The sequence below is a fragment of the Nanorana parkeri genome, unplaced genomic scaffold, assembly GCF_000935625.1.
Source record: "Nanorana parkeri isolate BGI_ZX_2015 unplaced genomic scaffold, ASM93562v1 scaffold155, whole genome shotgun sequence".
In the NCBI taxonomy this organism is placed as follows: Eukaryota; Metazoa; Chordata; class Amphibia; order Anura; family Dicroglossidae; genus Nanorana; species Nanorana parkeri.
Window position 1 is genome coordinate 276716 of NW_017306423.1, and position 61106 is coordinate 337821.

General features: G+C 41.5%; 1 protein-coding gene across 1 annotated transcript; it reads left to right on the forward strand.

The window, feature by feature from the left end:
• Positions 1–48933: 48933 nt before the first annotated feature.
• LOC108785319 (cell surface A33 antigen-like) lies at positions 48934–60727 on the forward strand. Its single transcript, XM_018554366.1, has 7 exons — positions 48934–48976; positions 49851–50201; positions 53998–54261; positions 54994–55105; positions 57002–57080; positions 58226–58312; positions 60614–60727. The coding sequence occupies exons 1-7, from the start codon at positions 48934–48936 to the stop codon at positions 60725–60727; spliced, it is 1050 nt and encodes a 349-aa protein (XP_018409868.1).
• The last annotated feature ends 379 nt before the right edge of the window (positions 60728–61106 follow it).

Below are 61106 nucleotides of genomic sequence, written 5' to 3' on the forward strand. Positions count from 1 at the left end.
CTGTGACTCCAATCACATATGGCTTCTACAATCAGAGCAAAGGTGGGCTCTGATTGTGCAGGATTGTTACCAGTGTAATGAGCTGCATCTATTTTGGGGAGACAGTACCGGGCCCTGATGCTATAGCTGAGTGCTAGTCCAGTTTTGCCTCTGGGCAGCTAAGTGCTCTGGAGGTCTGAGGAGATGCAGAACTGATGAGAACTGCATGGCCACTGGCACCATTTTAGGTATTTTGAAACTTTCCCGTTTTTCAGCCATGCTAGAATGTTTCCTGTGCCCTATTTTTATGATATCTGGATGGTAAATGGATAAGCAGTTCTAAGGCAAGAATTTCTTGCATAAGTAGGGATCTGTAAGGACGGAATCACTGGCATGAGATGCAGAGAGCTGCGGTCCTAAGCTGCAGTTATGTCTACTGCCAAGTTATTCCCCTAAAACAGGTCATTTTTGGTAGAGATTTGACTGAATTGCTAGTGTGCCATGGCCCTTAGGAAAACATAACATTTTTTATACAGGTAGGGACAAAAATGTCTTCCTAGAAAAACAAAATGTTTTTTCTTAGAACTGTTTACACGGAAAATTAATTTAATTTCTGACCTCTAAAATCCACCTCTGTGGAGTTTGAGCTTCCAGCTGTGTCGTGAGCGATGCAGGAGTACGAGCCAGATTCATCTTCACTGCTGTCTAATACCAGGATCTGTCCGCTTTTATCTACTAGGGTGATGCCATCCTTGATCCAGGTGTAATGCGTCGCATTGGGGTTACTACTCAGAAAACTGCACTTTAGCTCATTGGCTCCCTCTGTTGGGTGAAGCACAATGACTTGAACTCCAGTAGCAGCATCTACAGAACACATAAAATATGTTGTTAAATGATATATTACGATCTAAAGGTTTGTCTCTATTACTGGTGTGTATGACATGCATACATTGCATAGGGATCTTTGTTGGCGGTGATTCTCCTCTCCCAACAACATTTATTGCAGCACAAGAATAAGGTTCAGTGTCTTTGCTCACATTCAGCACTTGGATCTTCTTATCTTGAGTTTCTAATTTAATTTTGCTATTCGTGCTGTACCATTCATATCTGTGTGGAGGAGGGTTAGATCTGCTGGTGCATGTTAAATTCACATCACTACCCTCTGCAAATGCCGTGTCTTTGGGCAAGCTGACCGTCACATCTTTTGGTGCATCTGGCGAAGAAGAAAATATTTTTGTTTACTTAAAGGGCAATTACAATTTGAAAGTGGAATTAGAATTTTTGTTTTCCAGATTGCTGACAAATAGCATAACATACTTGTTGGAACTTCTTGCACAGAAAAACACAAGTACACAGTCTGATATGAATAAATAATAGGCATGCAGCGCTATGGGTCCAAAGCTTGTACAATGAGTGCAATCTAAAGACTAATGATAAACCAATATCCGTTGGTTGTGCATAAATATAATAGGTATAAACAACCTCTTTTGATTGTGTGAACAAATATAAAAGTATAATATTATGATACGCATGCTGCACATGGCTTGGCTAAAACAAGAAGGAAGCACAGCTTTTATTTTCTACCTTATTCAAAACAACAGAGAATCTACCTTAGACATATATAACAGAACTTATAAACACACTGCCATCTAGTGACCGAAATCGTATACTGCAGGAGTTATTGCTATAAATACAATAATGTGTATTCTAACAATACTGACTTCCTATATCTCATAGGGCCTTAAAGTGATTCTGTCCCAAGGGAAGTATGAGACCTGCCATTGCTGCTTATGAAGATGCCAGTAGACTGGCTGTGTCTGACTTAAAGTGACAGTAATCTTGGGAGTTAAATCTTAAAAATGCAATCAAGTACCTTAACTATTAATGATTAATAAAAATGTATCTTATTTGTGTATCACTCGGCTGTAGATCCTCCAATCATCTCTTAATTGGTGCTGCTAATGTGAGAAATTAATTCTCAGTGGTCCTTTAAAGATAATAATAAAGACTCTTAGATCAGTTTCAGTCCATTACCAACAGCTTAATAACACCTAATGTGTGTTTACATTAGATGTCTGGAGGCCTGCCAAGATTCTACACTTTATAACATGTTTGTGCCCCTGTTGTGAACTGTGAAGATGAATTTCTCCAGGATGCCTATAGCTACAGAGAATATGTAAATACTTGTGTGTGCATAGATCCTTATCCCTTATCCCAACCCTAAGATAGGGTTACCACCTGTCCAGGATTCACCCGGACAGTCTGGGTTTCGAATGCTGTGTTCGGGTTTCATGGCAGCAGAAACGTGGACACAAGATGTCAGGCAGACAGGGGCAACCAAAGTTAGGATAGGGGCTACTGGCCCCCCACTGAAAATAGTCTCAACTAATATACTTACATATGAATGGGTGTCGTTATTTACATATGAATAAGCCAGGACTAATTCTTCCAAAAAAATGTCCACGTGTCGCTAGAGTGTTCAGGTTTCGCTTGAAGAAAAGGTGGCAACCCTATGCAGTTGTGATGCAGTCCGTTCAGTTTGGCTGCTGCAGCCAACATACATCACAATGCTTTCCTATGGGCTTTCTCATGCTGTAATCACACCATTGCAGTCCGTTCAGATGCAGTCAGAAAAAGTACTGCTCGTCCTATTTTAGCTGCAACTTATAACACCGGAACGCATCTAAATGCATGCAAACGCATCATTTTCTGGTGTGAACTAACCCTAAAACTTAATTGTTATTCTGATCCTAACAGTTAACCTTATTTACTAACTTTTAACACTATTTTTTATCCCCTAATCATAACCTAACCCAGAATTCATAACACTAAGGGGCATGTTTATAAAGCAGTGAATCTGACATTCACCAACTTTCAATGCAGGTAATTCTTCTAAGTGAATGTTTTTTAAATGACAGTGATTACATTTCCTCCAGTGAATGTTTAGTGGAAATCACATTCACATTTTTTTTTTTAAATATGTTCTTTTCAAGCGCTTCGAAATCTGCCCTTTATGTTTTCCTTGATGAGCGTGTGGAGCCCAGAGGGTGGGTTTTATTAAGAAGTACAATTCTGCTTAAAGCTAAATTATACATACATCTGATGTTCAGTATTGCTAAACTGTGTTCTGTTCCTCCGTTGTGATAAGTTGCTGTGCACTGAATTTGTGTTTTGTCATCCTCATGTGAAGGAATGTATGTAAGCCTCGATATTTCTCTCCAATATCCTCCAGATAGATCTTCAGATCGTCTCTCGGTTTGGCCAGCTTTGTTCCACTTTAGAGAAGGTGGACTGGATCCACATGTGTGCTCTACAGAGCATGTAACAACTTCAGGACGATCTTCAAACATTGTGCCCCTTCCAGTAAGTTCCGGTTTGCTTGGAGTATCTGCAAAATGTTATGGTTACGCTTTTTCTGCCAAAGAGAATTACATTTTTGGTTCAGATTCTCTAAAGTATAAGTAACTTGCAAAAAATGTTGAAAGCCCCTTATGACTTATGCTAGTCATCCAAGTCTGCATTGTCCTTTCGTAATATTTTTATGAATTTTGTTTACATTAGCCCAATTCACAGAGCTAACACACCAGGATACATATGCCAATTCGAATTCTATTATTTTCAGTTGAGTCCAATTAAAATGCGTAAACTATAGTCACATGACTGAAAATAGAGTTCCTTCCTGGCGCTAAACAGCACCGGATTTACTCTCCCTGCTGCCCCAAGGCCAGGTTCCTCAATGTGCCCCCCTCCCTGCCAACCCCCCCCAAGGAGAATGGCAACTGGATGGCGGGGGCGGCAGGGTTAATTATATGAAGTGGATTCATTAACCCTTTTGCTGCCAGAACATTTTTGCATTTTTTTGCACACATGCAAAAAACATTTCAGGCCTGAAAATGACCCCCCTTCCCTCACCAGCATGATATATTTCCTGAAAGCAGAGACCCTCTGGAATAAAATGGCAGTATTTACAGATTTTTATGTTGCATGATATTAGGGCAACTCCGTATCAAACCAAACCCAAAATGTCAGTAAAAAAAAAAAAAAAGTGTCATGGGAGGACATGTACTAACATCCTCCCATGGCCCAAAGCTCAATATATTGCATGCTATTGCCCACGATATACTGACAGTGCCGCAGCCGAGACTGATCCCGACAATACTGTTGAGATCCACCCAGCTGCGTGAGTGACAGCTGGCTCTGCCTATCTAGAGGCACAGCCAGCTGTGCCTGCCCCCTCCCCGTTCATTCCCCCACTCACTTGGAGAGGGGAGGGGGAATCCCTGCGGTGAGCGGTGACTGAGATTCACCGCTCACTGCAGGGAAACGATCGGGAAGTGAGAAGATCGCTGCATGTTTCTGCTCACTTTCCGATCGATATAACCGACCTGTGACAGCTTCTTTGTGAGGCATGTTTGCATATACTATTGCAAACATGCGTTGGGTGCACATACGTACGAAAACAACGCTTGCACTAGACATGTAACCACGGCCGGATTTACTCTCCCTGCTGCCCCAAGCCCCCCCCATCAACGGAGAATGGCAACCGGATGGCAGGGGCGTCAGGGTTAGTTTTCATTTTTTTTATTGTTTCTTTATTTCTTTTTTATCACTTTTTCTAAAATCTTTTTTTACATTTTTAGCTTATCGTTTACTTTTTTAAAATTTTTTATAATGTATTACCTTTTTATTTTTTCATTTAATTATTATTTCTTATTATTTTTAAATTTTTATTTCTTTTTGAATTATTTGTTATCATTTGGTTTTTCACTTAACTTATTGTTATCACACAGGAGGTAACAATCCCCTGTGTGATAGCATTTGGAGGTGACAGGTTCTCTTAATTGACCGTGTCACCCCATTACAGGAGTTCTAGCACAGCACTGTGCTGGAGCTCCTGCGACAGCTGAGAGGGGAAGACGGCTCTCCCCTCTCACTGTTTACACAGAGCAGCAGGGTTAGTTTTAGCCCTGCCGCTTTGCTCCCCGCATCGGCGGCCAGTGAGGAGAGAGACTCGGCGGCTGGGGGGAGGACAGAGTCCCAAGGATGGAGCCAGAGGAGAGAGGTAGGTGTGGGTGGGAGGGGAGGACTGACAGGCTGCAGACATATTACAAGTGATCGCGGCAACATCGCCGCGATCACTTGTAAACGCACAAGCGGCTTCCCCACACCTACATTTAGTGCTGCCTTCCCAAAGCAGGACTAAATGTAGAAAGCAACTTACCACCCAGCGCCCGGAACTGCATGTTTCGGGCGTCGGGGGACTCCACACCGCTGCCGCCCCTCTGATCCCTGCCGCCCTGAGGCCTGGCCTCGGTGGCCTTGTGGGGAGTCCGGCCCTGCATGTAACCCTGCAAAAAAAAAGTTTAGTTTCAAATCTATTCTGGTTTTTCTTTCTTTTTTGAAATTTGGATCTAAAATCTGATTTCGATCATTATTTGGATTTTCGCATATGTTCATTGTTTGGATTTCGGATCTATCCGAATTTTTGTTTCGGACCATGTCTGTAATGCCCCAACAACCAAAAAAAAAAATCTGATTGGCCAGAAAACAGTCACATGTCAGATTTAGCTTCGTTTTGAACGAAATTCGGAGGGATCAGAAATTTCATTAAATGGCTATTTGGATTTGCTCGGATTAGGAAATTCACATGCATCCGAATGTCCCAATTTAACAAAATATGTGCAAATATTTCTTCGGAACTAAACTAAATTTACATGTCAAGATTGCAGTGCACATGGTTATCGAAACACACACACCAAAGTAATATCAGCAATTAAAATGCTCAGCTCCAGCAAGAGCTTTAGCAAAGACCTCACATTGTGACTCTGTACCCAGGCTGCAGTTACCTGTTTAAAAATAATTATGAAAGAACTGACGGTCACCTATTTTAACCCTGGAAAAATGGGCGTGACTATGTTAGAATTTGTGACCAGATGACAGGTCACACATTCCAACCCTGTCACAATCTTTGATAGAACACAGGCACAGAAGAGAAGGCACTTTGAGGAGCGAGTCTTCAGGCAATCCATAGTCAAGGCAGGCCAAGTCCTTAACAGGCATTCAGACTACGTTAGAATGTGTGACCACGTGACCAGTCACACATTCCACCGCTAAAAAACTGGGCGGGATTATGTTAAAATGTGTGACCACTTCACTGGTCACACATTCTAACACAGTCACAAACTTTGATAGAACACCTGCACCTTGCCAGGTTCTACCAGCATTGCAGAGACTGTTACCCTATTCATCATCATCATCATCATCCGGCACTCAGGCTCCTCTGTGCCCCTGCGCTCTTGTACCTCATTCAGACGCTTTGGAACTAGAGTTGCAAGGGAGGGGCCCTCCTCAAATCAGACTGTACAATAAAACTTTATTTCCAGGTCTTTTCACAGCTGTGATTGATCGGAAATTGCTAAAATAAAACTAGCTTTTTATATTATTCTAAAATTGTTTCCAGCCTTCCATTCTATTTTAGTTACTTACATGCTCAGCTGCTCAAGTCTTGTGGATGTCAGAACTCAGAAATGAGAACTACTGACTGACAGTACAGTTGGCAGAAGTTCCTGGTATTTCCTGAAATCAGCAACTTTCCGGTTGTAGATCAAAACTGATACTAAAGGCAAACTCTAGTGTCGGGTCAGTTTTATCTAATTTATCATTTTTTCAAGCTGGTGTTTTATATCTTTTTTGTTTACTATTGATATGAATATTTGACCTTATTAAAAAAAATAAAGCATTTAGTGCAGGGTTCACTCATGATACGTGATTCACAAAACGTAATGCGTTTCTTTGAGATGCCTCTCTATTGTGCAAGCTTTGTACGGAGCCATAGAGAGCAGTGAGAGAGATTAAAAGATTAAGAGCAGATTGTAGAGGACGGCAAGCTTGGGTCCTGGAAGGCAGGTATATAGCACCACTGTTTGGGTTGTGGTCCCTTTAAGGGCCACTAGAGGGTTAACTTTCCTGCCACAGGAAGGGGTTTAAAAGGTCTGTAACTCCTAGAAAGTAGGGTGGGAGTTGAGGAGAAAGTGATTAGCTGTGGCTAACCTGAGAGACAAACCTGCTGGATTACTGTGTTGCTGTGCTTCAGAACCATATATATTTCTGGGAAGGGATTTGTCCAGGTTTGGGACTTTTGTACAAGTCGTGAGACGCCATTATGTTTTGTTATCTGTGCCGAAGATTTGGACCTTTACTTTGAATTTGCTGATGATACGTGTGTATTTTGTGTTGACCATTTTTTGCTGCCCTGCAAGAGGAAAATGAAAGCTTTTGTTTTATGCAATACCCACACTCTGTGCGAGTGCTTTGTGAGCACCCCAACTTCACAAGAGAAGCAAAGGAAAGGCAGGGAAAGGAAGGAAAGAAAGAAAGAAACACTGGCACACTGGGGTGGACAATCACTCTGCCAGACATCCATGAAGAATTCTCATTACCTTTTCCAAGACCAGATGGTAGCCGAAATCTTCCCACAGTTCTCACAGGTTACGGCCCAGAATCTCAAAGTCCATCGCTGTACATAGCGCCAAATCTTCCCGGAGTCTCTTCCGAATACCAGTGTGGATCAGGCGATCCCGTCCAGGTGCAGTGGGCATACATCTTTGCACAGTCTCCGGAGAACTCGTCTGAGTGTATCCGGTCACAACATGTCTGTGAACGTTCTCATACGTCCAGGTCATGGTATATCTGTAGAAAATAAGTCAAGGCAACTGTATTTTTCTTGAAGACGTTTCACTGGACATCCGACCAGCTTTCTCAGTTCAGAATAACTTGTACAAAATAAATCTCTGTGAATGAATAAGGTGAATGTTGCTCCAATCCACTTAATTCGTTTGTCACAACCAGGTGTTGATAGCATTTGCATAATTGGAGCTAGGAGGTGTTATTAACCTGCCCAGATAGAGGTGTTAAAACAGCAGTGTCCGGTCACAATAGCAAGAAAGAAAGTAGACTTCCTGTCTTCTTTCTTGCCATTATAATGCCTGGCCTGCCTGAATAAGAATCTCCATGGTGGGATACCCTGGGATTATTTTAATGAAAGCTGCAAATGTGAAAATATTTATCATGATTTTTGAAATTACATCAACATGTAAAAGATTATATAACATTGTAGTGATCAGATTTACTTTATGTGAATATTCCTGCGCCCAGCATGTGATCTACATAAGTAAAATAAATATTCAGTAATATCATGAAGACTCATTTTTAAATGCTGATAGAAACCTTCCAGTCTTCACATCCACTTTAAATCATTTTTTTCTAGTGTACAATAATTATTTTGGCCGTCTGTCTTTATTTGGCTTTAGTTGTTGGTGATTATATTCAATGATGACGGCCATTTCCTCTCCTTGGGAGGTGTCAGTGTTACTTCACAGATATAGATCAATTTGATTGCAACAAATAATGGTTGTAACATCCCTAACCTGAGACTTCCTCTTTTGGATGGCTTTCACGTTATACTATACTTCTTCGGGGTATTTAAAGCTGAAATAAAGACACAAATTAATTCAGCTCTGTATTCATGAATACCTAATTTCATAGGATTTTTGTAAATATAAGCAGGGTAAGTGCCTGAAACTTTTTAAGATTTTGTTATCAGCCTCTTTTAGTCCGCATACAGCAGAGCTACTAGTATTTGTATTGGTGCTGATGCTGAGTATTTGGGCGAGTACTCATACTCGCCCAAATGCTCCGATGCCTAGCCCGATACTTTCGGTACTAGGAAGCTGGGCCGTGAGTCATTACACGCTGCCCAGTTCCCTGATAGGCCGGGAAGCTGGCTCCATGCATTCTCGTCACCTAGTGATGAAAAGCATGGGGACGGCTTTCCTGCTAATCAGGAAGCCGGATGGTGAGTCTTTACACGCCGCCCGACTTCCTTAATGGGACTTTACCGGCGATTACCAAAAAAAATATCGGTACTCGATACCGAAAAACCGGTATTGTTGCATCCCTAGTGCTAAGAATGTGCTTTTTGCTCCTAACATTTGGTGGGATTTCCTATCACTTCCACAATTAGCTCACTGTAACTGGAGGAGGAAGTGAGAAGAAATCTCGCCCAAGGGGGACACAGATTGCAATATAAGCCTGACAGAGGCTGTAAACCTTCCCTGTTCCAACCAAAAAAACAGAAAGAAAATTTCGGGGGGGAATTAGCCTTTATGTTTCTAGGAAATAAGGAATAAATAACATCAAGAAAAAAGACCCTACAGCTCAACAAAAGCCTGATCTGCTGCCAAAACCTTAATCTATCATTTTAGAGAAATTGGGGAATTGGAAGAAATTTGTCAACTTTGCTCAACTTCAGACAGAACTGGGTCTGAACCTGGAAGGAACTCCTCCTGAACACAGAAAAAAAGTCATTTTGTGCTACCCAATAAGTTGCGGAATGGAAATATGTAAGCAAAGGATCGGGATACAGTGACATCATTGACCTTATATGGCCATATGACTATATTTGGCAAAAGACAATTATCTAATATGTGGCCATATAGGTTATTGAAGTCAATACAAAAATAAAGCCTCCTTTGTTTACATGCAGCTACGGAGTGGGGAATGCCTGGCCCGCCGCTGATTTGGTGCAAGTGCCCACGTTTCCAACTTATTCAAGGAAGCTCATGTTCAGACTGGGTTTGGTCCAAACCTGGGCTCCTTCTTAGTCAAAACCCCTAGTCAATGGGACAACCCTTCCATAGGACTGGATAGCAGTTAAAAACCCATCAGGGGTTATAATCATTCTCCACTCCATCCAAAACTAAAAATAAGTTTTGTCTGGACTTAGCAGAATTTGGACCCCATGCTCCTGAACTAACAGCTAAAGCAGTTCCGTCCAGGACACAATAGGCATAGCTCCCAACTGTTCCTCATTTGGAGGGACTGTCCCTCTTTTGGAACCAAATCCCTGTTTCCTCTTTAGTAGTCCTCCATTTTGCTCTAATGTATATAAATCTGTAAAAATGGACCCTTTGACTACCAAAGGTGTTATACTACACTAAATCTTTTAGTCAACCCTTTAAGATATTGCATTTGTTATTTGAAAATACTTCATGTAACTGGGAGGGTGTCCTTTGACTACATATTTTGTACTAAAAGATGTCCTTCTTTCTCATACCTGTAAAAAACAAGTCAAGGCAACTGGACTTGCTGTATTTTTCTTAGAATTATGAATTGAGAAAGCTGGTCGGATGTCCACTGAAACGTCATCAAGAAAAATACAGCAAGTCCAGTTGCCTTGACTTATTGTTTACAGATATACCATGACCTGGATGAATGAGAACTTTCACAGACATCCTTCTTTCTCATTCAAGAACGTTCAGAGACATGCGATGGGGAATAATATTTAATACTATTGCTTTAATGCAAAATGTTGTGGTTCTGGTTTCCATTTAAATACAATGTAGGAGGGTCAACCACAGGTTATGAATATTTGACTGACTCAACCAATCCCTGAGAAACTTGCTCAGAGGTATGGCTGGGGAGATGATAATATTTTTTAGCACCTTTCCAGAAAGCTCTCTTCCCTGGGAGGAGGTCTGTGTGAGGATGACGGGCATGTGCTGGGGCTCTGGGGTCTAAGTCATTGCTGGAGTGGATACCTGATAGAAGCTGGTCTGGAGAAAGGATCTTCTTGCTGAAGAGTGTCGCAGAGGAGCTGGGTATAAGCTGCCATCTGGACATTGTAAAAATTATTAATTAACCACAGATCCAGGTATCATATGGAGGAAGCAAAAGCCTGGTAGGGAACTACAAGGACTGTGACTGCTTTTACAGGGTCATAAATTAACCTGGCGGCCCTCTGTCTATAATAATTTTTCAGAGGTCAGTCTAATATGATCTGATGCTGCTGCTACTATTCAGAATACCCGTCCTCTATTTTTGTGTTTGCGGGTATCATGTTCTATTTTGCTCTTAGTGACCATTGCCACCTGGTGCAGAAAGTGATAGGATATCCCATTTTTTCCCAAAGTTGTGTTGAGAGAACAGGAATAGAGGAGCGATCTTCCAATGGGAAAACATGTTCTGGTGTCAGCTATCGTAATAGGTGATTACCCCTTGCTTTGGAGAGATCTTGCTCCCTGCTGTGTCAGGATAGGAAATAAAGGGAAATCTCCCCAATGACACTAATCTCTCCACTCTATCAACCCTAAAAAAAATTGGCTTTATACACATTTTAATTTATTCATATCACAAGTACTCTTTTAAATTTTTTTAATCCTTTTTAAGGTTTTTGAGCAATACAGGACAGATAAAAATAGGGTCAGTGGTACTGAAAACACGGTGCTCATTAACTTGTGTTTAAAATACATTTATTTAAAAAAATGAATATATCTATTTAATAAAAAATTAAAAACATTGACTTCTCATAGTAAAGCTGTATTTCCTCCTTTCCAACATTTAAAGAATATGTGTACTTTCCCTAGCAACTCATATAGGGGTTTCTTTCATTATTTTCTCTGAAGGTTTTCATACTGGTCATCTGAAGTTAAGTCTTTTCCTCCGGCTGCAGGTGGAGCAGGGAATGAAGGCTGTAATTGAAAAAAATAGTTTTGTTAAATAGTACTAAACCTGCACTGCGTCAATTGTTTTTATCTTTACTATTAAAGGATACAGACATTGCAACTTTTCTCATGACAACACAGAAAGTCCCCCTGATAGGTTATAATGAACCCAGACTCTTCCATTCAGGGATCAGTTTGCAAAGCACATGGTAAAACAAGCAGCTTTGTCTTCAAAACAAAAAAAGTGGGAATCTGCAACAATATTTGTTAAAATCCTTGCAATGGGAAATGATCGCCCAGAGGGGATACATTTTTTCTTAGTGGAGTTACTCTATAAAATTTGTACAGCCTGCTCTATCCTTGTGTTGTTTCCCCAAACATTTGGATCACAGCGTGCACACTGTTCACAGATTACCTCCTATGTCAGGTCTATATTTCCCATGATCCCACATGCCCAAGCCCTACTCTCATAGAGCTTTAGCTGACCCCTCCCAAACCTTCATGGGAGGGTAATAGAAACAAACCAAGATAGTATAACTTTACAAGAGGATCTGGATAAAATAGGGGAGTGGGCAACTTTATGGCAGATGCAGTTTAATGTTGATAAATGCAAAGTTATGCACTTCGGGACAAAAAACACGCAAATGGGTTACACAATAATGGGTATGCCGCTAGGGAAGTCTGAAATGGAGAAAGATTTGGGGGTCACTGTAGACCATAAACTCAATAATAGATTACAATGCCAGGTTGCGGTAAGCAAAGCTAGTAGAGTTCTGTCCTGCATCAAGAAGGGAATGTCTTGCAGGGATAAGTCTATAATATTGCCACTCTACACATCACTGGTTCGGCCTCACCTGGAGTATGCGGTGCAGTTTTGGGCACCGGTACACAGAGGGGATGTCCTTGAACTGGAGAAAGTCCAGCGAAGGGCGACCAAACTCATCAAAGGGATGGAGGACCAGAGCTATGAGACACGGTTACTAAATTTAAATATGTTCACGCTGGAACTAAGGAGATTAAGGGGGGACATGATTTTCACATACAAAATGTTCCATAGTCATAGCAACATTAGCAATAAACTCTTCACGATAAATTCCGTAACAAAGACTAGAGGACACCACCTAAAACTGGTAGAAAAAAAATTCAAACACAAGGGGCGTAGGGGATTCTTCTCAGTTCGCGCGGTTAGGGTCTGGAACTCACTGCCGCAAGCAGTGATTTCAGCTAATAGTCTGGAATCATTCAAGAGGCTTTTGGACGATTTCCTGAGAAACGGTAATATACAGGGGTACAAGTACTCCTAAAAACGAGATGACGCGAGGATCTTTACACCCACACACACACACAATGGGTTGGACTTGATGGACATATGTCTTTATTCAACCTCAAATACTATGTAACTATGTAGCTGGGAGCATGCATGTCAGGGTGCTCCCAGGTAGACCCTGAATGGTAACGTAGACACCCTGTAGGTGAAAATAGCAGGGGCATATAAAAGAAACCAGCAAGAATAGACGTACATAAGGTATAGTGCTAGATATACAATTTGTTAACAAGGGTTTAGTAACACTTTCAAGCTGAACTCTTCTCTAGAAGGAAACCCAACAAAACACATTGGGGGGAATTTATCAAAACTGGAGCAGACACAATCTGGAGCAGCTCTGCATGGCGACCAATCAGCTTCTCTCTTTGACTTTCAAATCTTAACTGAACAAACTGAAGAGAGAAGCTGATTGGTTGCCATGCAGAGCTGCTCCAGATTGTGTCTGATCCGGTTTTGATAAATTCCCCCCATTGTATGACTTTGTAGCACTTAACAATGCTGTGCATCTTACGAGTCTGGATTTAAGACTTTTAACCGAAGACTATGCTGTTTCTTTGCGATCATGTACTTCTTTGTTCCATAAACACAAATGGTAACAGTTTCAAAAGAATTAAAAATACAAATCACAGAGGTGGAACCACCATCTCTGAAAACACCACTAAAACAGAAAGACTGATAATAGCCACTACTTTAGTCAAAGCCAATCTAAGAGATCCTTAAAGGAGAACTATGAGGTGAGTGATTTTTACTCAACCTCATAGTTCGAGCTGGCCTGTGACAATGAGACTGTCACACGTCAGCTCAATAGATCGGAAAGAGAGCAAAACACATAGCGCCGCTCGCTCACTTCTCGAGCATGTCCCTGCAGAGAGCAGTGACTGTCACTCACGGCTCCCTGCAGGGATTCCCTCTCCGCTCCGATCCTCCAGCGCTGTCTGTACAGCTGGCTCTGTCTCTAGATAGGCAGAGCCAGCTGTCAATCACACAGCTGGGTGGATCTTGACAGTAATGTCGGGATCCGTCCCGGCTGCGGCGGTCTCAGTATACCGCGAGCTGTAGCTTGCGATATACTAAGCTTTGGGTCACGGGAGGACGCTAGTTTGTTTCCTCCCGTGACCCTTGGGAGGCCCCTGGATAGCAGTAAAAGCCTGACAGCAGTACTGTTCTTTTTCCAATCTATCCAAAACTAGCTAAAAAGTTAGGGCTTCACATGTACTTTAAGGATCAACTAGAAGGGCTTTGAATAGGGCAGTGCCTTTTGGCAGTCTGGATGTTTTATTGGTATGTTCCATCTGTGTAATTTGTGTTTTTTATTTAATTTTAAACTTCTACCATTGTGGAATATACAACAGAGAAATACACCATCCGAAAGAAACAGCTTAGTGTTGGGTTAAATGTCTTAAGTCTAGCCTCTTAAGGTGCACAGCATTGCTTCGTGCTAGGGAGTAAACCAATGTGTTTTGTTCCTTAGACTAAAAGAAAGTGCACTTTCCCTTTTCGCACCCGTCCCCTGACCTAGCCGGATGCACCCTTCCGCTCCACAGACGCATGCTTACCCTGGCCCAAAGGGTGTGGTTCTGCTGTTTGCTCGCATCCAACAGGGTAAGTCTCACTATCCAGGCTGTGTCTGCAAATTACAGCACCGAAAAGTTCTATGGTATTGACCCCGATCATCTATGGCCTCAGGACACACCCCCATGGAAGCCAATGTGGCACTAATGTGCAGGGATGGCCAGGACAGCAATAGATTCTGGCACTGGAATTTAAAAAAAACAGCGGAAATGAAGATCAAGGTAAGTATACATCTGTTGATGGGGAGAGTGGGTTATGTTTAGGTCTGGGGAAAAGGGAAAAAAAGGGTAAATGCAATTTGTTATAAAGTGCACTTATCCTTTAATGACAGAATTAAAATGTTTTCATTGCAACTACTGCACAAAGATTTCTGGAACAATCCAAGCACTAGTGTAGCCCAACAGATCACCAAACAAATCCCTCCTGTAGCTAGCCCAGGAGTTAAAACCCCAGTCTGACCAGGATAGGCAAAATAACTCCTCTATATGTAGCTGTTTTTTACCTGGTTGGGGGTTTAGGTGCTTGGTTTGTACCAGGAGCTCATGAGTCTTTCAATCTTGCCATGTAATAAACAGTATGATCTGTATTATTCGGTGAACTTGTGTTTTGCTTTGTTAGAATTAAAATTCACCAGTTATTTCCTTACCTTCATTACCTCATAACCATTTGAAACCTCTGTTTCCAACAGATCTGTAAATGTGGCATCTGGACGTTGTGAATTCTGGAGTCAGAAAGAAAGAAGAAAAAAAACACCCCCTTATATTTGGGTTTAAAAAACAAAAATATAAAAAAATAGAGAATTACACTACTGCAACATATGAGGCATCTTTCAAAAAATCCAGCATTATTGAGTAGGTTTGATTATATAGAATACGTGTGGCAGGAGAATGGTGGTCATTCATGCACACCCTTGCTTGCAAATCTTCCAATTTAGCCAATGAGCAACTTGCACATACATATACTGAACTGCACAAGTAAGAATTAAATAATCACAAAAATAATTCATTTTTATCTGAACAAAAAAAACAGTATTATTAAAATTTATATTTTGTATGCCTGAGCACAAATTAGTAAATAAATAAAATATGCAAAAACACTATATATATATATATTTTTTTTATTAACATACCTCATGCCTTGATTTCTGACGTGCTTTAATTCTATTAAAGATAATAATAAAAAAGTAATTATAATTACAATGGTACTGTTTAGCAATAATATTGATAACTCATCATGTATATATAAAGTGATGTTTGGGGATATTAGTGCATATGGTGAGTGCTTTAAGGATGCAGTCCACTCACATTACCTTCTATTTAAGGGCCTACTAGCCCACTTTTATTTAAACGAAAGTTCATACATCCACCTTGGATACCCTTACAGGGTTTGGTCAGCATAACAGCCATGCAATGCTTCAAAACAACACAACTTTAGCCTTCTGGCTTCCACGTTACCACTTCTGACACACTGGTCCTCTTGGAAGTGCTGTCCAACACTTGTACCGGTGGTCCCTAAGGCTCACGGCTCTGCTAGCCTCAACAGTTCTCTCCCAGCCTCCCTCGCTGTCTTCGTGTGCCTCCAGCACACACATCACCTGACACTTTAACTTCTGGGGGAGTCCTCCTCCGTTCCTATCCCAGCAGGAGCTCATTTGACTCCTCTCTGACTTCTGGGGGAGTCCTCCTGACCCCTGAACATAGTTTGTTCCTATTTCCCAGGAGGAGCTAATTCCCCTAACCAGCATCCTTTTCTTAAGGGTTGTGAACACCTGTGTAATCATCGGGTGCTGGCCACTGATAAAGCCTGGATCTAGAACTAGAGATCTCATCCCTCCTGAATTACTTTGAACTCTCCCATGTCCAGGATCCCAAGCAGAATCCAAACAAACCCTTGCTTTCGGACACATCTCAGATCCCCTGGCTGAGAGTCCAGGTTAATCATAACACTCAATTCTACAGTGGGATTGCCACACAATACCATATAACTCTTTAGCATATATCTGGTTTGTTATGTTGTATAAAAAAAAAAGATATGGATAGATATTTTTTCCAATACTAATTCCCACCAGTGTAGCTTTTGGTCTACCTTCCTACAGATAAGGCTCTGTGGCCTCACTGTAGCTGCCCCAGCTATTAAGCTACCTGGAACAGCCTTTGATTAACACTCCATGGACCATCAGGGTTGCAGCCTAGACTGCAAGAGACTACAACAGACTACTATTTTGGATAGAAATCCTTATAATTCCATCTTTTGCCATTATTTCTTGAAAAAAGTTAGGAAGTGAAAGACGCAAAGATACAAATAAAGGGGCAGAGAAAGATTGAGGATACAAATGGAAAAGAGAAAGAAAGATAAATATTGGGGATAAAAAACTTGGTGAGGGAGGTCAGGGGTGCGGGGTAGGGGTCTTTCAGTGAAAGAATGAAAAAAAGAAAAAAAAATTAAAGGGAGAGTGTGTTAGATTACATTTTAGACAGAGATAGGTGCAACAACCATTCTCGTATACATCATACTCTAATTAGCAGTCTTACTATTAGGTAGTAGTAATATGTTTAATGGATTGTTCTGTCCCGTGGAACTACATCGTGTCTCTGCGTTTCTTTTGTTTTTCAGTAAAACAAGAAGGGCTCAGCCATGGGTTCAGCAGCATCTTGACTAGTCATACATGAGGTCCATTGGTCATCAAGGTATCTTATGACTAAAACTAGACAGGACTGAAAACTGGCTTTGATTTACTTGGGTGACTTGTCTGCCTTACCTTGTATAAAAGTAGACAACGATGATCAGAAGGATGACTCCAGCCAAAACCCCCAGGATCAGAATTAAATTAGGACTGTGTTTAGCACCGTTGCTATCTGTGCAGAAGAAAGTTATGAGAACTTTAGTAGCTACAATAAATGCTCGTCTACAAATATAGAGCAATGTCACATAGAAAATAAGACAACAAAAGCTGAGGAGCCAACAAACTAGAGTAGGCATCTTGAGGGAGAACATTATCACCCACTTGCCACGGATTTTGGCTCAATTGGGTGACTATTTTGATACATCTAAAGACAGCAGGCAACGCCTCCATCTAATCTTTTGCAAATGAAAAGTTAAAGAAGTTTGTTTTTTCTGGACAACTGAGTTATGCGTGTCCATACATAAGTCAGCTCAAAAAATATTTGTCTGGCACTTGAATTGTACTCAGATATTTAACCTCCATCCATTGTTTACATGTAGTGTTTTATTAGCATGTATTTACTCCCCATTTACTATTTACTTCTAGTTTCTGTATCTGCATCACATATCTGAAGAAGTAACAACGTCTCAAGACTTTGATGGCCCTATTGGATTATTTAATGCTGACGATCTGGATGCCTCTGCTATCGAAGAGGAACTTGTAATGTTCCTGTGAAGAGCATCTCCCTTTTTGGGATTAAAGGATATGCCACCATGGGAAGTAGATCATACTTGAAGGTTTATAGTTCAGAAGGTTTATAGCACAGTTAGTCATACTAAGTCCCCTTTTTTTGGGTGAAAAGTATATTGTCAGTGGGACCTGCATTTAGGAAAATTAAGGGGATAGGAGAAAAGGGGAACTACCCTGACAAAACCACATACGGAAATCAGAGTGGTTTTAGTGTGAGCAGAAACACATTCTTTAACACATAAAAAGCAGCACCCAATGCTGGAATGTTTCCTGTGCCCTATTTTTTATCATATCTGGATGGTGAATGGATAAGCAGTGATTTCTTGCATAAGTAGGGGTCTGTAAGGACGGAATCACTGGCATGAGACGCAGAGAGCTGTGGTCCTAATCTGCACCCATGTCTACTGCCAAGCTATGCCCCTAAGACAGGTCATTTTTAGAAGAGATTTGACAGAATTGCTAGTGTGACATGGCCCTCAGGGACAACTTTCATTTATACAGCTAGGGACAAAAATATCTACCTCGAAAAACTTTTTTTTTTAAATGTATTTTTTTTAGAAGTGTTTACAAGGAAAATGAATTTAATTTCTGACCTCTAAAATCCAGCTGTGGGGAGTTTGAGCTTCCAGCTGTGTTGTGAGCGATGCAGTAGTAGGAGCCAGATTCATCTTCATTGCTATCTAATACCAGGATCTGTCTGACTTCCTTTACTAGGGTGTTTCTATCCTTAATCCAGGTGTAATGCGTCACATTGGGGCTGCTACTCTCAAAACTGCACTTTAGCTCAGTGGCTCCCTCTGTTGGGTGAAGCACAATGACTTGAACTCCAATAGCAGCATCTACAAAACACATCAAATATGTTGTTAAATGATATATTACAATTTAAGACAATCTAAAGGTTTGTCTCTATTACTGAGGAGTATGATATACATACATTGCATAGATATCTTTGTTGGTGGTGATTCTCCTCTTCCTACATCATTTATTGCAGCACAAGAAAAAAGTTCAGTGTCTTTGCTGACATTCAGCATTTTGATCTTCTGATCTTGAAGTTCTAATTTAATTTTGCTATTCCTGCGGTACCATTCATATCTGAACGAAGGAGGGTTAGATCTGCTGGTGCATGTTAAAGTCACATCACTTCCCTCTACAAATGCTGTGTCTTTGGGTAAGCTGACCGTCACATCTTTTGGTGCATCTGGTGAAGAAGAAAATATATTTTTGCTTAAAGGGCAATTCCACTTGAAACTGTCGTTTTGGTTTTCTAGATTGCTGACAAGTAGCATAACATACTGACTTCCTATATCTCTCAAGGCCTTAAAGCGATTCTGTTTTAATGGAGGTATTAGAGCTGTCATTGCAGGTCACCTTATGAAATTGCAAGTAGACTGGCTGTGCTGACTTAAGCACTTTTGAATCACAGACCCAGAACAAGCCTGCTTTAAATAAATGTTAGAAAAAGTGTCAGGCCTCCTTATGTTTATACTAATTCCAGATCTGCTACTCAGACAACATTAAAGCCAATGCATTAACATGACAGCTAGGGAACTAGCATTTAAAAGGGAGAGTTAATGGCAGCCTCCATGATCCTTTTCTGGCAGTGTCCCCTTAAGCAGTAAAACATTCCCTAAACAATTTTTAGGCATGCCCAACCATTTAAAGGCCAAAGGATGGTTCCTCTACATGTAAAAAATATACCTGAAATTGATTAAACAGTTTATTAAAGGGCAAATTTCATTACTAGAGTCCCTGAAACAATGGAATAAGAAGTCACTATTCCCAACACAAAGGTGATATATTAATTTTGCTCCTTAACAAAGTTACCATGTTTTCCAGATCCAAGAACCCAACTCCCGGTGGTTCTCAGTGCAGGGATTTTGGAGTCAAAAACAAGCCCAAAAATGAAATGACCTCACACATCATCTGACCCCTAGCCTTAAATGAGCCCATAGGCCACCACACACACTTAAACTTCCATTTCCCAGTAGCCCATAAGACTTAACTTACCATAACCCTTAACGCCAGCATAACCCTCTTCCTTAACCTAACCTTAAAATGTAACCTCTAATCTGACCCCAACAATTAACCTTTGCCCTCACTCTATCCTTCTAACTTAACCCAACCCTAAGTCTTAACTTTTAACCTGATCCTAATTCTCTACCCTAAAGCCCAACCTTATCCCTTATCCTATCCCTAAAACATAACTTCAGCCTTGAAGTGAACCTATGGCAAACCTATGCACAGGAAAGGATTTACACATATCAAAGCTATGAGACAAGGTTGCTAAATGTAAACTTGTTCACGCTGGAAGTGAGAAGAATAAGGGTGGACATGATTTTAATGTACAAAATGTTTGGTGGTGATGGCAACATCAGCAGTAAACCTTTTACTGTAAACTCCCTAACAAGGACTTGAGGCCACTAAAATTGGTGGAGAAAAGATTTATCCACAAAGGGCGTAGGGGCTTCTTCTCAGTCAGAGTGGTTAAATTTTGGAACCTCTGCCATAAGCAGTGGTATCAGCAGTGAGTATTGATTCAATCAAAAATCAATCAGATACCTTCATAAGGGATCATAACATACAGGGGTACAGATACTCTTAAAAACTAAGACCACGCAGGGACTCCTATACATACATGCACTACACACACAGACACATAAAGGTTGAATATGATGGACCTGTGTCTTTATTCAACCTCAAATACTATGTAACTATATTCTCTGTAGCTATAGGCATCCTGGAGAAATTAATCTTCACAGATCACAACAGGGGCACAAAAATGCTATAAAGTGCAGAATCTTGGCAGGCCTCCAGACATCTAATCTAAACACACATTAGGTGTTATTAAACTGTTTGAAATGGACTGAAACTGATCATAGAGTCTTTATTATTATTGTTAAAGACTGTTGAGAATGAATTTACTCACATTACAAGCAGCTAGATAGGTGTGGGAGGCCTTTTACTGCTCGTTAAGAATATATAAATAATTTACAGGGATATTCACAAAAGGCTGGAGGGTTTGGAGAAGGCCGGAGAAGTGAACAGTCTAGGACAACATAGCTGAACTGGAAAGTGAGCTGAATTGGAGATTTTTTCCAAATCAGCTATGTTGTCCTAGATTGTTCACTTCTCCTGACTTCTCCAAACTCTTCACCCTTTTGTGAATAGCCCTGATTTCTGTAGTCTGGGCACAGGTGCCCATTTAACCTTTAACGATCCTTCTCCCTTAACCCAACCCTAAAACGTAACTTTTAATCTGATCCTAACAGTAAACCTTAATTCTTAACTTTTATTTCTATTTTTTATCCTAACCATAACCTAACCCAGAATCCATAGCACTAAACGGCATGTTTATAAAGCAGTGAATCTGACATTCACCAACTATTCAATGCAGGTAATTCTTTGAAGTGAATGTGTTTTAAATTATAGTGATTAAATTCCCTCCAGTTAATGTTTAATGAAAGTCACACTCACTTATTTTTAATAGAAATGCCCTGTTGAAGCCCGTTGAAATCTACCCTTACGATTTTCTGGATGAACATATGAGGCCCAGAAGTGTGGATTTTATTAAGAGATACATTTCTGCATAAAGCTAAGTTTTACATACATCTGATGCTCAGTATTGCTGCATTGTGTGACGTTCCTCCGTTGTGATAAGTTGCTGTGCACTGAATTTGTGTTTTGTCATCCTCATGTGAAGGAATGTATGTAAGCCTCGATATTTCTCTCCAATATCCTCCAGATAGATCTTCAGATCGTCTCTCGGTTTGGCCAGCTTTGTTCCACTTTAGAGAAGGTGGACTGGATCCACATGTGTGCTCTACAGAGCATGTAAAAATTTTAGGACGTCCTTCATACATTGTGCCCCTTCCAGTAAGTTCCGGTGGGCTCGGAGTATCTGAAACATTTTATGGTTAAGTTCTCTAAAGTTTTGTTATTGCTAAAGAGAATTACATTTTTGGTTTGGATTCTCTAAAGTATTAGTAAAATGCTGAAAGCCCCTTCCTGACTTCCTTAATGAGTCCTGGTTATGCTGCCCATCCAAGTTTTCATTGTCCTTCCCTAAAGTGACACTACACTCAGGAGTTAAATCTTATAAATACATTCATGTACCTTAAAGTGACATTAAAGGATATTCCCCATGCTAGTGTAAGGACTTACCTTAAATTATACCTCTTGATCCTAGTTTTCAGGAGCCCTCCAGCGCTGGTGCCAGTCTCTGATCCAGCGCTGACTCCTCTCTTTTAACTGGCCCTTCCTGTCCCACGGAGTCTGTGCGGGTGCACGCTGCTGCATTTACTTACCTTGTGTCTCTCCTCATCTCCCAGATGAAGATCTGAACTGCGCATGCGCCCGCCCCAACATCTTTTGCGGTGGCCCCACAATCTTCAGATGTTCGGGTTGGGAGCGTGCAGCGGAGACGCGGGTACGTTTTAACCCTTTTGATAAGTTTTCTTTTTTATGTTGGTAGCAGTATATATGCAAAAACTGCTGAGAGTTTAGTAACCCTTTAACTAATAACAGAAATGTCTCTTATTTGTGTATCACTCGGCTGTAGATCCTCCAATCATCTCTGACTTCATGCTGACACTGTCCTTCCTTCTGGAGGGGGGCTACTTTTGTTCCCCATGGTCCCTGCGTTTGTTGTAAATTAGTCACCGCCAGGGCAGCCAACAGAAATTTTGGGGCCGCTTACACGGCTTTAGGCCGGGCCCCCCACCGCGCCGCTGGATGCAGGGCTTAGTGATGCGCTGGACGCAGGGCTTAGTGACACGCTGGACGCAGGGCTTTGTGATGCACTGGACACCTGAGAGTGACCCTGCAGAGCCCACGATAGATTCTGCACAGCCCATCTTAGACTGTCTATGGTGGGCTCTGAAGGGGTCTCAGGTGGGCTGGTCAGGGCTGCATCCCTCCCATCCTTTCCTTCCTTCCTTCCTAGCTCCTCATACCCGCACACATGGCCTCATCTGCCGCCGGACCGGGCAGAAGTTACGTCACGTCACTAACGTGACATCACTTCCAGCCAGTCTGACATCAGATGAGCAGCGTCGCTGATGGGGCCCTAGCTTGTCTCAAAGCCGCTGAAGCGGCAATGATGGGACCCTGCGCTGCGAGGGCCAGGCCTCTGCCTCCTTGCCCTTCACCGTCGGTCGATAGCCATGTAAGGCACCCGGGTGGGCCCCCAGGCTGCCGGGGCCCCTTACATGAGTATCCGCCGTACCCCCCTGACAGCTGTGCCCACCCCTTCCCCTGTCTGTCCCGCCAATGAGTACTGGAGGAGCAAAGAGGGGGGGGGGGAATCCCTGTGGGGAGCAGTGAATGACAATCACCTCTCTCTGCAGGGAGAAGCTGTGAGCTGAGCAATCAGCGGTGAGCTTCAGGTTCACACGCTTGCTCAAACTATTGGGAAGAGTTCCTTTACTCTCCCAATAGTTCTCCTTTAAGTAAAAAAAAATGTTTTAAAAAAAGTACCTGCAGACATGCGTTGGTTGCACCTATGTAACCCCCGCTTGCACTAGACATGTAACCCCGCAAAACTAAATTGTTTAGTTTTGAATCTATTCAGATATTTCTTTCTTTTTGGGGGGGGAGGGGGGATCTGGAATCCGATTTGATTCGCTATTTGTATTTCTAATCCGTTTGTCATTTAAGTTTCGGATCCACCTGAATTTTCATTTCGGACAGTGTCTGTACTGCACCCCAAAAGCCCCCAAAAAATCTGATTGGCCAGAGAACATGTTCAATTTAGTTTTGTTTTTAAAATAAGATTTGGACAGATCCAAAGTTTCCTTAAATGGCCATTTTGATTTGTTCACATTGGGACGTGTTCCAATTCGGAAATTCACATGCATCCAAATGTCTAAATTTAACGAAAATTCGTACAAATATTAATTCAGAATGAAATTAAATTAACTTTTCTAGATTGCAGTGCACATGGTCATCGACACACACACACACCCAAGTAATATCAGTCACTAAAATGCTCAGTACCAGCAAGAGCCTTAGCAAAGTCCTCACAGTGTGACTCTGTACCCAGGCTGCAGTTACCTGCAGGGCTGTAGCTACCATGGGGCGAGTGAGGCACCTGCCTCAGGCACAGCTGAGAGGGGACGCAGCAAGGCCGGCCCCCTCGCCCCTGTTGCTATGGCGAGCACAGGCTCCAACACAGCTGTGGCTTGGCAGGGTCACAGGCTCCAGCTCTCCCCCACCTGTATGGACAGAGGCAGCGGGGATCAGATGAGAAATGGATCACTGCAGCCAGTGGGGTGGTGAAGGTGAGAGCTGTCACTCAGGATGGCCTTGCGGTGAGGAGAGAGCCGCTTGGCCAGGATCTGACAGCGGGTGGATCTTTCTCTCCTCACTGCTCGACCATCCTGAAGTGACAGCACTAAAGAATAAATAAAGCCCCCCCACCCCACTCACACACTCATGCACACATATTATTAGACATGTGCAAAGACTTAAAATTTGTTTCGGACGAAATGAACAGAAACTTTAAATGCTTTTGGTAGTTTCGTCAAACGAAACACATTTTTATGCTATTTTGGATTTGGCCACCAGCGCATTCCAAGCATGCGCACCACCATCCTGGAGGCGGGGCGCATGACATCACATGATGCATTGCAGCGTCGGGTGACATTGCACGTCTGTTGGGGGGCACAATTTTCTGTTCTTGCCTCGGGGGAAAGGGAGCTAGCTACGGCTCTGGTTAACTGTTCAAAAATAATTAAAAAAGAACTGAAAGAAGGTCGGTTCCTTAATCCAAAAGGTTTATACATATGTAAATGAATATAACATAGGGAAGCCTACAAACCCTTCCCCTCAAAACTGTGCTACGATAGACAGCAATTTGTATGGCCGTTCCTCAAACCCAAGACTTCCCATTAGCCCCATAAAAAGATGCTTACCTGTGGCATTAAGCTTCAGAAGCATAAAGTGTAGTGAATAGGAATTTGTAAGCTGATCTTCTGCCATTCCTGGGTAATAATAGCCATAGCCATCATTTCCTCTGACAGGGTCTATCCTCAGTGAACAGCTAGGACTCCCACTTACTAGAGAGGTTCTGCCTTGGTAATACAGTAATACATCAGAACTTCCTTGACTGTTAAAAATCTGAAGATATCTGCTTTGGTGATATAAATACCAAACAGTACTGGATGTCCTAGAATTCCTAGGAGGGTAGAACGTACACGGAATCTCCACACAGGATCCAATCAAACCAACAATTTTGGAAGGGAACTCCCACCTCTGACACAGAAGTCCCGGCAGAAGGCCTGAAAATAGATGTGACTTTTTTAGTATTTCGATCTAGTTATCAAGTTTCCTCCTAATATGAATCTAATTTACCTTGAAGAAGGGTCAGGACCAGAATCTTCTTTGTGATATCCATACTGTACTGTGCTTGTTGGTGATAACATACAATCATGGATGTAACTGTAAAAAAAAAAAAAATTGTACGTATGGTACATTTAAATTTGGAACCAATAAGGACCCTGAGGGTCTGCAAAGATTATGTTAATTAATTTACTTAGCTTCCCATCCCAGAGTTTATTTGTTTCATAATGTGTCAATCAGAGCTTTAAAATAGCTGAATAGTCAAGGTCAATTGTATTCTAGGGTAGACTAAAAAATGAAAAATGCTAGGAAAAGGAAAATAATGCCAGGACTTGATGATAGATAGTAAAAAAAAACAAAAAACAGTAAGTGAGTTTATGTTGAACTTTAAAAGACAAAAAATGAATGCAGCTCTGTATGTATTAATACATCATTAAATGTATTTATTTTGATGTAGGCAGTAAAAGCAACTGTATCTGACTTGGTATCAGACTCTTGCAGTGCCTGTACAGCAGAGTTCAGACTGGAGGAGGGAAAAGCAGCACAAGGAGCCAAAAAGTCGTGCTTCAGTGCGATGGAAACGCTGATAGGAAAAGAGAGCAGAGTGAGTGGGATGAGTTCATCAGTCAACTGCTTCTCACTTTAAAGGTTATGAGAGGAACAAGAATTGTAAGAGTTACTAAAGTGCAACAGAGAAAAATCAGGTCTTCTGCCCTGCCATGTAACAGAGCTGCATACATTTCAGTACAGGATGGACAAAAATACAATCCCTTGGCAGGTAAAACAGCTTCCATGTACAGTAAGTACTTCAACTATGTATTTAGCTTGCAGTTCAACTTCAGAGGCCGTTCATGGGGCATTTTAGCAATCGGGCTAGTGCATTGCGGTATGTGCGACGATTTGCACACTGCTGGAGCTGTCACTGTTTAAATTGTTTACCTTTATTGGTACTATGTGTACGCTTTGTTCAGGTCTTCGCACAGCAGAGTGGTGGGTTGCTCTGCGGTGCAGTGACCTGCAGTGGCATTGAAAAAAACCATCATACCCGCATTGTGATCTGAGATCTGAATAGGGCACATAGAAAGCAATTGTTTATCATGTGACCTAGTGGTGGTGTCCTTTTTATATATAGGTACATATATAGGTATATACATTAGTAACAAATAAAACAAGCTTTCTTTTTTATCCTTGGTCTTTGTACAGCAGTGATAGATTGGATATTGCTAATAATCAACCAGCTTATACTAAATAGCAGCAAGTGTATTATAAATATGAGAAAGACACAAGGGAAAATATGACAATTTAGTAACAATAGTTTCTTACATTATTCTAAAATTGTAGCCAGCCTATCATTCTATATTATTTACTTACTTGCTCGGCTCGTCAACTGGATGTTAGATTTCAGAAATGAGAACCACAGACCGGAATCACTTGCTTACACTTACATGCACAAGATACAATTTGCAGAAGTTGCTTGTTCCTGGGAGTTTCTGATATGAGCAACTTTCTTTCCAAGAAAGAGAGAGAAAGAAAGAAAAAAAAATTTGTTAGCAAGCTGTTTAGACAGACATAAGTGCAACAACCTTTCTCATATACATTATACTGTACTTAGTAGTTCTGCCAGTAGGTGGTAGTAATGTGGATGATGGTTGTTTAATGGAGGAGAAAAAAAAAAGATTGACAGCGTTGGTTATCTTGCAAAAATCAGGGCAATTGACAACTACTGTATGCATTTGTTGTCACTTCAATAATGTACAAAGGAAGGAAAACAAGAAAATAAAACACATACCATTATATAGTATATGTCAGATAACTCCTCCATTGATGCAGTACAGTGAGTAAGTGTTATCACCCTAGGATAGGAAATGTGTTACTGGCAGGATCACCAGGTAAATATAAAGGGGGGGGGGGAAGCCTGGGGAAAAATAAAACTAATGCAGCCATCACATCTTTGGACTGGTAAGCTGCAACATATTAAATTTTTGTTATTATATTTAAGTATTGTTTAATGCTGAAGTCCTTCTGACAACTGAGAATCAATGAACAGGAAGGGGAATGATAGTATTTTTATTTTATTTTTGTATTTTTGATGAACATGGTTTTGATCAGCTAGGTTTACCATTTAGATCGTATCTCATGTTAGTCAGGGAGAAACTTGGTCACTTTGCCACCCTCCTCCCACCGCACGTCGCCCCCACATAACCTGAATTGCGGGGTTGTTCTCCTCACAGGCTGCTCCTCTTTTTTTTTTAATAGACTCCACCCACACAGATAAGTCCATTCACAGATCCTTTTGTATTATTGAACGTACTACTCCAGAGTAACCAATCAGAATGTATCTTGTACTGGTAAGACTTCAATTGAGCGAATTCTAATTGGTTGCTATGGCTTACCGAATTTTAGAACAAGCAAGAAGATGCAAGTAGTAATTAAATAACATGTAGTTTGCTTCTCCATTGTGTATCCAGTTTTTGTTTTTTAATTTTTTAATCAAAATACCTATTTTCAACCTTTTTCATCCTTCGTTGGGGATTCAGACCCATTAGGATATATTAAACTGGAAAACACATCTGATTGGCCAGAAAAGTCACATGTCCGATTCAATGTAGTTTTTGAACGAAATTCAGACGAGATCCGAATTTTGGAAACGGAAATTCGGATTCGGACGCATTCAGATGCATTGGGTTTTGGAAATTCGGATGTGTCTGAATGTCCGAATTTTGGAAAACTCGCACGAATTTTGATTTTGAACGAAAAGAATCGCACATGTCTATGAGGCACCCATTTCTTCAATAATATGGAAGGTTGTGTGTTGATCGGAACTCTGTAGTACAGGGTAATAGGAGAAATGCAAACAGCGAGGAGAAGGTTTGACCAAAAACATTTGAAAGCAATCTTTTAAAATCAGAAAACTTTGTTTATGAAAATTAGGTAACTTAGAGCTTTCGATATAATGTGCCCAAGCAAAAAAACTTTGCTTGGGTTCATCATATAGGAAGCTGGAAGCTGGGGCGTCCCGAGACTGGGTGACACCCGGAGCGGTTACCGGGTGTCTCCCCCCGCATGCGCGGCAGTCTTCTGATATCTTCTGAGAGAGGAGGGGACAGTCACCCTTCGGGATAAGTTATCCCGCCGGGTCCCCTCCTCTCACTCTCCTGATACTGTCGGGCGTTCGGTCCATGACCGAGCGCCCGACCTTTCAGAGGGGTGACACCAAAATGACTATCAGTCATTTTGGTGTCACCCCTCCAATTGTGAGCTACAGCATAGACACCGGCACTCTAAATTTGCAAAATACGTCTATTTATTGACGTGGATCGTGGTATGCACGTCAATAAATAGACGTATTTAGCAAATTTGGAGTGCCGGTGTCTCTGCTTTAGCTCACGATTGTTACAGTTGCCACCCGTTGACTACCGCAGCACCCAATTCTTGAAGGGATTTACGCGGTCAGGAGTGCGATGGGACCATGGACTACCCCTCTATTCGTGTCACGCGGGCCGCACCCCCCTTGTGACACCACTGCCTCTAAGATACCTACTTATCATATGCATATAAGTGAGGACCCCAGTTCTAAGGTTTATTTGGAGATTTCACTGGTTACGTTTAACAATTGTGTAACTTTGTTTAAATCTTTGATCTGTGTTCACGCCTAATTCCTGTCTCCCCCATACACGTCACCTCTTCCTATCACCCAGGGGACAAAGTGAACATAGCATTTTGTCCCATTTCTATTGGTGCTGTGGATGCTGAACTAGCATGGTCTAGAGGGCGCCTCCCACCTTCATTGCTTTTTGACCACACAACCCAGTGAAAGATGGATTGTAAGACTATACCTGGCCGTGCGGATGCTTCTGCGCATGTGCGCATTTGCGGGAAACGGGCGCTATTGCGCACTCAACGTACGTGCGCACGGAAACGTGCTAACGTGGCGCGCAGGAAGTGATGCAGCGTCTCTGAATTGATGGCCCTATTTAAACTTGCCAGTCCAATGGATCATTGCTGGATGGTCTTTCAGCTCCTGTGTGTGTGTTCCTGTGCCTCTGTCTGTTCCAGTATTCTGCTGCCTGACCCGGATCTCCTTAACTACGCCTGACTGCTGCCACCCTTGACCTCTGCTTGCTGCTCGACTACTCTTCTGCCTGCCGCCTTGCACTTCGCTGCCCGATCTGTGTTGACCCTGGCCTGCCTGACCTTGTCCTGCTCCAGCCGTGTTCCTGGTGGTCTTCCCAGCTGCATCGACACCTGCTTCCTGCTTCCATTGGAGAACAGATTCGGATTGACCCAGTGCCCTCCACACTCTGGCACCGGTGCTGCTCCTTTTCCTCTCACTCCCTGTCACCACTCTCAGGGGTGCGGGACAAGAGTTGCAAAGAAGGCCTCCTCACTACTCCTTTCTCTACCAGGTACGTGATATGGATACTGTAACGGATCTTGGTACCCCGGCTGGGTATATCCGCTAAGGTCATAGCTTCTAATGATGGGCTTGATGTCCGAGTCAAGCATGAGTTCAACTCGAACATCGTCAGTTCGTGTGTTCGGCAAACACATGAACTGTCAGGGGGAGTTCCCACACGGCACTATGCATACATGTCCCCCAGGGCAGTACCCCAATCCCCATACCCTTTTTATGGCCAATAACTTGCATATAAGCCTTCAAAAGGGGGATAATTGACTGTCAAAGTTTTGGCCCCATAGACTTGCATTGAGTTTGAGTTCAAACCTTTCCCATGTTCTAAAGTTAGAATTCGAACCGAATGCGGGTGGTGTTCGGCCCATCACTAACAGCTTCTTCTTGCTGTCAGCCCGATCCAAAATCTTACAGATACCTAATTAGTTGTGATTTTACCGCATTAGCCTCTGTCACTAGGCATTTGCCCGAGTCCACCACCGTCACTACTCATGCAAGTGGAAGGGGCAAGTCAGCACATCTGTCTGGAAAGTATACATAGTACTGACCAACGGATACACTCGCAGTGAGGGGGCAGTAGTGACAGAGCTCTGCTTGAGCTCCACTATAGTAATGCCCACAAATCGTGCTTCATTCAGGGGAGTTGCTGACAGGCAATAATAGCAGACATAAAGATTTTATTTATTGGAAGATTGTTCAGCATTTCTTTTAACAAACAAAGATAAGCATTCGAGCATTAATCAAAGGAACAACAGTCAGGTTTTTTTGCTCATAAGACAACTTCTTTAAAAATCAATGCAGAACAGCAGGCAAACAGCGCCAAAGCAATATACAGGGAAAAGTTTAGCTGTTTCAAGGAGATAACTGTAACAAGAGTTCGTTTTTTGCTGCCTAGAGCTGGCCATAGGTGTGGCAATTTGTATGTCAATTTCAATCACTTTTCATACACCAGGATCACAAATGTGATGGTCAGACCCTCGAGAATGATCAATAACCAAAATTTGGTTGATTGTTAAATCGAAACTGGCCAATAAATTGACATCTTCAAACAAGCTTATTGAAAGATTGAATCAAAACAGAAAAAAATACATCAGAAAACCACCACCAGGTTTAAGCAGGGCAATTTTGACCCCATCTCAGTGCTAAGAATCAAATAGAATCTCAATTTCATGTCTATGATTGCTTTGTGCTTAAAGCAAAGCAGAAAGTTCGGTCACCAATTTATCATTGCCATGTGCTTAGAAGTTTTTTGAATTCCACAAATGACTTGCTGTATGAGGATGTTGGCATATCTCGCGTTTTTGAGTAAGCTCTGATACCATCAAAATCTGTCAACACTAAAGCCGTTCCCATCAAGCAGAAAGGAGTATTCATTGCTTGCTTGTGTTGTGCTGCTTCTTTAACTTGGATCATATACAGTTATATATTTTTTATTCTTGTTGGTCAAAAGATTCATATTTATGACCTGCAAATCAATCCGTTCCTTTAGCTCCGGGTTGTGCGATGGATGCAGGCTGTAAAATAAAATGAGATGTGTAACCCGATTGATTAAAGTATAACTATGGGCATAATTAGAAACAAAATATATGATGCATTCTAATTCTCGCATTAACACAGCAGATTTTCTTTTCCCTAGTCATGTGCAGAGAAGGGTCACACAATTAACAAGGGATGTGTAGGACCTGGGCTATGAGGAAAGATTACAAAAATAGAACTTATCCACTCTGGAGAAGAGATGTCTACGAGGGAATATGATCTCATTATTATAACTCACTTCTCATTGGCCTTCCACTACACAGGCTCCTCCCCCCTTCAGTCTATCATGAATGCAGCTGCTAGACTCATCCACCTGACCAACCGCACAGTGCCTGCATCCCCCCTCTGTCAATCCCTCCACTGGCTTCCACTCGCCCAGAGGATACAATTCAAAATATTAACAGTCACCTATAAAGCCATCCACAACTCTGCCCCCGGATATATCTCAATCCTTGTCTCAAAATATCACCCTAACCGTCCCCTCCGCTCTTCCCAAGAACTACTGCTTTCCAGCTCCCTTGTCAACTCCTCCCATACTCGCCTCCAGGACTTCATTCCCACACAGCAACATCCTCATATATCACTTGCCCCTCCCTTTTAGATTGGAAGCCCTCATGGGCAGGGCCCTCCTTACCATCTTGTCTTGAATTGTATTGTGATTGTAATGTCTTACTTATATTGTAAAGTGCAGCGCAAACTGTTGGCGCTATATAAATCCTGTATAATAATAATAATCTCATTCTACAAAATGTTGAAACGTGATGGTAGGATCGATAACAAACTGTTTACTCTAAGGTCCCTAAAGAAGAAAAGAGGCCACCCTCTGAGATTAGAGTAAGAAAGATTTCATCTCAAACCACGGAGAGGATTCTTTACTACTAGAGCAAAAAAGTTGTGGAACTCCCTTCCCCAGGTAGTGGTGTCACCTGAGAGCATGGACATATTAAAAAATATATACACTGTGTGTATATATATATATATATATATTTTAGAAAATATTTTAGATGTCTTCCTCAGGGAACACAATATATAGAAGGGAATGGGAATTCTTAGTGACTCCTACACACATGTAGGTTGAACGGGATGGACCTGTGTCTTAATCAACCTTAAGAACTATAACTACTTCTTGAGAAAATCAACATCAATGGGTACAAGCCCATTATCAACCTCCAAGGTAGGCAGAAATCAGGAATTATATAACAGAGATCTTGCTAACGGTGTGTCCAAGACATAGGAGAAGCCAAGAGCTGATTGGGCCCACCAGACCATAACTAACATCCCTTTTAGGTGGACCAATCCTTTAGGTTATTGAACCTTCACATTGGGATGGGAATAGAAAATAGTCATTTGCACTCCAAAACGAATACAGACCAAGCGGCCCTTTCCTCAGCTAAACAGGGAGGCAACTCTCTGTAGCCTGAGGAAGGGGCCACTTGTTCCAGAAATGTTGCTTAGAGGTGTCATCACCAGAGTCAATAAATTGATTGACTGTATTTGTTTTGGAGTGCGAGTGACTATTTTCTATTCGTAAACGTTTTACGGAGGCATCTGTTGCTACTGCATTCACCCTACTATGTTGGGTACCTTCCGGTCAGAAGTGCGATGGGATACATGGATTTTCAAATTGGGATGGGGTATGCTTGTGTTTTCTATGCAAGAACTTGTACTTGATAAATGATACACGCTTGACTATTGTGTTACCTTTAGCGTGTCATACTCAGTTGAGATATCTGTTTTCTCAAGAACGGCATAAATGGCATCTGGGAGCTGTGGATTCTGGGAAATAAGAGAAAGAAATGAAGAAATCCCATCAAATTAGAAAAAATTCCTAGAAATCTTGAACATGAAAGTTAACATGAAGAAACCATATATTGATGCAGAATCAATGTCGTCTATCCTAACGCTTTGATTGAACACACAGGTCAGGGTAAACCAGGTTTGAAGCATATCGAAAAACGCAACAATAAAAATAAATTATATTGCACCTTACCCATCCTTTGATGTGGCAGCTGCATTAGTTATCTTTTTTAGGCTTTTTTCCATAAATGTTCACTTGATGATCCTGCAAATAACACATTTCCTGTCCTTGGTTGGCTACACTCATTTCACCTATGTATCTATGGAGACAGTTAGGGTTTCCACCCAGTTTGGACTTAAAACATGAACATGTGGCTACCAGCACCGTGTAAAAATGGACATTTCAAAAAAATTGTTAATAGTCTTTATTGAACTTCAGAAAAAGTCAGCGGGGGGGTCAGTTCTCCCTCTATTTCGGCTCTCCGTAGTGTGGTCTGCCCCATTATAGCCTTAACCCAGGCTCTAGAGTGAATTTCCTCATTCATTATTTCTTCCAGAAACCTTTTTTTAGGTTCTGAGGAAGGGGGAGGCCTCTCCCCCCAAAATGTGTTTGTTGTATCTAATATTCTTGTTCAATAAAAATCTGAAATTAATTTCCAAGTGAGATGCGGTTTTTACTAGCGTTCAGGTTTTGATCTTCTGATGAGCAGTTCCTCAGTTAAGAGTCAAGAGTTAAGTTTTCACTAGGTGACGGGATAAAGTAATATACTCACCGAATCACGATCCTCCAGCCTCTTCTCTCCCCACTTGGATTAGACGTGAAGACACTGAGGAAAATCCACAGCTGAAGCGGAAGGGGAGAGAGGTGAGCATTGACTGCCGCGGGATTGAGGATCGGGTGAGTATATCTGCTTTATTCCATTCCCTACAGAAAAAGGAGCACTAAACCCTGGCGAGGGTAGCTTCTTTAAAGGAGAATGGCCTCTATTTGGAATCAACACTAAATTCAATTCTCATTCCTATTGGTCCAGCAATACCACATCTACCAGATCCTTTAGACTTAAAACATGTCTACCTTTTTCTTCTCCATTACATGGGGTGTAAAAAGATAACCGTAGACAGGTGCAATTCGTTTTGTTCCGAATAAAAATTCGGACAAATTTTCGGAAATGCAGACATTCGGACACATACAAATTTCCGAATCCCAATGCATCCCAAGTGTGCGAATCCAAATTTCCGAATTTCCGAATTTCAGATCCCATTCGAAATTCGTTCAAAAACTAAACTGAATCAGACATGTGACTTTTATGGCCAATCAGATGTATTTTCGGTTTAATGCATCCAAATAGGTCTGAACACAACATTTCGTTATGGCAGCATAGGAGCCATCTGATTGGCCAGAAAAGTCACATGCCGTCACGAAAATTTGCGTTCAGTATATACATATAATTCTAAAGCTGATGCTCCTAGACCAGAATGCTATTCGGGATTCGAATTTCGAATTGCATTCGGGAGCTCCTGAATACCATTCAGGTCTGGGAGCCTCAGCTTTAGTAATATATGTATTATATGCCAGACTCGAATGGCATTGGTTGAGCTCCCGAATGCAATTCTGAAATTCGAATCCCGAATGCCATTCAGGTCTGGGAGCCATATACATATATTACTAAAGCTGAAGCTCCCAGACCCGAGTGGCATTCAGCATTCAAATTTCCGAATTGCATTCGGGAGCTCCCGAATGCCATTCGGGTCTGGGAGCCTCAGCTTTAGTATTAATATCTGTATCTGGTTTTCTGTGGAATTCGCAACGAATATTCATAAACTCATCCGAAACTAACGAAATTCGGATTTCGTCTGAATCCGAAACCCGAACCGAATTGAATTTCAGATCCGAATTCCGCAACAACAAAATATCCGAACCGAACTGAATTTTTCCGCAGCTTACATGTCTAAATAACAGTGTATTTATTATTTCTCCATTTCAGCTCACAGGAAGTGATGAGGACACAATATTTTTGGCAGGTTCAACAGATATTTCCTGCACCTGCTGAAAATGTTCTTAGCATGAAGAAGGAAAGCTAATGCAGCCACCACATCTAAGAACTGGTAACATGCACTATGTGCCGTTTTTGCTCCTTGGGTTTAGTTATCCTTTCAATGTACATAAGTGGAGATGTTGGGGTCCGGTAGTTGGTTAGCAGTTTAAAAAAAACTTGGTACGGTGTATAGAGATGACATCATACAGATGGAGGAATTGTTATCCTAAAATTAGCCTGGATAGGTAGATAGAGCCTGCATAGTACACATTATTTAATGGTAAAAGAAAAGTAAAGCGGTCTATTATGAACATTCGTCATTATGTCTCCTGCTTATAAAATCACATACCGGACGTCTTGGTGTTGCTTGGTGCAGTTTTAATCTATAAGAATGTAACATAAAATAGAATGAATATAAAACTTTATATTAAACTTCTCTTATATTCCCTTTATTGGTCTGTTAAATATAATTGTAAGTGTTTTGTTATATTCATCTGATACATGCAAATAATATCCTGCCAGAAATCCAGTGCCTTTTAAACATCATTAACATGCTAATGTTTTCTTTGCTTTATTATTACATAGTTACATAATTTATTTTAGACCCAGTGATGTCATCACTAGGTATCTGTGCCTCTCTTTGCTATGTAGATGAAAAATTGGAAGGACAGTCCAGATATCAAGCGCTCTGTAGAGAGAGTCCACACACAAGTGTATATGTCTCGGCGAGGGGTGGTGCTGGTGTGCGGCTTCCTGATGGTACGGACCGGGCTGTCCGACATGTGTAATAAAACAAAAACAACGGAAAGAGGGAAGCGCTAAGACCGGGGAAAGAATTGTGGTGGGCCCACCACAATTCTTTACCCGGTCTTACCGCTTTCCATTGTTTTTTTTTCTTTGCAATGTAGGCAGATCATGGGTGGTGGGAGGGGCTGGCAGGATGCTGTACATAGCTTCCTGAAAACATCATTGCACTCCTCTCAAAAGCCCTCAGCACTGATGCTATCAGTGGGCTTGTTCCTGGGAGTTTGACAAGGAGGAGGAGTTATGCAAATATCAAAATGCCTTGGCTAGGTGTCAGAGGAGTGGGTGTTCCTAGGCAGGACAATGAGACTGTCACAGGTCGGCTCAGTAGATCGGGAAGTGAGGGAACACATACCGGCGTTCGCTCACTTCTCGATCCTTTCACGGCTCTCTGCCGTGACAGGGGAGGGGCTGGATTCCCCCCTCCCTGCTCCGATCCTCCATCGCTGACTGGCGCAACGGACGGGGGAGGAGGCGGGGACAGCTAGCTCTGCCTCTAGATAGGCAGAGCCAGCTGTCACTCACGCAGCTGGGCGGATCCAGACATAATTGTTGGGATCCGCTTCAGCTGCGGCATCTCAGCTTAGCTGAGCTTAGGGTGACGGGAGGACGCTAGTTTGTGTCCTCCCGTTACCCTAAGGAGAACTATGGGGAAAAGCCCTGACCCCATAGTTCTCCTTTAAGCCATTTGCTCAGAGGCATTAGTAGCTGGTTATTATACTGTCATCTTGTGGGCATTGTGGTTATTGCACCATGTTTTTTGTGTTCCCTCCCACCTATGATGTATTTCCCCCTTCTTCAAGAACTAGTGTTAGTGTCATGGCTGCCTATAGCAGGACCACATGTACATGATAGCTTGCAAATATTATCATCCTTGACCTTCAAATACCATCTATTCATTCATCTGCTGTATCCTGCTGCAAGCAATAAAGTTCTCCTTGTATGAGTTGGTGGGTTCAGCTATCTGATAAGGATTTTCAGCAGTGATTATATCTGCTTATACAGGGCAGGCATAGAGGTCTCAGCAAGGGATAAATCGCTAATACAACACTCGGAGTCAGAATAGATATAGCTAGATAAGCATAGGCATTTCCTATGCTCCTTGGCACCATCTAGTGGTCGTGATGACACTGGGCAAAGTCTTTATAGATCAGCCCCCTTTTGTTGAATATGTTAAAACATAAATATATCACAATATTAAACTATTTGTCAGTTGAAAGAAATTAAAAGAGATGAATCACTCATTTAGATACAATACATACATCTGATGTCCAGCTTTGCCTCTCGTTCTAAAGTGTGTCCATTATGATAGGTAATGGTGCATCGAATAGGTGTCCCATCATCTTCATGGGAAGGATTATAGACGAGTTCTGAGTTTTCTCTCCAGTATCCACCTAACAGATCTTCCGAGCGCCTAACGATCTGGCCAGGTTTATTCCATGTTATGGTAGGTGGGCTGGAGCCACATGTGTGATTTGCTAAGCATGTGACATTGGTAGGCGTTCCTGCAGTAATTCCATTGGGAATTGTAAGCGTTGGTGGTTCTGGAGACTCTGTGGAATTAAAAACAGCAGTTTATTTATAGTTTAGCAATTACGTATATCTGACTAACTGGGCAAATCAAAGCAAAGCTTAGGATACGGTCAGATAGTAAAGGGTACACGGAGCTTAAAAGGTAAGTGCACTGTCAAACCAAGTCCACTTATCCTTTAGGTCCTTCAAGGTGAACTTGTTCTCTCCCTCCCCAAGCACAGATGAATACTTACTGAGTTCTAACAGGCCAGCCTACGTTGAGTTGATTCTGTTCATCCAGCAGTGGTGGTGCCTGCACAGTACATCCTCATTTAATTCTTTGGGGCTCATCTCCCAGCAAGGAGACAGAGGTAGAGGAGCCAAATAGAAGTCAATAGGTATGTACTGCACAGGAAAGGCCAGGACTAGAAGATGTCTGCCGCAGGATGTCACCAATCAACGGAGGCTGGGCCCATTGGTGCTTTGTAATTATTCATCTGTGCACAAGGAGGAAGCGGTGATGTCACCTTGAAGAAGCCTAAAGGAACATGCACTTTGATTCAAAGGAACTTATCCTTTGAATTGTATGTGAATCCTAAAACACGTCTCTCATTTGCTCCCCTTTGGTCTGTTAAATAAAGCATTAGAAAAATGTTGTTATATCTGATCAATAAGTGCAACAAATACCTTTCGACCCTGCCAGAAATCCACGAGCTTCTAACTTCCTGTAGTGAGCTCATAATGCTGCACTGAAATCTCAAACATTGTTATCAGCCTTGCCTGAGAAATCTTTATCAATCACGGAACACCTGCCCTCAACATTATGGAGATAGGGAGAGGGGAGGTATTTTATAGCCCCAACACACTTCCTGTCTAAGGGTGACAATGCTGCTCATCCATAGATGTGGTACAGTGAGTGAGCATTGTCATCTTAGCAATGGAGGACTGCTAAGATGACAATAAAGGGAAAAAAAGACTAAAAAAAAAGAAACTAGTGGAGCCACTAAATCTAAGGACTGGTAGGCTGCAAAATGTTACACTTTAAGACCCTGTCAGAGAGGTTGATTCTGATAAGGGATGAGCTTCAGGTTTGGGTTGACCATGAGCTCAACACAAAGCCAATGGCCAAGGTCAAGGCCATTTCATCCACCCCCCAAACTCCATCTTTGTCCTAGCAACCAATGAAGTTATACATCTTGGTGGTTGAGCCACGCAGTGCCATGGCTGTTAAGACACAGGAGGCTGGGTTTGGTTTGCTTCAATATTCACAAAGCAAGCAGATTTCTGCCTGGGTTCAGTGGAAGTCCAAATTAACCTGAACCCAGGCCATATGGCCATTCACTAGCCCTGATTGCCAGTTTGGGTGACAACCTGTAACCAGTACAGTAAATAAAGGTAAATCAGGATACTGCAATAAAGACTTTACACTCATGCTAAGTTGCTAACTCTTCTTGCTTTATTCAAAAATTGTGAAAGTTCTACTTTCAAGAATAACATTTCCAGCATTTCAAAGTTAAACAAATAAAAATAAATTACCTTTAACATTCAACCAAACAAAATGAAAGCCTTGATAGAATGCATTTCTCGCTGGGTTTTCTGCTATTCCTGGATAGTAGTTTGTCTTATCGTCTTTTCTCACCGGGTCAATCCTTAGCGTACAGCTGTTATTTCCAGGTACCAGTGAGGTCCGGTTCTCATAGTCTTTCCTTACCAGTGAACTTGCTCTGCTATTAAAAATATGTACATATTTGAAATGAAGGTGATACCAAGCAACACTGGGAGCTTCCAAATTCTTAGGAGGGGTGTATGTACAGGGGATATCCACGCAGGAGCCATTCAAGGCATCAATTTTACGAGGCAATTTCCAATCTTGACCAAAAATTATTGATAGAGAGCCTGGAAAATATGAGCAATACATACATGTATGCATGGAGTACAGGGGACATCACTAGATAACACATGGAGTACAGGGGACATCACTAGATAACACATGGAGTACAAGGTACATCACTAGATAACACATGGAGTACAGGGGACATCACTCGATAACATATGGAGTACAGGGTACATCACTAGATAACACATGGAGTACAGGGGACATCACTAGATAACATATGGAGTACAAGGTACATCACTAGATAACACATGGAGTACAGGGGACATCACTCGATAACATATGGAGTACAGGGTACATCACTAGATAACACACGGAGTACAGGGGACATCACTCGATAACATATGGAGTACAGGGTACATCACTAGATAACACATGGAGTACAGGGGACATCACTCGATAACATATGGAGTACAGGGTACATCACTAGATAACACATGGAGTACAGGGGACGTCACTAGATAACATATGGAGTACAGGGTACATCACTAGATAACACATGGAGTACAGGGGACATCACTCGATAACATATGGAGTACAGGGTACATCACTAGATAACACATGGAGTACAGGGGACGTCACTAGATAACATATGGAGTACAGGGGTCATGAATGGGGGACAGTAGCAAGTAAGGTGAGAGTTTAAAGCTCAGTATTAAGTAACGCAGTGTTCATTAGTAAAGCAGGGTTCAGGGGTCAGTCCTAAGTGACGCAGAGTTCAGGGGTCAGTAGTAAGTAACGCAGGGTTCAGGGGTCAGTAGTAAGTAACGCAGAGTTCAGGGGTCAGTAGTAAGTAACTCAGGGTTCAGTAGTAAGTAACACAGGGTTCAGGGGTCAGTAGTAAGTAACGCAGGGTTCAGGGGTCAGTAGTAAGTGACGCAGAGTCCGAGAGGAAGTCATCACTGCATGTACAAAACGGGCTGTATATGACTGCAGTTCACTGCCGCCAGGAATGTTTGTTTCCCGGGGACAGACCTCTCAAAACGGGAAGTGTCCCCGGGAAATGGGGACCAACGTTATCCTTACAGTAGAGGCAACCTACAACTGCAGCTCACGATTGAGGTCATCCAAGGAATGTTATGACTTATATAAATGCAATTTGTACTCATAGTTTATATTCTTTTACTTCTCCTAGTCACGTAAACACCTACCTTGAAAGAGGACGATGAAGACACTAGGTTCAGGGGTCAGTAGTAAGTAACGCAGAGTTCAGGGGTCAGTAGTAAGTAACTCAGGGTTCAGTAGTAAGTAACACAGGGTTCAGGGGTCAGTAGTAAGTAACGCAGGGTTCAGGGGTCAGTAGTAAGTGACGCAGAGTCCGAGAGGAAGTCATCACTGCATGTACAAAACGGGCTGTATATGACTGCAGTTCACTGCCGCCAGGAATGTTTGTTTCCCGGGGACAGACCTCTCAAAACGGGAAGTGTCCCCGGGAAATGGGGACCAACGTTATCCTTACAGTAGAGGCAACCTACAACTGCAGCTCACGATTGAGGTCATCCAAGGAATGTTATGACTTATATAAATGCAATTTGTACTCATAGTTTATATTCTTTTACTTCTCCTAGTCACGTAAACACCTACCTTGAAAGAGGACGATGAAGACACTCCTTGTGAAAAGCCTCATTCTCTGCGCTGCTTGTAGCTACATTTACAGCCAGGAAATTAAATAAAAAATGTAAATTTAAAAAAAGCAAAAAGAAACAAAAACATAAAACAATAGACAGAAATGAAAAATCTAAATTTAATTTAATTTTTACTCAAGAAAAACATTTGTCTACAAGGCAGATGTCATCACAGGTTTGGGTAAGTGTTTCCTGTATAACTGTTGTCATTGGAAATACATTTTTTTCTCACTGCGGGTGAATTCACATAACTACAATTGTTTTGTTGCTTTATATTTTTACCCTCAATAAATAAAAAAAAAAAGATCAGGGAGTATTATAACACTTTATGCGTTTCCAAGGCCATTAGGTTGGGTTGATCTACTGAAGAAGTATAAAATGTTCACTTAGTGTAGACGTGCTCATCCAATCATCCAAGACAAGCAAAAAATATTTAAAACATGATTTTTGCAGTTTATATTGCTTTTACTTGGATCAGGGTCTCTTGGCTTCTTAAGTGTTAACATTTCTACTTTTCCTTCTTTGTATAGTTGAGAGGGGCTGTGAGATGTTAAAGGATTACAACCCTGCCTTCTCCATTGTATGTTAATAAAGTTAATGAGAGAAACAGAATCCTCAAATTCAGTCCTAAGTCTTTCTTTAAGGACAGATCACTGAGAAGGTGTGGAGAAAAACCCGGAAACAGCTATGTTGCCTGCTGCAACAAAACCTCTAAAAGGTAACTTTTTTAAATATGTTTTTGCTATGTTCGGTGGATGGGAACACATGACAACATTATAGAGGGGTTTTCACAAAATTGACTGCAAAAGGGGAAATACACTTTAAATACCCATTCATGAAACAGGAAACTTCTCTACTCATATGGTAAATTACTCCCATAGTTAACAGAGTCACTTTGACAAAAACATCCTGGAAAATGACTTTCTAGAAGTTTTCAAAGATTATAAACACAGAGGGATCCTCTACAACCATATAAGAACAGAGTGGGGCCCTGTTTCACCATAAGGAACACAGAGGGATCCTCTACACCCATATAGGAACAGAGAGGGGTCCTGTCTGACTATATAGAAACACAGAGGGATCCTCTGCACCCATATAGAAACAGACTGGGGTCCTGTACCACCATATATAAATACAGAGGCATCCTCTACAACCATATAGGAACAGAGAGGGGTCCTGTACCACCATAAAGGAGAAGAGTTTTGCTTTGCCATATAGGAACTCAAAGGGGTCCTGTCCTGCTATATAAAAACACAGAGGGGTCCTGTCCCACCATAAAGTAGAAAGGTCTTGTTCTGCCATATAGGAAAATAGAGGTATCCTGTCCTGCAATATATAAACACAGGGGGGGTCCTGTGCTTTTATATACGAACTCGAAGGTGTCCAGTCCTGCTATATACAAACATCCTGCCCCATGTGGATTAAAGCACACAACCTCTTAAAATTTAAAAATACACAGCAACAGTTTCTTACCTTTGCATGCAGCATTCTAATGAAAGATTTCAGAAAGCAGCAACAGAACTTACCTTATAATGGCAACTCCCTCCCCCAAAGAGTTTATCACACTTCCTATAGTGAATCTCCACATCGCTCACAGAGGTCAGATGAGATAAGCTAAAACAAGAAATAAAGCGTGGCTATGGTTGTATGCTAAAGCCGAACTTTGGCCTTCCCTTCTTTTGCCCAGTTATACCGGCTCCTCTCCTGGACGGAAATTGTTTCCTCTGATTTCTCTGCACACCGTGAGCTTCTCACAAGGTGCATTAGAAGCTTCAGCAAGTCAGACAGAGCCCGCCTCATTTCCTGACTGGAGGGCATCCAACATCATCTATCTAGTTCTTTCCTACCCAGCCTGACTGTCCCTGGCCCAGAGCCTTTCATTAATTGGTTTTCAATTTTTTTCAATTGTGGATACCCAGCATCACATGTGGGCGTTACCTAGTGTGGTCTGCATGCAAATACAGCCTACAAATGCCCACTTCTCCATACTGACACCAACCTATCAAGGCATTTTGATATTTGCATAACCCCTCTTAAGAGTTAGCTCACTGTTTCCATCAGGGCTGAAGGCTCTTAAGAGGAGTACTGAAGCCCAGGTGCTGTGATGCACCCTGCAGGCCCCTCCCACCCACCATAATCTGCCTGCATTACATAGAGAAGCACAAAGACCCAAAGGTTTTATTTCTAAATTTCTATAGCATGTTGATGGGGGGCGGGAGAATTATAAGCAGATATAATTTAATATCAAGACTGGCATGTGTATTATCAGTACAACACAAAATCACAATTACTTGCATATGAAAACATGCCCTGCACGTGCCATGGCCACCGCATGCATGTCTCTATGAGCACTGTGTCACCACAAGTCCTACACTATGGCCTATTTTTATGTTCGCTGTTTGCTTTACTTTAACATTTAAAGTGACATTAAAGGATACATCCCCCCCCCCCCATGCTGGTATAAGGACTTACCTTAAATAATGCCTCTTGATCCGGTCATCCTCTTCTTTCCAGTAGTTTTCAGGAGGCCCTCCAGCGCTGGTGCTGGTTTCTAAACCAGCACTGCCTGCTGTGTCTTCTGTGTCCCACGGTGTCTGTGTGGGAGCACGCTGCCTGCATTGACTTACCCTGTGTCTCTCCTCATCTCCTGGCCGAAGATCTCTACTGCGCATGTGCCCGCCTTATGATCCTTTGCGGCTGCACGAGAATTTTCTGATCTTTGGACGGGAACGCACGGCAGAGACACAGGTAAGTTATTACCTTTTTCATAACTTTTTTTTTATGTTTTTGCATATATCTCCTGTTAGCTAGGAGTAGATATATGCAAAAAACACGGATGGTTTATTTATCCTTTAAAGCAATGGTTCTCAACTCGTGGGTCACGACCCAAAAGTGGGTCGCGACACCCTCTGCAGTGGGTCGCGGCGTCATGTCTGCATAGACCGGCCCATCTGCATTAGAGAGAACTATGAATACTGCACAAGTTGTTTTGTGTAATAAATTAAAATGTTTCAGAACTGAAATCATTTTTGGGTCACGCCTTAATGACCAAGGAAACATGTGGGTCCCGAGGTTACACAGGTTGAGAACCACTGCTTTAAAGTATACCGTCTAGTAAATTAGAAGTCTGCATGAATAAATTACTGGCATGTCATAATATACAGAAACAGTATTCTTTTTCAAAAAATGATCCACCTTTTATCATGAAAAATCCACCATTGGATTCCAAAAAGATACTTAGCCTATGCTGAGATGATGGCATCAGTCTGCTGTAGGCAGGAGGAAGTATTTCCTTAGTCTCCTCTATCCTGGTCATCATTGTGACTTTGATGCACCATTGTACACTATCCTAGTTTTGTACAGCTCAATGCTCATGTGCAAAGTAAGTAAATATTTTTAAAATATCATTCAGCCTAACTTGTTGGCCCATCGATGAGATAGAGATCACACATAATTTTTTTTCTAAATGCATACATTTTTATCTACAAATCTGTATTTCCTTAAAACATTTTCAAGATTTCTCGCTGAAAAAGATTAATTCCGATTCTTCAGAAATTGGTAGTTCCTCCTTGAAATGAGAGACTTTTGCTGATAATTTGTTAACCGACGAGTGACCTTAAAGTCGCAGATTATTTCTGTTCTTATACTTGATACAGCCATCATAATAAGTCTTTATAACATCTTCCTCTTTATTTTCCATACAGATATCTCGGAGGTGTTGGGAAGAATGGGCATGAGACTCAATGTGGAATTCTCTTTGCATTGTGAGCCAATTCTCTTGGCATACACAACTTCTCCTCTAGGTTAGGGATAGTCTCCGGACGAATTCTCAGCGGGGATACTCCAAGAATGGTTACAAATATCACACTCCAGGGACCCATTATGATAGTTCTGCTTCGGAATAGCATTCAGGAGCAGAGATACTATCATTCAAAGCTCTGCTCCCGAATGTCAACAAATGGGAGGAACAAGTCCCATGACATCACAACGCGCTCCACCCCTTTGTTAACATTCAGGTCAGAGCTGTTATTTTGCAGCAAAAGTTTGTTGGGAATGGCCGCGTCAGGTATTTTGACTTTCGGCGAGTCAGTACCCGTCATCCATCATGAGTGATGTGGATCTACACTGTTGGACAACGTGATTGACCTTTGGCTTACATTGATGGACATATTTCTTTTTAATAAAGGAATTGTCAAAAAACTGTGTTGTGTTGGGTTTTTTTGTTTTTTCAAATAAAGGACTTTGTATAAAGTGTTGTGTGTTTATTTACAATGTTACTGTTTTGTGAGTGAGTAGGGGTAACAACTACCCCATACTAATTCACAAGGGGGAGGCTGCATCTGGGTGCCCCAGTTATTAAAGAAGAAGCACATTTGCCGCCTCGCTTACCTTCATTTATGTTGAGGACAACTTTTGGCTCTGAGATTCATAGAGAAACCCCGAGGTCTATTTGTAACTGTCCCATCAAATGGCTGGCATCGAGTTTTTAAGGCACCCTGTCTATGAGCTCCGTATGTGAACAAATGCTTCTAATAACGGAGAGCTCTGTAGCTGTTTTACGCTCTTAAAGAGGAACTAAACTACAAAAAAAAATGAATGCGGACAGGCAAATTCTTTATTGCAGAAAATACACTCTGTGCCTCTTCTGCAATAAAACATGCTTGCTTGTCTGTTCTAGAATATACACTGAGCTGTGTATTCAAAGAAATACATCTCTATTTTTCTCACCAGGGCTCCTGTGAAAGCCACACAGTATATCGTACTAAAGATTTGTATTGCAACTGGTTTCAAAGTGGTTCACCACTTCTTCCTTAGGTAATGAGAAAAGCGGTAAACCACTTCATATTTTTTTTTGTTATACACATATTTATTTTTCCAGTCCAGACAACGGCTGCCACCACGGTTTAGGTATGAAAAACCTATACAGGCTTTTTTATACAAATTTTTGCACATTTTGTTAAAATGCTTTAAAATCAATGAGTATGGTGGTGTCTGGTGGTTTTTTTTAGCTTGCAATAGGCTTTCAATGGATCCCTCCGTGGGAAAAATATATATGTTAGTGATTTATTCTAACACACTCCTTTTTTCGGTGTGAATATTATTTTGGACTGGATAAGAAAGAACAGAGAAAACTGACTTTTTAGGCAGCACCATGACCACTTCAATGTACATATAAAGAAATATATATTTTATTGTTTGTTAAAAATATATAGCAAGGTTAAAATCCTCAACATATAAAGTCTTATTTACAAAAAAATTGAAATTGTATTCCTATCATGAACCTGCACCTCCTCAACTGGTATACAATAGATAGTAAACCAAGTCATTTCTATGTGATAACATTAGTATGTAACCATGATAATTAAAGATATGTTTCCATGGGGTAGTGCTCAACTCTTTCTCTTTGGGTTCCGCTGTACCACCGCTGCTTATGGGCATACAGCATAATGTAAAGACAAGCATTATGAGTAACTCTTAACATGTAAACATTGATACCATTGATATGCTGATTTTCAGCCAAGTTAGAATATATACATTACGGTGTGGTTCACAAATTTCTCTTACATCATGGCTCGAAAACAGATAGAAAATGAAATTAAATCATTACACAGGTTGGAGAAGTGATGCAACAAATCAACCAGATGGGAGTCCAGGCACACACAGCAAGAATCATCCCCAATCCTATCATAGCAGACAAGAGCAGAAATGCTCAATGTAATCTCAGCATTATCTCATGTGCATCTCATTATCTCATGTGCATCTCATTATCTCATGTGCATCTAAAAGAGCAATCCGTTAAGCTATTAAATATGTTTAAAACAGCAAACAAACCTACCAGGACGTATGTTGCAAAGGAGCTTGTACAAAGGTATAAAAGTATAGATGTAGAAATCAGTTGGGCCTCCACATATATGGCTGTGACCAGTAGTTTTATTAGGAAAACCGCCTGAATTGTTTGTAAAGTAGTCGCCTGCCCTGATGGTGACCTAGTAAAGCATATGTGGTCAGTAATTACTAAACGTATCTGGTTTTAAGCAGCGATGTGGATATAGCTATAAAAAGCCCATAAGTACCTGAGATTTAGATCATCATCTGCATCTTTCATTTGCCATAAGTGTCCATCCAATTTGTAGTATGACCAAAATGGAGAGGGGAGAGCAGTCATTATATACCTGCTGTTGCCTATTAGTCACACCCACAAAAAATGATGTCAGCTGGGTGTGTATGGCAACAGGGAGGTCCGATGCGCACACAAAAAAATGCAAATACTACCCCGACCGGAAAATAGGAATTCCACACCCCTGCTGCCCCTCTACTGCCTGCTGCCCCGAGGCCCGGCCTCGGTGGCCTTGTGGGAAATCCGGCCCTGTTCACAGGGCTCAACGTGTTGTGTTTTTTCTTTTTGTAATAAAAACATCAGTGTAATTTTATGCTCTGATTGTAATGTGCTGCACTGCAAATAAAAATGCAATGTCCATTTTTCCTTCAGCATATACCAATTCAGTGTGTTGGTGTGAACGGAAGCTGTAGTACATAAGGCACATTGCATCGTTGTCGCTTTATGATTGCATTGGGCCGCAGCCGGTGGGAACGAGCTTCCTTACATGCTGCTTTTCTTCGGCTTCTTGCAACAGTGTTTTGGTTTGCTCTCCTCAGTACCATTAAAGGAAGCGTTTAATTGCTATGACTTGAGCAATTAACGCTTAGTGGATTTCTTTATGGGAAATCTTCCAGTTTCACAACTTGTTTACTCAACATTAGCTGTGTTATGAGACACACAAGTAAGATGTTTTCACTCCGAACCCAATGAGATATTTCCTGTAATGTGACCAATCTCAGGTGCAGATATAATAGTAATAATGGCCATATTTTTCCCTGCCTTCTCATAGCACAACTTTTTATTTTCCATTTTTGAATTTAAAACTTTTAAAGGATATTTATAGTGACACTGAACTCAGGAGTTACATCTTAAAAATACATTCAAGCAGTGGCGTAACAATCGCCATAGCGACCCAGGCGGCCGCTATGGGGCCCGGCCAGGCATCCCTCTGATGCCTGGCCGCTATGGCGTCTCTGACATAGCTCAGCAGCAGCTGTGAAGGAGAACATTCCCCCTCACAGCCGCTGCGGAGCTGTGTCAGTGACAGACAGCAGATGCGGCAGAATTGGCCGGTTACACCGGCGTTTGCAGTAAAGAAGGAGGCGGGACCTGCCTAACAGCTACCCCGCCTTCTCTCACATCACTGGCCAGCGATCTAAGAGCAGGTGGGGCCAGTGATGTAAGAGGAGGCGGAGCCCATTGATAGAAGGAGGCAGAGCCCGGGGACGGAAAAGGAGGCAGGGGCCCGGCGGCGGCGACCACGGAGGTGACCAACGCTGACAGGTAAGAGGCGTGCAGCCTAACTGAAACCTTGCAGAGCCCACCATAGACAGTCTATGGTGGGCTCTGCAAGTGGCATAACTAGCAATCACGGGGCCCCATATAAAATTTTGCTATGGGGCCCTGTGATTTCTAGTTAGGCCCCTGCATTCAAGCACCTTAATCATTAACAAAAATGTATCTTATTTGTGTATCATTGGGCTGTAGATCTTCCAATCATCTCTGAATTGGTGCTGACGCTGTGCATGACCAGACCAAAAAACTCTATTGACTTGTGAGCCTTGTCTTTGTATGTTGCACGTAAAGAACTGGGTGCTTTGTGTATATCTGTTTTGTTGAAGAAAGCCCCTTTTTTTATGGAAGAATCATATTTGATGTTCAATAAACAGGACTTTATTTAAAATCCAAGGTACCCTGTGTTCTTGTTGTGATCTTGTGATCCTCAATTCCCTTGAATATCACAATGGAAACACCAATATATAAATATACCTTTATGGTACCATGAATGCTTATTTTATATATACATACAGAATGCATAAAAACAATAACATACAGGAAGATCAATGTATAAAGTATGGGAAATTTACCTTTTTAAGTTCTACTTCTATCCTTTTTTTTATTTTATGTTCCGGTTTATTTTCTGCTCATCCATAAACTTGTGGTTCATCAAGACACGTATGCAAAACTATGGAGCAATCAGCAATATTGCAGCAACCCATTTCCTTGCCATGATAGAAAACAGTCTAAACACTTATGAGGAAGCTTTCTCAGAGTAAGCAGGACACAGACAAGATTGATGGATCCATCAACCATGCATCTGGTCACGGGACTACTGCTAGGACTTCTACTAAAAGGTAAAAAATATGAGCATGTAGACCAAGGCTATAGAATCTTTTTGAAGGGCTAAATATCAGAATTGTCTACATATTGTAAGTTTAGGAATGGATAAAGTGTCAATGGGAATGTAGGATGGCACTGAAACACTAGGTAGATGATATTTCCTCAGACTATGTTTGAAAAGTTTAGCAAGATGATCAGATCTAGTTAAGGATTCTTGACTTGTGGGAGACCGGATGGTCAGGCCTATCAGATAGTACCCCATGTAGTTCTAAGTGAGGAGCACCAGAAGGAAACTCTGAGCGTATATAATATCTTTGTGTTAAAACAAATAGGAATAGAAAGGCACCAACATATTTTGGGTTTTAAGTACCCAATTTAAGAAGGCTGTTTGTTTTAGTTGTCCGGTAAATCTGTGTTCCAACTGCTAGCTGTGATTTCCAACATCTAGATATTTCCGAGATGACCTGAGCAGTAGAAGTTGTTCTAAAGCTGTAAATATTTGAGTCATTTTGGTCTGAGAGAGCTCACAGATCAGGATCAAACAGAAACAATAAAAGGTTGTTTTTTTTAAGGGAAAACATGTCTCTGAATATGGCATAATCCATAAGGAGATTGGATCAACCACTCACTGTCATGCGGAGACATGCATTATAGACAAAATGAATAAGGCTTAGCAATTCTAAGAGATATATTAAAAAACAGAATACTTAAGAACTGACCCACTTTCAAAGAATACCTAGAAAGCTGTAGGTTGCCATATTTGACTTCCATTTGAGAAAGACAATTGCCTGGCTATTTTGACGATGATTAGGCTTCAATGTGCTAGTGTTCAGACTTTAATAAAAGCTTTCTGTTGGATTGTTAACTGCATGTTTTGTTCTATTCCAGATCATATGATGAAATCAGTAGAAGCCCAGAAATTTGAATTCCCCAAAATCGTAAGGGCTTTGGAAGGTTCCTGTGCTGTCATCTCATGCAAGTTCACCTATACTGGGCCAAAGCCAATCATCAAAGGGCTCCAGTATAAAAATAGGAACCAGAAAGAAATCTATAACATCAAGAATTCGAGTTCATTTTTGGGACGTGTGTCTTTAGTGGGTGATCTGGCCAAGGGTGACTGTACTGTGAAGATTGATAAGTTGAACATTGCAGATGTTGGAGACTACTTTGCCCATATTGACTCTGATCCACCAACATCAGAAGTAGAAAAGGGGAATTCTGTTTATCTTTACATTTCGGGTAAGTAGAAAAGTCTAAGCTGAATACAGATCAAATTGCAAAGGAAATCTGCATGGACAATATCACATTCATGGGGGATTTTCATGAGGATTAAGTAGGGATGCTGGCTGACCTTATGGGGAGAGTCTGGGAATGGGGGGCATATTGGACCTGTCTGCTGAGGGGGTGTGACCATGGCACCCTTCATTCACAGTAAAAATTAAGCAGAGAATGTAATGATGTTAGTGCACTTCTCTGTATAATCCAGGATGGCCTACCGCTGGGAGAGAAACCTTTGTGTCGTGATCAGTCTGAAGACATCAGATAAGTATGAGATTGACAAAAAAAATGTAGTGGGGCATCCAGGGAGAAGTGGGGTTTTGACTGGGGAGGTGAACCCATAGTTGTGCTTCAATATAAAAACCCATTGTTCTAAGTCAATCCAGAGGAACTCATTGGAATCGATCATCTGTGAAAAGATTTGGAAATTTTTTAAGGTGAATACTAAGGTGAGCCATGCATGTGTAGATTTTAGTGCAGTCACTGTTTGACCAATTATTTTCCACCCAGCTCACTCAATTTTAATATATTAACTTTTATCAAACCAGGTGTCGTTTGCCGGGCTACCCAACGCTTGAATCTTGGCCAATTCAGCAGGAATCAGTCAAAATTTGAGTCATGTACAGCAGGCTTAAGGGGCTGCTACCTTGATGAGGGAATTTACTACCTGAACTCCCATGTTGCTTGCCTTCTTCAAGTCTAGCAATTTGTTGGGTTATGAAGTCAGAATAGGAGACCCCAGAGGCTGCAACTTTAAAAAAAAACTAGTCAGTGTTTATATTTATATGCTCCCATGTTCCTTTTAAATGCAATTTCCATGTAAGAAAATATAATTCATCATAAGACACTGAGCCCATCGTAGGCACCTATGGCTTTTTTATTTGTGCCTGGCTAGCACAGACATTACCAGTATTTTAAATAGGAGCTATAACACCAGTTTATATTTATCACATTGCCTAATTAATAAATTAAGGGTTGTTGCTTATTTAGACTGATTAAAACCTGAACTTCAACCATTTCAAAAAATAAACAAAATGGGATCCCATGCAGCGTACAAAATAAAAAAAATCCAGTTGCAATACTCTCTTTCAATTTGGAGCTGTCCCCTGCAGTACTCACTTTTTCACCATAAGAGGTCCAGAATCTTCCGTGTTGAATAAAGCGGGACATAATTCAGTCTGAAAAACTAAGGCCATACTAAGAATTTATGATGTCATGGTCCTGCCCCCTTAAAGGGCATCACAATAGTAAAACATACAGCTTGGGGAGCCTTCTAGGAAGGGGGGATTAAAGTCGGATGCCTGAACTGGAAGTTGGGCTTAATACATGAAACATATTTACTATGGATTTCTCTTCTTTCCCTCCTTGTTTTTCCTTCTCTTCATTCTTGCCGTCCTCCCTTTCTTCCCCCAACCAGCTTGATTCCTTCCTTATCCCTCCCTGGTGTCTGTATTGGTTCAACATGCTAATGTAATAGATAAACTTATACTTGCTACTAGCTTTTCCTGCTCATATCTTGTTCCTGCTCATATCTTTTACAGGCTTTCCAGAACCTATTACAGTATCTGGTCCTGAAGAAATGACAGAAGGAAATAACTATTTATTCACTTGTGGTACCACACACACATGTCCTGGTAACCCACCAATACTCAGATGGAACTTTAGGAACCTGACTGCCATAACACACAACAGATTGCTGCCAACTGGAGATTGGGAGACCACTTCAGTAATAAAATACAATGCAGACTCAGAGGACAACTCAAAATTCCTGACATGTTCTGCAGAGTATTCTAACAGAGAAGGAATTCTGAAGCTCAACATATTATGTAAGTAACTTTGAAATATTGCAGTACTGTTATTCAAATATAATATAACATAAAATAAGCCAACAGAAGGAAGGAGGAGCCAAGAACTTCACTGTGCAATCTGCCTGGTGACACAAATGCTCTTCTTCAAAATCCTCCTGGCCAGGTCCGGCTCCTTGTGCGTACAATGCTCAGTGCGATCTCCACTTATTGTGATAGAATGTCACACTGCACACCATGGTAAAGTTGTCTCTCACTTGTATGATGGCCAGCAAGTTTTCTCCTGATGGTTGGTGCAGGTCCAGTGGTCCGCAGCGATGTCCCCGCATCTTCTGTTCTCTTCTCCTAAACCTTGTCCCTAATGTGTTATCATGCATTTCGATTGGCTGTTGATCTGTAAATGTGCACTATACTACGCAATCTGGTTACCAGACGTAACTTTAGATGATGAGTTCCTGGTCAGAAACCTACTCTAAACTAAAACTCTTGTCCTACTCTACTGTTTGACTTTGAGGCATGGTTTGTGGACCTTCTTGCACAGACCTCCAACTCATATCCTGTTTTTATTTGCCACCATTTACAATTGACCCTTTTCTTGAAATCCTAATATCCTGTGCTGGACACTCCGTTAGTGTCCTGATCCATGTGGTGAGACTTCCAGCTGGTTGACTAGTTTCTCACTTAACTCTATTTGGGGCTGCTCAGCTCAGGCTCCCTAATCCACAAAATAAGAACCTGGAGGCAGGCCATGCGTACAATTGGGTAAGTCTTTGATTTTGTAAAGAAGACAACTTTCTAGGACAGGGGTTTAAGTCAGGAGTTTTATTCAGCACAGCATCACACAAAAGAAATATCAGCACTTCCCCTTTAAATGGTGTGGCTCAGATAGTAATGAGGAAGTCCATACAGCAGTTGCATGAGATCAAAAGTAATGACTTCAGAGAGCTCTATCTGGGACAGGCTGTCTCAGACTAGGCAATACTTGCTATTAGATGTCCTAGCACAAAGAGGGTTCTTCCAGGTAACAGGTCCAATGGTCCAGGAAGGGGATCTCTGGTTGTCAGCTGGCGTTCACTGGCAATAGTGGAACGCCATACTGATCTTTCTGTCAGCCTTTTATAGGAGAGGAGTGTGGGAGGAGCTGCCGACGTCATAGGGGCCGATGCGTTCCACGCTGGAACGCATCGGCTCCTCTACTTCCGTCCCGGGGCTTGCGTTCCACGGTGGAGCGCAGCCGCGATCGTTACACTGGTGATTACTCTAAAGTTTAAGACTGTTCCTTTCTTTCTGTCCCAGTAACAACAGTCTTCAGAACAGAATCAGAGGGAAATTTCCCCACAAGCAGTAGAAAGATTTTGAAAAAATAGGGGATAACCCTTCCCCACTCTACAGAGAAATTGAAAAAAAAAACTATTTAACGGAAGTTGTACATCAACAGTTGAGTAAATGAGAAAAGTTATTTGGCTTTCTTCCAATTTAAGAACAGGAACTTTAAATCAGAGGCTACTGTCTTCCATTAGGATCTAGGAATCAAACGACTGTAATTAACCCACTTAGATTACATTTGAAACCAAATCAATAGGTATTAGGAAGTACTTAACTTGAAGTGGCACAGGTGTCATTTATTAGAAGTAGTGAAAGCCAAAAATGTATCAGCACCATCTACTATAAAGCAAGATATAGGTCTTTCTAGAGTAGATGGAGAGCATTGTGACTGTGGCTATCGAGTCTCAGCTAGTCATGTATTAGATTTTAGCCATGCTTATACATATTGCACAGGTATGGTCCAATTTGGCACAACAAGGCATAAGACAAAATCTGAAAATGCATTTCACGAAAAGGGAGTTTTTTATGATACATGGTGCTTTAGCAAACAGCATATCATTCAGGTAGGGTTTAAGTCTACTTTCAATTAATCTGCTGAGCATAATGGTATCTTTTTTTTTTCCTAGATCCTCCAAAAATGGTGTCTGTCCGAAGCACCCATGAGACTGGTCATGTGAGGAAAGGAGAAAACGTTGCACTGACTTGTCAGGGTTACGGAAACCCAAATATTACCAAATATACTTGGTACAAGAACAATCAGACATCCCACACCGATCATGCATTTATAACCCTTTACATCAATAGGATGACAGAAGACAAATCAGGACAGTATTATTGTGTGGCTGGTAACAAGGTCGGGGAGACAAAATCTAAACCAATCACACTGCTTTGTAAGTACATTGTATTGTATTGAAATCCTTGCAACAGGGATATAGATATAAATATGACAAAGGTTCTAATGCTTCCTCTTGCTATCCACATTGAACAACTATATATTAAAGTGGACCTGCACCTCGTTATACTGTGCAAGATGGTGCCAGGTCCGAAAGGCAAGCATTGCCAGTGGCTGCTTGCCAAGTCAGTTTATGCGATAGACAGTCCCACTGGCAAACATTAAAGTGTGCAATTGGGAGAGGTGGCTCAGTGGTTAACTAGGAAGTTGTAGTCAAATAATGAGCTTTCTCCAGCAAGCAATATGAGATGTTTGCTAAGTGGGACCTGGAGCCACCATACTGCACATCGGGTAAAGTGAACGTTACCTTAAAAATCTAGGCCAATCTTGGCCAGGAAGCAGAAGAACATTATTCTGCAGATCATTGCTCCATGTAGCAGGCTGGCAGCAATAAGCCATTACCTCACTATTAGAAGCAGTATTGTCAGCATGCTGTGTGTGCGCCTTCAGTTACCTGGGCTGCCTACCAAGTCTATCAGTAAGGCAGCCCAATGTCCAAGCAGAACAGCCCAATGTCCAAGCAGAGCCTACCATTTCTTTACTGCTATCTAAATCTCTGTTTTTGAGATGTTTACTCACCTCCTCTTTAGTTTTGGTTGTTGTCCCAATTTAATAATAACCAAAATGTGTCAATATGGTGTACATGTATAGCTCGATTTCTTTTTATTAGGTATTGACTGTAAGTCTTCACGAAGGTCACACATGGGAGGAGTGGTGACAGCTGTTGTGTTATTGATAGTAGTCACTCTGATATTGGCAGTAGTCACTCTGATATGGTATAGGTAAGTACTATGAATTTTTCAGAGGTAAAGTAATTTACTCCCCCCCGTCATAACATACTAATGCTTGCTTTGCAATGCAGACCCTCTATTTAGCTGCCAGGAGAGAAGTGACATACCCAAAACCTATGAGTATGGGTGATTCTCATGTAATTATCTCCTCCTCTCCCATGTGAAAATCAATTTCTCATGTGATTGGCCCAGCTCTGTCCTATGTGAGTGGTGGAGTCCTCAGCTCAGTGTTAGTACCAAAAAGTCATTATGGAGCTTCCCAATCCAGGTAGACAAGCAACGTGGAAAGGGGAGTATATGTGTCTCCCATCCTCTGGTACTCCCTAGTCCAGTTATTATTATTATTGGTATTTATATAGCGCTGACAATTTTACGCAGCGCTTAACATAGTGCACATTCACATCAGTCCGTGCCCACAAGCTTAAAATCTAAGCACACAATATCATATGCATACTTACGAGGGCCAATTTAGACAGGAGCCAATTAAAGGAGAACTATGGGGTTAAGACTTTTCCCCATAGTTCTCCTTAGGGTAACGGGAGGAAACAAACTAGTGTCCTCCCATCACCCTAGGCTCAGTATACCGCGAGCTGTAGGTAGAGAGCCGTGACAGGATCGAGAGGTGAGCGAACGCCGGTATATGTTCACTCACCTCTCGATCTACTGAGCCGACCTGTGACAGTCTCATTGTCACAGGTCGGCTAGAACTATGAGGTGAGTGAAAAGCACTCACCTCATAGTTCTCCATTGTCTTTGGAATATGGGAGGAAACCCATCAACTCTCACATGCAGGGCCTTCCTAACCTTATTGTACTGAAATGTTATTGTAACTGTGCTGTCTCCCCAATTTTTTGTAAAGCGCCGCAGAAACTGTTGGCACTATATAGGTCCTGAATAATAATAATAATAATAGGGATGCTGGGAGCTTGGTGACCCTTTTTCTGCACCCTGCACAGCCATAGAAAGGGCCACATTAACAGGGTATACAGCTTTATAAATTGCTGATGAGAGAACACAAGGAGCTGAAAGCTGCTCAGTAAAGATTTGGGGCAGGGGTACTCCCTCAAATGTAACTCTAGATAGGTCATTGACTGATTAGAAGGAAGGAAAACTAAAAACATTAATGTTTAATTAAAACCACACTAGTTCATCCAACCGATCTTTCTAAGGTAAAGTGAGCTAGAACAACCCCCCCAGCTAATGATGTATAAATCAGAGCATGACAGTAATGGCTCTTCCATTATTCAAAGTCAGAGAGAAGTCAGAACCCCTGTTCTGCAAAGCTAATCCAAATCAGTGGCATAGAAACTACTGAAGCCACTGGATCAGTGTGACAATCAGGAAACTAGATTTTCAAAAGAGGAGGCTAACATTGGCATTTATGCTTCCTTATTAATGACTTCCCTTAATTCAATCTGGTATTTTGCCCATGCAGGTCAAAGCAGCAGGTTCACTTCAATTCCCTCCCTCCCCAATAGAATACCCTCACCTTTCCTTTGCTCCCCTACTGCTATGTTCAGCTACTGGAAGCAACAAAATAATTCCAGACATGGAGAAGCATGTGAGTTGCTTTGTGTTGGGTTAGTCACCAAGCACCACATGGGGAGAGCCCATAGTCAGGTGTGAGCTATGACATAAGCAACTCCATAGCTATTTCAATGCCTTGTGACTAAGTGAAGGAAAGATGAGCTTATGCTGCTTGGAAAGGGATTACAGTGAACTTGATGCTTTCTCCTGCATGGTAAAAGCAATGGCTTACTCCTCTGCACTTGTGCGGTAACCAATTATGAGAAAACATGTGCCATGCTGACTTAGAAAGTATTGCGCACACTTTGCACAGTTTTAGCCTGTATTATATTAAATACGGCAGCTAATTTCTGTTCACAGAAAGAAAAGAGCTTCAAGGCCACCAAGACCGGCAGCTGAAGAAGCCTCTGCAAATACCCATATCTACATGAATATTCAGGTCAGTATTTGTCCTTTAAGGCACAAATGCTTTAAATATTTTTGCCTTTTGTAGTTTATTTTACGATGAAAAGTTCAGAAATAAATCAGAACTCAGTCATTTAGGGAACAAATCATATCTAAAGCCATTTTATTATTTCATTTTTCACAGAGTAGGGAATGGGTACAGCCCCCTTTTTTAGTTATATGTATCCAATTGGGAAAATATCTCCTGAATTATTTTCCTATAGACACTACAGAAAGTATGAACAAATCTTTTCAAGTGAGGGAAATCCTTTCTTCTTTCGTTCCCAAAATAACAATCATCCCCAAGGTTTCCCTTTTCAACTGCAAATTTAGGATTTTCATTCTCTTTCTGGCCCGCACAATAATAAAAAGCAAACCATGACCAAGACAGAAGGCAACCCAATGGTTTTGGGGACAAAATCCTAGGATACTCTGTAAAAACGAAAGAAACTTGGCACCTAACATATGCACTGCTGTTGAGCCACCTCATGTACTGTTGTATTTGCTTAGTATCTTGAGGGCAGAGTGTCACAGTACTAAGGCTGTGAGTTCCCAGGCGAGCAGGTGGCATGGGATCCCCCAGGGCGTGGAGTCTAAGGGCCAGCCGGTGTTCTGCCAGGGACCCCCTCACGGAAGTTTGGACTTAACTGCGTACTGACCCCAGGTCACGACCCCCAGGTTCACCCTGCTTGCATGGAGAGTACCCGAAGACACAGTGCAGGCAGGGATGGATGGATGGAGGAAAAGGAGATCCAGATAATCACGGGAAATCAGGTCAGGAACAAATGCACAGAAGGGGCTCAGTTACAAGTGTTGCTCAAGCAACCCGATGCAAGTCTGCACAGGATTTAAATAGGAAAAGGGCTAGGAGGCAGGACAGGAAGTAGCAGGGAGGAAGGTATATTAACCCTCAGGTGAATCGGATGACACCCCTAGCTGCTAACACAGTGCAGCAAGAGGAGAGAACATGCTTGTGGAACCACAGGTACCAGCAGACCGATAGCAGCTAAAGGTAAGGACACATGCAAACAGTGAGACACAGATCAGCTCTGCAGCTGATCTGTGACACAGAGTCATAAAGACTAAGCAGAAGTTGGCCATACCTTTGTTGTCTACTAACTTATACCTTGAATTTTCTAGGTCCCCAATCACCCAAAACCTTCTCCAGAAAGTCCTTATGCAGCATTGCAGACACACAACAGATGCCCGAACTATGAACAAATACAGGTAACATCCTAAGAGCTCTTGTAGTTACATTTTGTAAAGAGACCCTGTCACCAACCCATGCCTATTAAGATAAACTTCTCCAGTGAAAGTACTTTCATAAGCATATGGTAGGCTGTATTTGAAAATTACCATTTTGGACACTATGCAGTCTTTGTGTTCCAGCCACATGCAGTTGCATCCGTCCCCAGTCCTGGCAAGAGCAAAGGTCCTGGCAAAGGGTTTGGGAAGCCTTACATAGTCTGCAAACACTGTTAATGCAGATGTTCCTGGCCAGAGATGACATAGTAGATGTATAAATTGAAGAGCAACACCAATTTTAATAGTCCAGATACAACTTTATTAGATAAGAGTCAGGTGGACATTTAAGTAGGGTATCCAACTGTGGAGATCTTTTGCATTGCAGAAGCTGCCTCACCCATGTTCACATGAGACCCTATCACCAACCCATGCTTATTAAGATGAACATCCCTAGTTAAAGTTAAGTTAAAAGGCCTGGGTTGGTGGCAGAGTCTCTTTAGGGTTAACCCAAGCTAAAAACATTATTATATGGCCTACAATCATTACCATTTGAATGAAGTTACCACAGGTTTCCACCATATATCAGTAGGGTTGAGAGCTGTGATTTGATTTTGTTGTAAAATTATCAGTTTGGCCATCAGCTACATTAGGTTAAACTAGAAACTCTGAGTTTTGCTTTTTGATGGGAAATTTGCTTGAGGAACATTTTGAAGATTTATTTATGGTATTTTAGCTTTCTTATTTTGTTTTATTTATTTATGTATTTATTTATTTATTACCTTTCAGGTTATTTCTTTGGATGAGGTTTAAACATAGGAATCTATAGGAAGCTTCTAATCTGTATAATGGCTTGCAATATGCAATTAGGGGACAATTTTATTTAAAGTGCATTGACAGACAATGTACAACCCAAGCAATGAGATATTTACAGATGGGGCTAGCCATGATAAACATGACTCCCCAGCCCCTACCAGCCCCCTCCTAAAAAGAGAACTATGGGGTAAGTGTTTTTTCCACATAATTCTCTTTAGGGTCACAGGAGGACATACACTAACCTCTTCCCATGACCCACATCTCAGTAAATCGCGAGCTATATACTGAGAGTGCTGTAGCCAGGACGGATCCCGACAATACTGTCGAGATCCATCCAGCTGCCTATCTAGAGGCAGAGCCAGCTGTGCCCCCCCCACCTTCGTTCCTCCACTCAGTACTGGAGGATCGGCGAGGGGAGGGGGAATCCCTGTGGGGAGCGGTGACTGACAGTCACCGCTCACTGCAGGGAGACGATCGGGAAGTGAGCAGATTGGTGCATGTTTTTGCTCACTTCCCGATCGATAGAGCCGACCTGTGACAGGTTCTTTGTCACTATAACTATGAGGATGAGTGGAAATCACTCACTTCATAGTTCTTCTTTAACCATACATAGAAAAAGGAATCTAAGACAAGTAAGATTTTTTCAGCAACTAAAATTAAAAGCAGCAATTTTGTATTTTTTTCTGAAGGTTATGCTACATCAATGATACAATGTAACAAATACAAAGTAGATATTTTGTTTCCCTATTTGGCTGCAAAAGTGGAAATGCACTTCAAAATTGTGACACCTTTGATATTATTTTCAGCAAGTTTAAATCAAGAAAATATAATAAAAGATAAGAGGCCATCTGAAATTACCAAATAACCATAGTAATAGTTGTTGGACTTAGGTGCTATTGTCATTTTCGTATAACTTGGATGTTGATTTAAAAAAGTAATCAAATAAAGAAAAATATATTCTTTAAAAAAAAAAAAAGATAAGAGAAAAAAAAACATTAAATGTAAAAAGATATGAACATCACAGAAAAAAGTAAGATAATGTGAAGAAAAAAGGCCAAAAATAGAACACTATCAACTAATAGTCCAAAGAATACTTTTTCTCCACTGGCTTAAGTAAGTAGCAAAACACAGACTACTATCTTCAAGGGCCCTGTGGGCCACGCAATGTGACAAAGGGCCCTCTGGCTGCAGGTTGGCACTCGGCCCTCTGGCTGCAGGTTGGCACCCAGGGCTATAGGTCATATTCTTTGAATACAGCACCATCTTGTGGCTGAGAAAGATTCCCAATCACATAGGGTAGAAGGCAGGAGAGGCCATATTTCATATATTTTTTTTACTCAGACCTGGCACCAATGGATCACAAAAATGAATGTGATTGTTATGTGAAATGAATGTATGTGTGAATGATATAGTTCTCAATTTTGTTTTATGTTTTATCTCAAATAAGTCACACTGTGCCATTCATTGCAGCTGCAAGACAACAAAGCAATGAACAAGCCAACGCTTCAAGCAACGCCATCCTACTCGGAGTATGAAGAGGTCATTCCATTCAGAAGTCTACAAAATAAAAAGTGGAAATATTAATTTCTTCCGCCTTCATTGCATCACCATTTTTGCTTTATTTTCTTTATAAATAAATCACTATGCAATATATAAATAATGTATTTCTATAAAATGCTACATTAAAAAAATATCCTATATAACACATTAAGCTGCATTAAAAATAATGTATAAAGTGGTTCTAATGGCCGGCTAAAGCATTCCAAATTGATGCAAGAAGGTCATTGGGATCTTATAACTTTTTTCCATCATGACATGCGGCAGTCCAATCCAACTGCATCTAAATTAAAGAATATAAAAAGGGGCCTTATAGATATATTGTAACAATTTGCATACATTTCACAAGGTGACATAAAAAACAGGTGAGAAGGAATCGACTAAAAAATAAATAAATAAATTATAT

Excerpts from the sequence above, each read along its gene's own strand:
- LOC108785319 (XM_018554366.1), top strand. The coding sequence starts at position 48,934 with ATGCATCTGGTCACGGGACTACTGCTAGGACTTCTACTAAAAG. Across the intron at positions 54,262-54,993 it reads TAAACCAATCACACTGCTTT|GTATTGACTGTAAGTCTTCA; the intron begins GTAAGTACATTG and ends TCTTTTTATTAG. Across the intron at positions 58,313-60,613 it reads CGAACTATGAACAAATACAG|CTGCAAGACAACAAAGCAAT; the intron begins GTAACATCCTAA and ends CATTCATTGCAG.